General features: G+C 35.5%; 1 pseudogene; it reads right to left on the bottom strand.

Moving 5' to 3' along the window:
- Positions 1 to 29,153: 29,153 nt before the first annotated feature.
- On the bottom strand, positions 29,154 to 59,316 carry LOC130881028 (histone H2A.V-like; annotated as a pseudogene).
- Between the last annotated feature and the right edge of the window lie 12,773 nt (positions 59,317 to 72,089).

Raw genomic sequence — 72,089 nt, 5'->3', positions numbered from 1 at the left:
TACTATTTAAAATTAAAATTTCTATTTTATATTAACAAAAATTGGAGATGGTGTGGGATTCCCCTCTATATGCTGTGATTACTATTGGTTAATAAAGAAACCTGTTCCATCTCAACGGGTGAGTGTGTGCTATCCAGGGGGTGGACTGTCCCAGAAGAGAGCACAATCCCCCCTCCCCCAGCTCCTGCTGCAGGGCCCCTTTTCTTACACACGACCCAGACCCCCAGCTCCTCCCCCCCAAGCCTGCCTTGCTGTCCACTAGGTCCTCTGCTCAAGAACAATTTTCCTGCTCCTACACTAAGGCTACCCACCCAGAGCAGTGAGTGCTTGCCTAAATGGCAGGCCTCAAGGTCCCCCGCAAGGGAGCGTTGGCAACTTCAACTTGGGCTACAGGGTCTGCTGTGCTCTTCTGGACCCCACCCTGCCTGCCACATTCTTCCTTTTGTCCCTGGCTCATTGGGCTACCAGGCATCCCTGTTTAGGTGCTGAGGAGTTCCATCTGGATGGGTGAGTGTGTGTTATCCAGGGGCGGACTGTCCCAGAAGAGAGCACAAAACCCCCTCCCCCAGCTCCTGCTGCAGGGCTTTCTTTCCTACACAGGACCCCCCTCCCTCCAAGCCAGTTGTCTGCAAGGACCTTTGCTGAGGAACAGCTTCCTGCTCCTACACTAAGGCTACCCACTCAGAGTGGTGAGTGCCTGCCTACTGGGCAGGTCTCAAGGACCTCCGAAAGGGAGCACAGGCACCTTCAACTTGTGCTGCAGTGTCTCATGTGTTCTACTCAACCGAGCCTTAACCCCACATTCACCCTTTTGTCCTCGGTTCATTGGACTACCAGGCATCCATGTTTTGGTGCTGAGGAGTCCATCTGGAAGGGAACGGTTCCTGCTCCTACACTGAGGAGATACACCCAGAGAGTTAGTCACAGCAAAGACTGGACCAAGACACCAGACCTCTCCTGGCTCCATTTGAAGGAAGAGATGGGCAGGCGCCAATGCAAGAATTCCTCCAACAACCCGAAAGGCAACATGACATCACCAGAATCCAGGAACCCCGAAATAAGAAGAATTATACACCCTATTCCAGAAGAATTAAAAGAATGCGACTCAAAAGTGAATTATATGAAAATAATAGAGGACCTTAAACAGGGGGTGAAAAACTGCCATAATCAATTAGAGATTACAAGCAAAAAGGTAGAGGAAATGAATAAATCTCTCAAAGATACCCAAGAAAACCAAGAGAAACAAGAAAAAGCAATCAAACAGGTAAGGGAAACGGTTGAAGACTTGAAGAATGAAATGAAAGTAGTGAAGAAAACACCAACTGAGGGAAGGATGGAGATGGAAAATCTGGGTAAACGAACAGCAACTACAGAGACAAGTACTACCAACAGATTATAAGAGATAGAAGAAAGATTCTGAGACACTGAAGATACCATATAGAAAATAAACACACTGATCGAAGAAAACAGCAAAACCAACAAATTCTCATCACAAAACATTCAGGAAATCTGGGACACAATAAAAAGACCAAATCTAAGAATAATAGTGATAGAAGAAGGAGAAGTACAGCTCAATGGTCCAGAAAATATATTTAATAAAATTATAGAAGAAAATTTTCCCAACCTTAAGAAAGATACTCCTTTGAAGGTCCAAGAAGCATACAGCACACCGAATAGACTGGATAAAAAAAAAAAATCTCCTCGCCATATAATAATCAAAACACAAAGCATACAGAATATAGAAAGAGGCCTGGAGGGATGGCTCAGCCATTAAAGGCTAGGCTCACAACCAAAAATATAAGAATATAGAAAGAATATTAAGAGCTGCAAAGGAAAAAGGTCAAGTTACTTATAAAGGTAAACCTATGAGACTTACACCTGACTTCTCTATGAAAACCACGAAAGACAGAAGGTCCTGGATAGATGTACTGCAGAAACTAAGAGACCATGGATGCAAGCCCAGACTACTATACCCAGCCAAGCTTTCGTTCACTATAAATGGAGAAAACAAAATTTTCAAGGATAAAAACAAATTTAAACAATACATAGCCACAAATTCAGCCTTACAGAAAGTAATTGAAAGAAAATCACAACCCAAGGAGTCCAACAATGCCCACAAGAACTCAGATATCTAATGACCCTTCACCAGCACAACTCGAAGAAGGGAAACACACAAACTCTACTACCAAAAACAGAAAGAAAGAAAGAAAAAATGACCGGAGTTAACAACCACTGGTCATTAATATCACTTAATATCAATGGACTCAACTCACATCTAAAGAGGCATAGGCTAAGAGATTGGATACGAAAAAAGGATCCTAAATTCTGCTGTTTACAAGAAACACACCTCAACCACAAAGACAGACATCTAGTCAGAGTAAAGGGCTGGGAAAAGGTTTATCAAGCAAATGGACCTAAGAAACAAGCAGGTGAAGCCATACTGATTCCTAACAAAGTTGACTTCAAACTTAAATCAATCAGAAGAGATGGAGAGGGACATTTTTTTACTCATAACAGGAACAATTCATCAGGACAACGTCTCAATCCTGAATATCTATGCCCCTCTAATATAAAAGCACCCACTTATGTAAAAAAAAAATTACTAAAACTCAAGGCAGCCATCAAACCACAAACACTAATAGTAGGAGATTTCAACACTCCTCTCTCACCAATGGACAGGTAATCAGACAGAAACCTAACAGAGAAATAAGAGGATTAAGGGAGGTAATGAATCAAATGGACTTAACAGACATCTATAGAATACTCCACCAAAATAGGAAAGAATATACCTTCTTCTCTGCAGCTCATGGAACCTTCTCGAAAATTGACCACATCCTCGGTAACAAAGCAAACATCCACAGTAACAAAAACAGATAATGGAAATACTTCAAGACTTGAAAACTGAAATAAAGGCAAAGAAGAAAACACAAACAGAAGGCCGGCTGGATATGGAAAATCTAGGTAAACGAATAGATACTACAGAAACAAGCATAACCAACAGAATACAAGAGATAGAAGAAAGAATCTCAGATTCTGAAGATACTATAGAGAAAATAAACACACTGATCAAAGAAAACAGCAAGGACAACAAACTCTAATCACAAAACATTCAGGAAATATGGGACACAATAAAAAGACCAAACCTAAGAATATAGGAGTAGAAGAAGGAGAAGAAGCGCAGCTCAAAGGTCCAGTAAATATATTTAATAAAATTATAATAAAATTCCCAACCTGAAGAAAGATATACCTATGAAGGTTTAAGAAGACTCACCTAGGAGGAGTAGAAGAATGGAAATAATCAAACTGAGGGCTGAAATCAACAAAATAGAAACACAGAAAACAATCCAAAGAATCAATGAAACAAAAAGCTGGTTCCTGGAGAAAATCAACAAGATTGATAAACCCCTATCCAAACTAATAAATGGCAGAGAGAGAATTTGCAAATTAATAAAATCAGAAATGAAAATGGGGACATAACCACAGACACAGAGGAAATTGATAGAATCATTAGATACTACTACAAATGCCTGTATGCCACAAAACTGGAAAATGTAAAAGAAATGGAAACTTTTTTAGATAAGTACCATATACCAAAGTTAAACCAGGACCAGGTGAACAATCTAAATAAACCTGTTAGTCACGAAGAATTAGAAGTTGTTATAGAAAACCTCCCTACCAAAAGAAGCCCAGGTCCAGATGGCTTCAAAGCAGAATTCTACCAGAACTTCCAAGAAGACCTAATACCTATACTCCTTAATGAATTTCACAATATAGAAACAGAAGAGTCATTGCCAAATTCCTTTTATGAAGCTACAGTAACTCTGATACGAAAACCACACAAAGACTCAATCAAGAAAGAGAATTTCTGGCCAATCTCACTCATGAACATGGACGCAAAAATCCTCAACAAAATACTGGCAAACCGCATCCAAGAACACATTAGAAAAATTATCCATTATGATCAAGTAGGCTTCATCCCAGAGATGCAGGGCTGGTTTAACATATGCAAATCTGTCAATTTAATCCATCATATAAATAAACTGAAAGAAAAAAACCGTTTGATCATTTCATTAGATGCTGAAAAAGCATTTGACAAAATTCAACATCCCTTTATGATAAAAGTCTTGGAGAGATTAGGGATACAAGGGTCATACCTAAATATAATTAAAGCTATTTACAGCAAGCCGACAACTAACATCAAATTAAAGGGAGAGAAACTTAAAGCCATCCCACTAAAATAAGAAACATGCCAAGGCTGTCCACTCTCTCCATTCCTCTTCAAAATAGTTCTTTAATTTTAGCAATAGTAAAAAGACAACATAAGGGGATCAAGGGGATTCGAATTGGAAAGGAAGAAGTTAAACTTACATTATTTGCAGATGATATGATAATGTACATAAGCGACCCCAAAAACTACACCAAAAAACTCCTACAGCAGATAACCACCTTTAGTAATGTGGCAGGATACAAGTTCAACTCTAAAAAATCAGTCGCCCTCTTATACACAAAGGATATGGAAGCAGAGAGGGAAATCAGAGAATCATCACCTTTCTCGATAGCCACAAACAGCATAAAATATCTCGGGGTAACTCTAACCAAGGAAGTGAAAGATCTATTTGAAAAGAACTTTAAGGCATTGAAGAAAGAAATTGATGAGGATACCAGAGAATGGAAAGATCTCCCTTGCTCTTGGATTGGGAGGATCAACAGAGTAAAAATGGCAATTCTACCAAAGGCAATCTATAGATTCAATGCAATCCCCGTCAAGGTCCCATCAAAATTCTTCACAGATCTTGAGAGGACAATAATCAACTTTATATGGAAAAACAAAAAACTTAGGATAGCCAAAACAATCTTATACAATAAGGGAACTTCTGGAGGCATTACTATCCCTGACTTCAAACTCTATTACAGAGCTACAGTAATGAAAACAGCGTGGTACTGGCATAAAAACAGAGAAGTCGACCAATGGAACTGTATAGAAGACCCGGATTTTAACCCACAAACCTAGGAACACCTCATTTTCGATAAAGTAGCTAAAAGTATACAATGGAAGAAAGAAAGCATCTTGAACAAATGGTCCTGGCACAACTGGATGTCAGGTTTATTCTTTTCTCAGAATACTCTCCTTGTATTTGCTTTCTGGAAAGATGGGGGAAAGCAGCCCTTAAAATCCTAATGTATATTCAACCTGTAGAAGAATGAAAATAGACCCACATCTATCACCATGAATAAAACTCAAGTCCAAATGGAGCAAAGACCTCAATATCAATCTGAACACACTGAACCTGATGGAAGAGATAATGGGAAGTACTCTACAACATATGGGCACAGGAGATCACTTCCTATGTATAACCCCAGCAGCACAGACATTAAGGGCAACATGGAATAAATGGGACCTCCTGAAACTGAGAAGCTTCTGTAAAGCAAAGGACACTGTCATTAAGACAAAAAGGTAGCCTACTGACTGGGAGAAAATCTTCACCAACCCCGCAACAGACAAAGGTCTGATCTCCAAAATATATAAAGAACTCAAGGAACTAGTCATTAAAATGCTAATTAACACAATTAAAAAAATGAAGCACTGAACTGAACAGAGAATTCTCAACAGAACAAGTTCAAATGGCCAAAAGATACTTAAGGTCATGCTCAACCTCCTTAGCAATCAGAGATATGCAAATCAAAACAACTTTGAGATATCATCTTACACCTGTCAGAATTCTAAAATCAAAAACACCAAGGATAGCCTTTGCTGGAGAGGTTGTGGAGAAAGGAGTACCCTCATCCATTTCTTGTGGGACTGCAAACTTGTGCAACCACTTTGGAAATCAGTGTGGCGGTTTCTCAGAAAAATTGGGATCAACCTACCCGTGAACCCAGCAATACCACTCTTGGGAATATACCCAAGAGATGACCTATCATATAACAAAGCATTTGTTCAACTATGTTCATAGCAGCATTATTTGTAATAGCCAGAACCCGGAAGCAACCTAGATGTCCTTCAATGGAAGAATTGATGAAGAAAGTGTGGAATATTACATATTTAGTACTACTCTGTAGTAAAAAACAATGACTTCTCGAATTTTGCATGCAAATGGATGGAAATAGAAAATACTATCCTGAGTGAGATAATCCAGACCCAAAAAGAAGATCATGGGATGTACTAACTCATAATTGGTTTCTAGCCATGGATAGGGGCCACTGAATCTATAATTTGTGATTCTAAAGAAACTAAATAAGAGGTTAAACCCAAGGAAACACATATAGTTATCCTCCTGGCTATGGGAAATAGACAAGATTGCTGGGCAAAAAATTGGTATCATGGGGGTGGGGTGGGATGGGGGTGAGGGGAGATTGAGAGAGAAAAGTGTGATGGAGAGGATGAGGGGAACTTGGGGAAATGGGATGATTGGGGACAAAGGAAGTTTGGATAGGGGAGCAGGGATACTCACATCTTAGTTAAGGGAGCCACCTAAGTTTTGGCAAGAGACTTGAACTTGGAGTGGCTACCAGGTGCCCAGGGCAATGTCCCCAGTTAGTTCCTTGGGCACCTGAGGATAGGGAACCTGAAATGAACCTATCCTCTAGCCATACTGATGAATATCTTGCATGTCACCATAGAACCTTCATCTAGCGATGGATGGAGATAGAGACAGAGACCCACACTGGAGTACTGGACTGAGCTCCCAATATTCTAATGAGGAGCAGAAGGAGGGAGAACATGAACAAGGAAGTCAGGACCACGAGGGGTGCACCCACCCACTGGGACAGTGGTGCCGATCTATTGGGAGCTCACCAAGGCCAGCTGGACTGTGACTGAAAATGCATGGGATAAAACCGGACTCTCTGAACATGGCGGACAATGAGAGCTGACTAGAGGCCAAGGACAATGGCACAGGGTTTTGATCCTACTTCATCTTCTGAACTTGTTGGAGCCTAGACAGTTTGGATGTTCACCTTCTTAGACCTGGATGGAGGGGGGAGACCTTGGACTTTCCACAGGGCAGGGAACCCTGACTGCTCTTGGGACTGGAGAGGGAGGAGAAGAGTAGTGGGGGAAGGGGGAGAGGGGCGGGAGGAGAAGGAGGGAAATGGGAGGCGGGGAGGAAGCAGAAATTTTTTTTTCAATAAAAAAATGTTAAATAATCCTAAAATATTAAATAAAAATTAAATTAAAAAAATACTGGCAAACTGAATCCAAGAACACATTAGAAAAATTATCCATTATGATCAAGTAGGCTTCATCCCAGAGATGCAGGGCTGGTTCAACATACAAAAATCTATCAATGTAATCCATCATATAAATAAACTAATGAAAAAAACCATATGATCATGTCATTAGATGCTGAAAAAGCATTTGACAAAATTCAACATCCCGTTGTGATAAAGATCTTAGAGAGATTAGGAATACAAGCGTCGCACCTATCTATAATAAAAGCTATTTATAGCAATCCAACAACTAACATCAAATTAAATGGAGAGAAACTCAAAGCCATCCCACTAAAATCAGGAACACGACAAGGATGTCCACACTCTCCATACCTCTTCAATATAGTGCTTGAAGTTCTAGCGATAGCAATAAGACAACATAAGGGGATTAAAGGGATTCAAATTGGAAAGGAAGAAGTTAAACTTGCATTATTTGCAGATGATATGATAGTGTACATAAGCGACCCCCAAAACTCCAGCAAAGAACTCCTACAGCTGATAAACACCTTTAGAGGCAGAATACAAGATCAATTCCAAAAAATCAGTAGCCCTCCTATATACAAAGGATAAGGAAGCAGAGAGGGAAATCTGAGGAGCATTACCCTTCACGATAGCCAGATATAGCATAAAATATCTTGGGGTAACTCTAACCAAGGAAGTGAAGGATCTATTTGACAAGAACTTTAAGTCTTTGAAGAAAGAAATTGATGAGGATACCAGAAAATGTAAGGATCCCTTGCTCTTGGATTACCTTGGGAGGATCAACATAGTAAAAATGGCATTTCTACAAAGGGCAACTTATAGATTCAATGCAATCCCCATTAAAATCCCATAAAAATTCTTCACAGATCTTGAGAGGATATTAATCAGCTTTATATGGAAAAAAACCCCAGGATAACCAAACAATCTTATACAATAAAGAAACTTCTGGAGGCATTACCATCCCTGACTTCAAACTATTACAGAGCTTCAGTATTGAAAACCGCTTGGTATTGGCATAAAAACAGAGAAGTCGATCAATGGAATCAAGTAGAAAACCCTGATTTTAACCCACAAACCTATGAACACCTGATTTTTGATAAAGGAGCTAAAAGTATTCAATGGAAGAAAGAATGCATCTTCAACAAATGGTGCTGGCAGAACTGGTTGTCAACCTGTAAAAGACTGAAAATAGATCCATATCTATCGCCATGCACAAAACTAAGGTCCAAATTAATTAAAGACCTCAATATCAGTCTGAACACACTGAACCTGATAGAACAAAAAGTGGGAAGTACTTTACAACATATGGGCAAAGGAGATCACTTCCTATGTATATCCCCAGCAGCACAGACATTAAGGACAACATTGAATAAATGGGACCTCCTGAAACTGAGAAGTTTCTGTAAAGCAAAGGACAGTGTCACTAAGACAAAAAGGCAACCCACTGACTGGGAGAAGATCTTCACCAACCCTGCAACAGACAAAGGTCTGATCTCCAAAATATATAAAGAACTCAAGAAGCTAGACTTTAAAATGCTAATTAACCCAATTAAAAAATGGGGCACTGAACTGAACAGAGAGTGGGGAGAGGAGTGGGGAGAGAGGTAGGGGAGTGGCGGGAGGGGGCAATGTGTGGGAGGAGGGGGAGGAAATGGGAAATGGGGAGGAGGCGGAAATTTTAATTAAAAAAGAATAAAATAAAAAAAAATAAACCTAGGCCTAATAAAATTATTATACTTTTATACCTCAAAAAAAAAAAAAAAAAAAAAAAAGAGGAAGAAGCTGCTTTGGGCCTGTGATAGGGTAGAGCAGAGCTAGGCAACGAAAACTAAACTGAATGCTGGAAGAAAAGGAGGCATAGTCAGGAAAAACCATGGAGCCGCTGCCAGAGACAGACATGCTGAAACCTTGCTGGTAGGCCACAAGCTTTGTGGTAAAATATAAAATAATGGAGATGGGTTAATTCTAGATGTAATAGCTAGCTAGCAATATGCTTAAGTAATTGGCCAAATACAGTTTCTTTGTAGTTATTTTGCCACTCTGGGTAGCCGGAAAGCAAACAAATGGAGGGTGGTTGGGAACACACTAACAGCCTCCTACAACACAAACCTTTTGATCTAAAATAATATCCTGCCAGCAAGATACAGGACAATGTTGGCATAAAAATTGTGGGAGTAATCAATGATATCTAATTTGTTTTAAGGTACTCTATGAGACTGAATACACATCCAATACTGCTTAGGTGACCAATGGCCTGAGACTGGAGAGTCAAGAGACCTAGGGCTAAATGCAATAGTACTGTTTTATAAAATGCAAGTAGGAATAAAAGGATTATTAGTGACATTTTGCTACACTCATATATCAGTGCTTTGTTTAGCCATCATCAGAAAATCTTCTTTCTGCAAGTGAAAGAAACAAATAGAAAGGTCTCTAAAAAGATAAAAAACATAGAGCAAGAGCCATCAGAATACGTACATCTAAATAAGATATCTCAATTAAATTTTTCCCCTCAAGATTCAAGGTTCTTGTGAAGGAAGAGGTAGAATGTGTCTTAAGAGCTAAAGGGATGGTGGGCACCAAGGAAGCAAGGTGTTCTAAATATAACAGACCTGAAGCGTGTGGGATTTGGAAGATTGCACCAGATAGGCTCCTAGTGCAGAGAGAAGTGAACACATGCTCCCATCCCTAACCCAGAACGTCTCTTCTAATGATAACCACTTGCAAAGGAAAATAATAGTTTTCTCCAAGGAAGTCTTACTAAGAAAACAAAAAATTAAGAATAGTCCATATGCCTAGCAATAGATGACAAACAGAAAACCAAGTAAATTGAATCTTTGACATATCCTTGTCTCAAAATATTGTGCCAGAATTTTTTATCTTTTCATAATTATAGTGTAGTTTTAGGTTCTGTTTGTTTATTTTGCTTTAGATTTTTAACCCTACAGGTTTTACATATATATTACTGCTCACAGATTCATGTTTTATGTAATATTTGAGTTGTCAATAAGCATGCTTCTGTTTCTATACTTGTTTCCTATGCTGTCTCCTGGGTTCTTGTCCTTCTTTTTGTTTTGTCCTATTTAAATTTGGGTTTTGTTTATGGTATTATATTTCATTTAATTTTTTCATTTTCTTTAAATGCCTATTTATTTTTTAATGAGAGACAGATAGGGTGTGAATCCTGTATGAGAGGGGTATTGGGGATGAACTGGGAGGAGTAGAGGAAGGCAAATAATGATCAGGATATATCTTGTTATAAAAAATGATTTTCAATACTGAAATAATAAACAAGATATGCAATCATAAGATTATATGTTAACTTCCATTTGTGAGCCACAAATGCAACTTAAAAAATAGAGTGTAGGGAGTTATGTTACTTACAGTATAAAATAATTTTAATTGTTAATTGTTTAATCTTGAATGAAGCAAATCTTTTTTAAAGGTTGCTCCTTGAAGAGAGTAATGATGTGGAATTAGACCATGAATATTACCATCACTAAGGATTAGATTCAAGTCATTGTAAGTTTGTTTATTTCTTTGTATTGCTTTGTTTCATGTTCTGGAACTCACTTTGTAGACCATGCTGATTGTTAACCCAGAGATAACCCTTCTCTGTCTCCCAAGTGTTGGAACTAGAAGACATTGAAAGCATTTTAAATATTGACTCAGTATTTTCACACTCTTGATTTGTATTTGTTAAAAGTTGAGTAATAATGATGATGATGGTTCCTTAGATCTTTTTACTAATTAATTTTTTGGGAATATTCTACTTCACAGAAAATGTGGAACTGAAGAATATGAGTACCTGAACTTGAATCAAAATATATTTTATTGAATTATATAAATCATGTAAGATGTCAAGACAATAGTACATGGGTAGGGTAGAGACTGCATGAACCTAGAATTCTGGATATAGACTTGCTGATATCTTAATGATAAAATTACAAAATGGAAATCATCATGTTAGGATGTACAGAATATGGAAAGAAAAGGATTATTTCAGGCGTAAACCCTGTACTCATCAGATTTGACCTGTATACAAGAAAGAAAAGGGAAAAATATTCTGAGAATGAGCCCCTTTTAAGATAGGGAACAACCATAATGATGTTTAGTTAAGGAGATTCTGAAGTTGCTACTTCATGGTGTAACCCCTACTCCCCCATACACATTTTTTGACAATAATATTATTAGCTACATGCCTTAGTCTATAAGCATGTGTGACTCACTGGTGTCCTCCAGAAATTGTTTCAATCCGGGATACCACAGTTCCCACACTTGGCTTGAACCCAGGATGCCTACGTGACCTCTTCTTTACCTCCTAAATTCTTGGTTCTCCAGTGTACTACTACATACCTCATCCTATCCACCTAACCCACATCCATCACATTCATACTAGATGCCATCAGTGGCCAGAGCTATGATATTCTAATTTCTGCTATCCTCATGATACCAGACACGTCTTTTAAAAGAGAATTGTAGAGTTAGTCCATTTCCCTTCCCTATACTTTATCAGAAATCCCACCCACTGCTCCAATCTGAATTCTTTGGAGTCAGAACCCAGAGGTTCAACCAATCTTCATACCTGGAAATAGAGTAAAACCTTAAACCAAGAGGAAATGTCAAACTGAAAACAATATCATTGTTATGGTGTACAACCTGTAAGATCAGGGCAACATAACCAAAAAAATCATTCACCTGCCCAGAAAAGGTAAGATCAGTTTTCTACTCAAGATATATTACAAACAAACTGTGATTGTAATGTAAAATGAATAAAACATAAATAAACAAAAAAGAGAAACAAAATTACCTTAACAGAATCAATAAGCATTGCTCATTGATAGTTCTCAAAATTAATGTTGTCACTTCCCTGATAAACAGGCACAGACTAACAGATTCAGTTAGAAATTGAGTCCATCTTTCTACTGCCCCCAAGAAAAACATTCCCTTTACTGCAAAAGATAGAAAAAGTAATCCAACTGAGCTAGTTCAAGAAGTAAGCAGAGTAATTTTAGTATCTGACAAAGTAAATTTCAAACCGAAACTAATCAGACGAGATGAAACGGAACCTGTATACTTATTAAAAGAAAAATAAACCAAGCAAATAAAAATTCTGTATATTTGTGCACTAAACACAAGTACACCAAGTTGAAACGGAAACTGTATACTTATTAAAAGAAAAACCAAGCAAATAAAAATTCTGTATATTTGTGCACCAAACACAAGTACACCAAGTTTCATAAATGATTCTATATCTAAAATCATATATTGACCTCAACAGAGTGATTAACTTCAAAGCCCCTCTCACCAATACACAGGTCATCTAGATAGAAACTAAACACAGAGTAAATCTAGAGTTAAAATTTTTTTTTTTGGATTTTCGAGACAGGGTTTCTCCGTAGCTTTTGGTTCCTGTCCTGGAACTAGCTCTTGTAGACCAGGCTGGACTCGAACTTCCAGAGATCCGCCTGCCTCTGCCTCCCGAGTGCTGGGATTAAAAGCATGCGCCACCACCGCCCGGCCTAGAGTTAAATATTATAAAATAAATGAGCCTAGCAGACAACCCAATAGAACACCCAAGGATTCTGTTTGAAAGAGTTTTTACTTTCAAATACTGTCTGTGGGGGTATCATGTAGACTTTATGCTCTTTCCTGTTCATATATGCAGGAGCTTCAGAAATCAACCTACTTCAACTGTTCTTATGTCTACTAAGGACATAAGGTATCCATGTCTCAGTCTTGAAATCTTAAATAAAAGCTGGAACATCTGAAGGGTAGCTGTGAGAATTACATAAGGCATTTCAGAAATCACATTAGAAAATGACATTTAATTTTTCATGAAGTAATTCAAATGAAATTTAAATCAATCAGAAATTTAGTCAAGATTGGCTAAGTTCTTACGTAAACTAATTAGTTAGAAAGCTACTTTATCCTGCATGAGAAAATTGAGAAGAAACAAAATTGAAAACTTTCAAAGTAGAAGACAATGGGATTTCTTTTGACATGTATTTGAAGTTCTTACTGCACAAGTACTGAAATAAATTCCAAGCACGTACTAAGTTGCAGAACATGGAATAATTTTTGTTCTAATTTTCACCAACTTTAAAATTATATAAGCTTAGGAACAAGGAATTAATTTCTTCTGGGAATAATTGAGAACATGTAAAGTTCTCCACAAAACAATAAATGCAGCACAAGGAAAAATCTGTATAGGATTGCACCACAAGTGACTAAAACACAATAAAAAATATGTTGCGCTTATTAATAAAAAAGTTAACTTCTAATGCCCATCAGAGTCTGGGGCTTCTGTGTTTCTTTCTGTCTTTCCATCTCTTTCTTTCTTCATTTTTTCTTTTCTTTCTTAATTTTTTTCTTTTCTTTCTTTATTTTTTTCTTTTCTTTCTTTCTTTCTTTCTTTCCTATTTTCCTTCTTTCTTTCTTTTTTTTTGTTTTTTCTTCATATTGAAATTGCTAGTTACTTTGCTCAATGTTGTCTGTTGATTTGTAGTGAAGCTTTTAACTACTAGCTTCTCTTTGATAAATAGAAAGAAAATTGAATTTTATGTATTGCTGTCAATTTTCACACAAGATGAAAGTAAATGGAAATGATTCAGTGCTGCCTCCTAATTAGTGATTCATGCACTTTGTCTTCCTAAGAATAAAAGAACTTTGAAGCAACATAAATGTAGAAATGCGATGCATTTCCACTGATACATGGTCACTTAAAAAATAACAAAACAAAATGCACAAAATGAATATAAGCTCTAATGGATACATTTTTAGGGTCCCTATTACATAAAAATATATGTTTGATTAGATTTTCATTGACATTGACAATGGAGATGAAAATCAAAGCCTCTTCAATTTTAAAAGAGAATTGTTTAGTACTATTTTGTAATGTACGTTCCTGTGTATGTCTGAGCACCTAAACGTCTACCATATGTATGTAAGTGCACCCGGAATCCAGAAGACATTGTCAAATCTTCTGAAACTGGAATTACTGATGTTTATAAGCTACTTGATTTGAGTGGTGGAAACTAAACTACAGTCCTTCTCAAGAACAGTAAGTTCTCTTAACCAAAGGGTCAGCACTCCAATTCACAAAGCCTGTTTTAGATGGAGTCAAATAAAGCTTTCCTTCTTTGTAACTGTTTACACTCTTTTGGCCATTTACTCATTTGTAGTTTTGGGCTAAATTGTATGTATGTGTATGTAGAATTGTATTTCCAAGTTCAATATATTAAGATATTGACAATCTGTTTTTATTTCTATTTATGTCAGATAATATCAATTGTGCAATATTAGTATTTACTGATAAAAGACCAAAAGTTCTGTGAAATAATTTAAAGAATACATAATTTGTTCAAATGCCCATCTTTTGTAAATGAGATTAAAATGATCTGTCAAACAATGGTAATGCCACTATATCCTTTTCACTTTTTTATAATTCAGACTCCTAATAATTTGGTAAAATATTGTTGACTGTATTTTTATATAAAACCAATAAGCACCTGTAATAATATAGATGGAAACAGAGTTTTTTTTTTCCAACCTGCAATAAGATATTAAGGACTCATCAAGTAAAAGTTATAAGTGACACTCATAGAAAAATATCAAAGGAAAAATCTGTCTTCTGAGAATTCCAGAATAATTAATTAACACCTGTAACAAGAATAGTTTGAGTTAACTTGGAAAATTAATTTTGAATTTATTTGTGTTCTTGTGATAATAGTTAACCCTTATTCACTTAGGACTGTTTTAGGATCTCTAAGGATACTTAAGTCTATATATACCCAAAACACTCATACAAAGTGGAACATTTACATATAACATAGTCACATGTTCCTGCACATATTTGCTCCTCTATATATTGCTCAGCATAAATAACTTGTTATGAATAAAATATATAAACAGTTTATATTATATTTTAAAGAACATTATACATGACAATTCAAAGTCTATACAAAATTAATACTGATAAAATTATCAAAAAAATACTGATCAGTGTAAACTAAGAGAGGCCAGTTAGTTACATAGCCATGAGCAAATAGAAGCTGTCATCAAAAACCTTCCAACCAAATATAGCCCTAGACTAGATTGTTTTAGTGCAGAATTCTACCAGAACTTCCATGAAGAGCTAATACCTATACTCCTCAATGTGTTCCACATAATAGAAACAGAAAGGTCACTGCCAAACTCTTTTTGTGCGGCTACAATTAAACTGATACCAAAACCACACAAAGACACAGTCAAGAAAGAGAATTACAGATCAAAATCACTCACGAACATTGATGCTAAAGTTCTCAATAAAATACTGGCAAACCGAATCCAAGAACACATAAAAAAAAATCATCCATTATAATCAAGTAGACTTTATCCCAGAGATTCAGGGCTGGTTCAACATACAAAAATATATCAATGTAATCCATCATTTCATTAGGTGCCGAAAAAACATTCGACAAAATTGAACACCCCTTCATGATAAAGGCATTGGAGGGATTAGGGATAAAAGGACCATATCTAAATATAATAAAAACACTATACAGCAAGCCGAAATCTAACATTAAAATAAATGGAGAGAAACTCAAAGCAATTCCACTAAAAGCAGGAACAAGACAAGGCTGTCCACTCTCTCCATATCTCTTCAACATAGTGCTTGAAGTTCTAGCAATAGCAGCATAAGAAGATCAAGGGGATTCAAATTGGAAAGGAAGAAGTCAAACTTTTGTTATTCGCAGATGATAATGATAGTGTACATAAGTGACCCCCCAAACTGTACCATAGAACTCCTAAAGCTGATAAATACCTTCAATGATGTGGCAGGATACAAGATCAACTCAAAAAAAAAAATCAGTAGCCCTCCTATCTATACCCAAAGGATAAAGAAGCTGAGAGGGAAATCAGAGAAACATCACCTTTCACAATAGCCACAAATAACATAAAGTATCTTGGGGTAACACTAACCAAGGAAGTAAAAGACCTTTTTGACAAGAACTTTAAGTCTTTGAAGAAAAAATTTGAAGAATATACTAGAAAATGGAAAGATCGCCCATGCTCTTAAATAAGAAGGATTAGCATAGTAAAAATGGCAATCCTACCAAGAGCAGCAATCCCCATCAAAATCCCGACACAGTTCTTCACAGACCTTGAAAGAACAATAATCAACTTAATATGGAAAAACAGAAATTCCAGAATATCCAAAACAATCCTATATAATAAAAGAACTTCCAGAGGCATTACCATCCCTGACTTCAAACTCTATTACAGAGCTACAATAATGAAAACAGCTTGGTATTGGCATAAAAACAGAGATGTTGACGAATGGAATCTAATTGAAGACTCGGATTTTAATCCACACACCTATAAACACCAGATTTTTGACAAAGATGCTAAAATTATAAAATGGAAAAAAGAAAGCATATTCAAAAAATGGAGCTGGCATAACTGGATATCAACATGTAGAAGAATGAAAATAGATCTATATCTATCACCATGCACAAAACTCAAGTCCAAATGGATTAAAGACCTCAATATAAATCTGACCACACTGAACCTAAGTATAACCCCAGTAGCACAGACAATAAGAGCAACAATGAATAAATGGGACCTCCTGAAACTGAGAAGCTTCTGTAAAGCAAAGGACACAGTCAGTAAGACAAAAGACAGCTTACTGAATTGGAGAAGATCTTTAGCAACCACACATCAGACAAAAAAAAATCTCCAAATATATATAAAAAAACTCAAGAAATTATACCTTAAAATTCTAAATAATCCAATTAAAAATGGTATACTGAACTAAACAGAGATTTCTCAATAGAATTTCAAATGTTCAAAAGATACTTAAGGACATATTCAACTTCCTTAGCTATCAGGGAGATTCGAATAAAAACAACTTTGAGATACCACCTTACACCTGTCAGAATAGTTAAAATCAAAAACATTAGTGATAGCTTATGCTCGAGAGGATGTGGAGTGAGAGGAACACTCATCCATTGCTGGTATGAATGCAAACTTGTGCAACCACTTTGCAAATCAGTGTGACAGTTTCTCAAATAACTGGGAGTCAACCTACCTCAGGATCCAGCCATACCCCTCTTGGGAATATACCCAAAAGTTGCTCAATAATACCACAACAGCATTTGTTCAACTATGTTCATAGCAACATTATTTGTAATGGCCAGAACCTGGAAAGAACCTTGATGCCCCTCATCCAAAGAATGGATAAAGGAAGTGTGGTACATCTACACATTAGAGTACTACTCAGCAGTAAAAATCAATGACATCTTGAATTATGCATGTAAATGGATGGAATTAGAAAACACTATCCTGAGTGAGATACCCCAGTCCCAAAAATATGAATATAGTATGTACTCACTCATCAGTGGATACTAGTTATAAACAAAGGACATTGAGCCTCTGTCTGGTTCATGATCCTAGAGAAGCTGAGTAATAACGTGAACCCAAAGGAAAACTTACATAGATCTACCTGGAAATTGGAAGCAGACAATATTGCCTGACAAAATTTGGTGGCATAAGAGTGGGGGGTAGAAGGAAGGGAAAGAGGAGAAAGGGAAGAGGAGGGGAGAAGGGGAGGATGGGTGGGGGAGAGCTTAAAGGACTGGGATAGTTGTGATGGAGGAAGACAGATATGAGAGGAAGGAAAGACATATCATGATTGAGAGAGCCATATGGGGGTTAGCAAGAAACCTGGCTCTAGAAAAATTTCCAGGAATCCACAAGGATGACCCCAGCTAAGACCCTATGCAAAAGAGGAGAGGGTACCTGAACTGTCCTTGCCCTGTAGTCAGACTGGTGATTATCTTAAATATCACCATAGAACCTTTGTGGAACAACGGATAGCGACAGAGGAAGAGACCCACACCGGAGCACTGGACTGAGCTCCCAAGGTCCAGTTGAAGAGCAGAAAAAGGGAAAGTATGAGCAAAGAAGTTTATACCATGAGGGGTTCACTCACTGAGACAATGTGCCTAAGCTAATGGGAACTCGCCAACTCCAAGTGGACTGGGAATGAACGAGCATAGGTTCAAACTAGTCTCTATGAATGTGGTTGACAGTTCGGGCAGACTGAGGGGCCAATGAGAGTGGCACTGGGATTTAACTCTACTGCATGTACTGGTTTTGGGGGATCCTATTTTTTTTGGATGTTCACCTTGTTTAACCTTGATTTAGTGGGAAAGGCCATGGACTTTCTGCAGGGAAGGGTGCCTTGCCCTCTCTCAAGATTGGATGGGGGTGGAAAAGAAGGTGTGTAAAAGGAATGGGAGGGGAGTGGGAGAAGGGGAGGAAGTGGGAATTTGGACTGGTATTTTTTAATGTGATAAATTAATAATAATAATAATAATATTAAAAAATATTTTGCCTGCTTCAGTTTGAAGGCATAGATGTAGAATAAGTAAATCTGCAATGTTCACTTTGCATTATCTGCTTTTTTTTGGTTAGCCAAGCTTGATTTCAGTAAAACCTATCATTAATTAAATTGAATTAGTTTTTAATGACCAATGAATTTATGTAAATAAAAACAAAGCTAGTTGCTGCAAGAGAATTTTTTTTCACATGGAGTATGGAGGAGGTTGTCAATTGTTGCGAAGAAGCTGAAAATTGTAGATCTTTGCCATATAAGTAAATTAAAAATTCAAGGAGGGCTCAACAAAGAAGAGGGTGATCAATAAAAATGACTGTAGAAAAGTGTGTGCTTTTCATTTTTACATGATTTAGGATAGGTCAGTCAGTAATCAGTTATTAATTTAAATCACTTGGATAAATACTTATGCACTAATGTGTCATTTGGGCAGGCACAATACCTGACAAGGTTTACATACAAATTTGAAATGCACATTTATGTGAAGAAATTTAAGATACTCAAATAATTTAGAGTGCTTTTTCAATCTTCTTAAAAATCTTCAATAATGTCTAGACCTGAATTTCAGAAAAAAAAAAGAATTTCTATTTTCTGTTAATATATTATGGAGCATTCTTTATCAATAGAAAACTTTGGAGGGGTATACTATAAATATTTTAAATAAAAAATAAATTTCCTAATTAATTTTTTCTTTGATTCTTTTTACCTTTGAGGCTATAATATAATTAAATCACTTCCCTTTCCCCCTCTAAATCATCTTGTATACTATACCTTCCTTGTTTTCTTGCAATATATTTTTTTTTCTTGCCTCGTTTATCTCAGAACCTCCCATCCTTTTAAAAACATTTATTTATTTTTATTTGATTATATCAATGTTGTCTGCATGCATGCATGTGCCTGAGGCAGCTAGAAGTGACTGGATCCTGGATAGCTGGAATTACAGATATTTGATGAGCATCTATATAGGTGCTAGTAATTGAACCAAGATTCATAGGGCGGAGGGAAGCCAATAACCACTGAACTATAAGTGTGTCTTTTGTACTAAAAATTTAAACTACTTAGAATTGCAATACAATTGTCTCAAACTACACAGAGACATATTATTCCAACCTCCTTATATGATATTCTTCTTATCTATTCTTTCTTCATTGGCATCTAGGCTATATCAATAATATAGCTATTGTGAAGAGAGTAAACATGAGCAATTAGATAGTTCTACCCTGTCCTGCAATTTTCTTGCTTCCTCCACATTTGACATGATTATTTCCATTTTGGATTAGAGAAGCTAAGATCTCCACAAGACAAACCTTAAAAACATCCCTCAAGCAGGAAAGCAGGATGCCTAGAGTTCACTGGGCTCAAGAGATCCTCCCAAACACTTTGTGTTTATAAGGAAAATTAAGCAGTAAGCAAGTGATTGTAGTTGGATTCATATGTTCCATAGTTACCCCAAATTTTTCTGGTGACTTCCTGGTGAAGCAAGGACCACTTATCCACCATGATCTTGCAAGTAACTCCAACAAACCCACTAGCTCACCAAGTTGCATTTGTATTAAGTAATTTATTTGGTGTACTGTTGTCTTCTCTGTCTAGTGGGAAAAGTATTAATTTTTTCTTTCTAGAGACACTCACACAACATATACTGACCTTGATTTCTGTGGGTTTATAACAAGAGTGTATATCTATAAATATGTATAAATATATCTATAAATGTTATATATATATATATATATATAAATGTTAGAAAATGTGGTATTTGGCACTGTGGAATATTGTACATCTATAAGAAATAATAAAACTGTATTGAAATAAAAGTAGTAATATAAAGTATTTATGAGAAAAAACCAAAAGTTAAATTTTCTTTCATATGTAGAGTATAGATTTTAAGTAAAATATATAAAAGAAGAAGAGAAATATTTGGGAAGAGTAAATAGAATGAAGTGAATAAATGGATAAAGGAGAGAATGAAGAGGAATGAAAATGACGAGTTACATCATCTTCATACATTTACTGTGTGGATACAGTATAAAGGAAAAACATCTTTGCATGGGCAAAAGCATAAGCTATATAAGGACTTGAAAACAATACTACTTTTTTGTTAATGCAATAAAGATTCATATATATGGGCTTTTAAACTGATTTTCATAATTTGTGTCTATATGTATATCCTATTTAATTAATTTATTGGTGATGGAATTTATTGCTTCTCTGAATTCCTAACTTGCTTATAAATCTTCAAATATTAGAATTGGGGGAGGGGTTCATGTTTTTAGTCTATGCATTCAGAAGGCAGAAGCTCTCAGATCTCTATGAGTTTGAGGTAAGTCTAATCTATGTAATATTTTCCGTGATAGCTAAGGCTACATGGTGAGACAATATCTAAAAGTAAATGAACAAAAAAAAAATATGAGTACCCATGAATTTACATATAAGGTATTAATATATATGAGCCTGATTATTTTAATTCATTCTAATTAAAAGGACTTTTAGATATTTTGTCTAGCATTTTGGTGTTTTAAGTATTAATATATAGGTTAGTTATAGTTTAGTCAGTAAATGTGCCTTTTCAGAAACAAATATTCTAATATTTTGCATGTTTAAAATTGTCCTTATGCTAGAAAGTTGGTAATCCATGTAAACAGTTGGTAACAAAGGTTCCAATATGATAGTGTTAAGAACTGAGATCATTGATAAATCACAAGGTGGTCAAGGCTCTTCCCTAAACCTGTCAACGAGCCTTCGCTATCCTCTCATGTTGACAAGACACTTCCAATCTGGAACTCCTCCACCTTTGGCTCTTATCATTCTTTGATCTGTTCTTCAATGATCATCTCTGAAATTTGGTAGAAAATTAATATTCATGTACAATTTATGGCTAAATCCTCCACAGACACTTATTTTCTGAACTTCAACCATTTGCAAATCACTGCCTTTGCTACTACCATCCACTGTACAATGAAATTATTAATTTGAGGTCTGAGAGAAATGCAGTAATCTATATGAACAGAAAAATTAGAGGACAATTTGATCCTATGTCTATTTAATAAAATGAATATTCACCCAAGAAGCCTATGAGCTCCACTGTGATGGTCCTTGGGCTATTCATAAAGTACTAGACATGAGTTTCCTTCTGAAAAGTGGACCATTAAATTTGATCTGAAACTGATAAACATTCCATAATATTTATGGTTCTTTCTTGATACTCTTGTCATTAATATAATTTATAAAAGTCATAGTTTGGTAAGATTGCTGCTGCTTTTCCATAAAAATCCTACAAATTTCCACTTGGTAGGATAAAAGTTAGCTAGCAAGAAAAATGCTTCCTTGTCAGTATCGAATTAATTTCTCCATGTCCTGTGACCAGAGTGCATGGTATCTTCAGCAAGAGGGACATCTCCTGTGCAATTAAGATAAATGATAGTAAACTGTATTGTTTTGGGTGTTTGGGGGACACCCTTGACTAAGCACTGGGAACAGGGATTTTATTTTGTAACCTGTCATGTCAGAGAGCATCATTATCCCCTAGGGTAGCATCAATTAAACTCTTTTATATTTAGCATGATGAAATTAGGGTATTGAGTGGGAAATGACATCTACTTATCCAGTCATTTTATTTTGAAGATTCATTGCACAGATTAGGTTTATTATAATCATAAATTAACAACATTATCATTCTGTGAAGACCCATCACACTGCCATCATTTATTCATTTATATATCTATATATACTACTTTTAAATGTACAACTGAATGTTAGAACTAGAATAGAGTCTAGAAAAATAATTTTATCAATAACAAAATCTATTCTACTTAACCAGAGCCTTGAAAAAGAGTTGTTGCTAGGACTTCTAAAATTTCCTTCATTCATTGTTTCAAAATTTTCAAAATAAATTATTGTTTAAGAAGGAAAAGAATTCACATGTCAAGTTCTCAGGGACTCCTGAAGTGATTAGCAGGAAGTGCCACATCTTGAGTGAGGACAAAATTACTGAGACTAAACAACTTACACCTTACTTTCTCCTTGGGGTCCTTCCAAATCCTGATGGCTCAAAGTTAGAAGCCAAGGAGCTTGGCAAAGGGTGACTGCCAGGATGCAGAGAAACCGTCACAGCATTTAGTCATTTATGAAAACAGGAAGAAAGAAACATGAAGTTTAAATTTTAAAAAATAGAAATTGGAATTTGAGATTAGCTTCCTAAAGAGACATAATTTGAGCACCCCAGATGTGGGAGAGAAGAGATGTGTGGAAACTGACAGCAACATAGTGTCTGGATTTTCGCTCAAGTTATTTCCCAATTCAATTCTAATTGTGCAGTGTAATGAGTAAGAAAAATCTTAATGAAAGAAATATGGAATGATTAATGGATGTTTTGACAGTCTGGAAAGTACTTAATGGGTCTGAGAAACTGGAGTTTAGAAGCATAGACCATCAGAATGAAGCAATGTACAAAATACACCTAGAACTATATCTGAAAAACAGCAGGTTCTAGGCAGATTATTTTACTGTTTATTAAAGTGGTCTTATTTCTAGATGTAGAAGTTAGCCAGAGGAATAAAAAAGGTCATCGGGAAAAAATAATGTTGTGTCAGCTGCTGCTATGGCACATGGCTTAGTTTTCTACTTGCTAGTAAGTAATAGTAGGCACTCTAAAGGAAGAATCAAGACAAAATGTTTTCAGGTTCTGTGTTTGATTGTGCTTATTGTTTTGCTGTTTGAGATCGTATTTTATGTAGATCAGGTTGGCCTTTAACACGCTATGTAGCATAGTATGAATCTGAAGTAATTCAATTCCTGATCCTCCTTTCTCTACCTTCTACTTTTTAGGATGGCAGGTGTCGATCACTAAGTTAAGCATCAGAAAGTGTTTGGAAGTAATACAGAGATTAAATTTCCCATGTGTCCTCTAATATGATGTTATTAATAAGTCAAGAAGATGAATAATGTGGAGAAATTTAAAATTTGAATCTGAAGCAAAATAAAAGAAGTTAAGTAATATTTGGAACATTAATGTTTATTAAAGAGAAATATACCAGAGTAGATTGGCGAAATATAGTAAGCTAGTAGAAGCTAGTTGAGACCAGAGTTCTCAGCTAGGTTGTGACCCATTGAGTGATCAAAAGACCATTTCACAGACAATTGGAAAACACAGATACGTATTATGATTCAAAACAATAAGGAAATTACAGGTATGAAGAGGCAATGAAAATAATTTTATGGATAGGGGTCACAACATGAGAAAATATTTTGAAGAATCCCAGAATAGGATGACTGAGAGTCGCTGAGCTAGACAAAACCTCAGAAATAAGTATGGTATAATTACAGAATTTTTTACTAGATTTAGAATCAAAATGGAAACAAATCCATGGTTGATACAAGTGTTTCAGAGACATTTATCTTATGAAGAAGGATCCTCTATGAGTGTGAGCTGAGGTGTTTGGGTGAATGGAATGGAGGAAAGGAGAAGGCCAGGTGAGCAGCATTTATATTTCTCTGCCTCCTGACTGTCGCCATGAGATAAACTCAGACGTCACAGACCCACCAGCATGCTTGCCTGCCACTGTAGTTCTGTCCTAAATTATGAGCCAGAATATATCCTTCTTCAACTAAATCATTCTGTTAGATATTTTTGTGATAATTTTATTGAAAGTAACACATTCCCAAAAGCCAGGAGGCTTGCTTATTTTGTAAAAATGTTTTACAATTTAACAAATTCTATTGAAGAAAACAATGATTCAGGAGAAAGGACTTTCCAAAAAATGTTGGCTCTAATATTTCAGAAAGCATAAAAGACATTCTGACACATATTCCAGAAGAAGATGCATTATATTTATGACACATATAAACTTAAGCAAATTATAATAAAAGAACAAAGTATCCAAAATAAAAAGTTAAACTTAAATGGAAGACTGATGAATAGGCTTCAGTGAGAAACATAATTTATATCTTACTAATTTTTGAACTTTTGAAAAAAATGATATAAAATGGGCACCCATCCCAAAATCTATGCAAAGTAAAAACCTTTTTCATAAAGACAGAAATAGTTAAAGTCAGTGAACATTCATCACTGACAACCACTCATGAAAAGTAAAACAAGTTTGTTTCGTACAACAGAAAATAAGAATATCAAAATACCTTGTAACAATATAGAAATAAAATAAAGTTCAAGATGACAACATTATAGGTGAATATAATAAAAATAATGAATATCTATTGTAGACACTCTTGTTATAATAAATTTTGGAGATGAAAATATGTGGAGAAATAAAACACTTTGTGCTGGATAGATATAAACTAGAATCACTGGAGAGGTCTAGCGTCATTTAAGAAAATGAGATAATGTGATATACTGACCCATACGTAGCATATTTTTTTTTAACAGAAGTTGATGTGGAGGCACCAGGCCATTGTAGTTTGGATCACCCGTGTGTAAGTGGTCCTGGGTTCTATAACAAAGCAGGCTGAAAAAACCATAGTGATCAAGCCAGTAAACATCCTTCCATAGTATGTACATCAGATCCTGGTTCTAGAATCCTATCCTGCTTAATCCCTATCCTGACTTCCTTTGACCATAAGCTGAATGAATCCTTTCTTCCTCAAGTTGCTTTGGAAGAGTGTTCCATCACAGCAATAGAGATCTCCCTAAGGTATACATGAATACAGTTATAGAAGAAGTTGAAGAATATGGAAATAGTTAATGTAGTCTAAGATCACATAATTATTTTTGAAATGATTTTGCACATATTAGTTGTTAATAATCAAAAAGTGTACTTGTGTTGGTATATTTAAAAATATACTAAGATTTTTTATACTAAATCCTATTAATAGGTGGTTAAGTAAGTGTATTGATTTTTATAGCAAAGATAGACCATAAATGTGTAAAAATCAAAATAAAATAAACTAATTCTAATCTTAAATCAATCTATATTAAATGTAAGTAAAATATTTCTATTATAAAATTTTCAATATTTTTTGATTTTTTGAAACTGTGTTTCTCTGTAGCTTTGGAGCCTGTCTTGGAACTTGCTCTTGTAAACCAGGCTGGCCTTGAACTCACCCTTGTGAGATAAATATATATAAAAGTATATTTTATATGGAAAGAGGACATTTTAATTAGAAAAGTCAACACTGAAATAAAGCATATGAATACATGGATAATGTGATGTGACAAAAATATCAGAGGAGGCATTTAAGTAAGAAAAATAGGTAAAATTCTATTACTTTTTGTTGAGAAAAACATGAATATTACATGAAATATAGAAGCTACGAAAGTAGGAAGGCAACAATAAAATACTATTCAACTATTAATACAGTATTGTACCTACAAAGCAAAGATTCATAACAGTATGAAACATTAAAGATTCCCATTACATTGATAGTTATCTATTCCAGTGACTGAAAGAAAAATAAAGATTGAAAAACAATCTCACTGACATTATTTGTTGCATTATCTTCAGTTGTACAGTATAGAAAAAAATGCTGAAACCAATCAAATATGGTGTGTAAACAGTACACTGGTGTCCTTCCTTTGTTGCCTTAAATACATATGGCTCTACTTTATGTAAGTGGAAAATAGACAGCCTCAAACCTCATATCACGCAATGAAAATAAATAACTCTGCATTTCCCAGTACTTCTCTGAATTTATTATCCATCTGTACAGTATGTGGGAAGTTCAGTAAGGAGAATCCCATGAAGGTATAGAGAACGATGATGGAGACCATTTTCTTACTGGATTTCTAAATGAAAGGGTTCACTGACAAGATTATGGCTAAGTGGCTCCTTTTCTGGAATCTCATCTGGACTAAGAAAAGAATACTTTGGATTTTTCCACACCATCTCTCCCTCATGCTTTTTCTTTTTTGAGAATACCTGGATTTCCAAAGCAGGTATTCCACAGTAATTCTGGTGCCAGATACTAAGGCAAAATATAAGTTTTCTGAATGAATAAATAATGCAATTCTCCTTTATGAGCTCAGTAATCCTTAAACATTTACGGGAAGGGTCAGGGAAAATGGGTTAGTCTAAAGCATTGAAATCTGAGTTTAGATCTACAATGTATACAGAAAATAAGTTCCAGTGATTTGCTCCAATAATCCTAGCACTGGGGAGGGGCTGGAGTGTCACTAGGAGTTTATGACTAGTCAACAGAGCTGAACTAGCAAGTTCCAGTGAGAGATGGTATTTCAAAAAATAAGGTAGGGAGCAAGGGAGACGTTTCAGTAGGTAATACGTAACCACGAAGACATTGAATTTTAATCCCCAACATCCACAGACAAAACAAAGCAAATAACAAATAAACAAGCAAACGAATAAAAATCCTAGGTTAGTCTACTTGGGCTTGTGACTCTATTTGTAGAAACAGATATAGAATGACACTAGGAAGTTGCTGGTCATCAAGTCAAGCAAAGCAAGATTTCAAGCTCATTCACAGACCCTGTCTAGAGTTAGTAAGGTGGAAAGTGAAACAGAAAACACCCATCATCTTCCCATGGCTTCGACATATCCACTCGTGTATGACAAACAAACATAAATACACATACACATATACAGAGATACACAATTTGAATAAGTAATAAAGGAAGTTGAACAGCAGTTAAGAAAGGCATTCAATATTGACTTATGAACCACACCTGAATTCACACACACACACATAGTAGCATAAAGATTTGTATACAAATTTACCTTCTATGATTTTGAAACTAACAATTTCAACTCAATTACCTTGGCATGCTGACTGATATGATCATTGTGTAGGTAATCATATTTTTGAGATTTGATTGGTATAGCATCATGGTCATGTGTAGAAGTCATTATTTCAAAGCCATTATCTTACATTTAACTCTTTTCTTTCTTTACTCAAAATATGAGGAGCTGAAATTTTAAATATTTGTAATATCAATCCTTTAAAGAGTTAAATAAAATATACTTTTTCTATAGTGGTGGTTGATGTACACCAGGGATATACCCATTTGTATGTTGTGTAATCTCAATCCTTGAACACATGTACTTATGAGCCTCATTAATTGGGCTCAGTGGGTAATGTTTGCAAATATGTGCATAGATATGTGCGTATGTTTATGTGTATGTAATAAAAAATTTAGAAGAAGAGACTATGAATTGTTGAGATTTCAAAGAGATTGGAGGAACTGAATGCCTATGGGAAAGTGTTAAAAATAATATAAATACAGTGCACTCGTATACAAAATTAAAATATATATATACACATATATATATATAAAGAAAATGAGAACAAAAGAGAATATAAGTATCCAATCAGTGATAAAACTTCATGTATCTCAGACCATTATATTTCAAGTTCCCTCTCTGTCTCCATTATTAATAAAATGTTGCAACTTATTTTATCTAAGAGAAAATTGCAGACAGAAGGGGATCATATCAAGTTAATATCAATGCACTTGTTTAGAAATTATTACTTTCTAAAGTGTAATATAAGGTAAAAACTGGCAAATAATTATACTTTGATGTTGATGTTATGTTATATCATTATGCTCCATGTTGATACTCTGTGGAAACAATAGGGAAGAGGAAAAGTACAACCCAATCTTGAGCTGCTCTCTCAGATGCTGTATGGGTAGCCAATCCGTGAGGCCTAACCAGTACATCAACTCAGAATTTGCCAGCATTTCTGTGTAATTTTGAAGACTTTTATTTTGAATAACAAAAATGGAGTCAGAAATGTACCTGAAAAGGGAATTACATGGCACATATTTGTATTCATATTTTGATCAAAATACATGCTGCTTATCATTTTAAAAGAAGAAAAATGTGTAAAGTAAAATCTTCTCCCACAAGTGGAGATCCCATTACAATTACCTCTTGACTGAGTAGCATCACCTCAAGTGCCCAGGATGACAACAAGGATTTATCCCTTCTGCTTGTACCGGTTTTTGGAACCCATTCTCTTTGGAGGGATACCTTGCTCTGCTTAGTTATACTGGGGAGAGCCTTATTCCTGCTTCAAAACAATGTGCTATACTTTGTTGACTCCCCATAAAAAGCCTTACCCTCTCAGAGGAGTGAATGGGGGTGGGATGAGAGGAAAGATGGAGGAAGTAGAAGGAGGGGAGGGAGTGGGAACTGGGATTGGTATGTAAAATGAGAAAGGATAGTTTTTTAAAAAAAAAAAGAAAAAGAAATTAATTTAAAAAATATAAATGAATGAATAAATAAATAAATGAACGAATAAATAAATAAATAAATGTATTTTCAAAATCTTCCAGAGGAACAGACACCCTTGATGATCCAGAATGTCTGGAGTTCTGTATGCATTAGCCACTTGCAGATATCATTACAGTAGTTTTCTTCAGACAGTTTGTCTTCAGAATTTTTTTTTTAATTTTTCAATAAAACACGAGGGAGAAACTTGGCCAATCAACACGTGACCACGACCACAGGGAAAGGGATTTATCAAACTTTGCGAGTCTAAAAACATACAAATGTTTCTTTTGTCTACAGCAATTGTCTATGCTTTTCCACTGAACTGTGCTTAAAATTTCCACACAATCCCACAGGTGTCCACGGTCGAGCTACAGACAGTAAGGGGGAGCAGGTGGTTAAATCATTTCCTAAGCGGTTTTCCGCTGTCCCTTCTTTCCAATCAGAGATTTGTGGATGTGCGGGATCACACTGCCCCCCGCTATGGTAGCCTTGATGAGTCAATCCAGCTCTTCATCACCTTGGATTGTAGGCTGCAGGTGACGTGGAGTGATGCGCTTTACTTTGAGATCCTTGAAAGCATTGCCTGCCAACTCCAGCACCTCAGCTGTGAGAATCGCGGCCCTGTACACAGCAGCAGTGGCTCCCACCTGTCCATGGCTTGTGGTGCGAGTCTTCAAGTGTCTGTGGATCCGGCCCATAGGAAACTGTAGCCCAGCTCTCTGTGAACTGGACACTGCCTTTGCGTTGGCTTTCCCACTGTCTCTCCCAGCTTTGCCTCCAGCCGTGGTCCCAGCCACATGATGCACACTGCCGTCCTGTGACGCCCAATGCTGCCCAACACGGCAGTGGCTGCTCTCGCAGCTGGACCACCACTGCCGGAGCTGGACAATGCCCCTGCCCACCTCGCCTAGAATTGTTTATTTTTAAATAGGCAACTAAATATTTTTAAGAGTTATATATTCTTTTAAAAATATAGGTTGAGGAGCTGGAGAGATGGTTCAGAGGTTAAGAGCACTGATTGTTCTTCCAGAGGTCCTGAGTTCAATTCCCAGCAACCACGTGGTGGCTCACAACCATCTGTAATGAAATCTGGTGCCTTCTTCTGGCCTGCAGGCATACATGGAGGCAGAACACTGTAAACAAAATAAATAAATATATATATATATAGGTTGAATTTAATTCATGGTATTCACATATAGACTTTATTTGTGGTCTCTAACAAGCCATTGAATTGTAAAATTTACTAAATAAAGTTATTCTTCATTGCAAAATTATTTTAGAAAAACGGAAACAAAACAAAAAAACGGCATTTCTCTAAGTTTGACTCGAGTGCTTTTTACAAATTGAAGCTTCCACTGTCAGGCTTTCTTCATTTATTGCACAGCACTTAACTAAAGTCATTACACAATATCGTAAGAAACACCCAACCTCCTCTGACACTTCCTTCTATTTTATCCCATATCATGTTCACTCTAAGTAAGACTTAAGGATAAGGTTAATGTTTCCTTGAGATTAGATTTATTTTTCAATGAGGCTGACCTTTAAATGTCTTGTTTGTTAGGCAAACAACATGATCTGCGATTAGTCACAAGTTTCTTGTTTTGTGCAAGCCAAGCTTGATTAGAACCTTTCTCTAAGACTTTTATTCAGTGAATAAATTCATATCCCTCTGCTTATCAGTTTCAGAATTCGAGAGGAGGTATTTGCCTATAAATATCCCCCCGCCCCCGCTGCCTTTTCTTTTAATGCACAGCAACCGAACACTAACGCAATTGGTGCAATCTGTTATTTACATATATGCACCGAGACACAGGTGGCAAAGTCTTTTCTAGTGTTGTTAGGTAAAGCAAGATCTTCCTCACAATTTGACTTCTGTGAATAAAGATTGTTGCTAGGCTAGGAGAGCAGCATTGTCACTATAGGTGTTCTCCACTTTTGTAGTAAATCTTTTCCATATGGAATCCTACTTCAACTTCACTCTACACCAAAGTGTATATTTATGGTAGGAATTATTATTCTCTAAAAAGAAAAAAAAAGACAACAAAGCAACAACAAAACCTGGCTTTGCCAGGTTGTGGTGGCACAAGCTATTACGCCCCCTCATTGGGAGGCAGAGGCAGGCCGACCTCTAGACCTCCAAGAGTTCAAGTCCAGCCTTGTCTACAGAATAAATTCCAAGACAGCCAAGGCTATATAGAGAAACTCAGTCTCAAAAAGAAAAAAATAGCTGGTTTCATAAATGAGCATTGTTGTATTTTATAAGTATAATCTTTCATAAATATTCATAATAAATTGACTTAGAATTTTGTTTTAATGAAAACCTCCAGAAATGCTTTCTGAAATTTAAAATGCAACATACTTCTCTTGTCTATTCATGAGATTTAGACTTTAATTTTAAAAAGTTTAAAAAAGAGCATGTTTTCTTTGCATCACAGAATTTAAAGATATTTACATGGATTTTAGAATGTATATATATAAACATTGTTCTATGGAACCCCCCTGTTACACACAAACTTAATCAATGCCTACATATTAAAAGATTAAATTAACCAGAATTCTTGTCTGGTATGTTTGGACACCAGAAATTCTAAATTTTGTAAATGTAAGTATATGACCCCCAGATACATAACCCATAGTAGATGGTTCCCTGGTACTCTATAGCCATTGAATAAGAGTTAATCAAAGAATCTGGTTTTGATTTTATCAGTTTGCAATTGTCTCCTATTTTTTGAGATTTTGTGTTTGGAAGTGAAAGTAAGTAATGGCTCCCAATAAGATGAATGACTTGCTGATATGCTTCCAAAAGACAAAATGATGTAGTAATTTTGTTGATTCTATAAAGTTTTGTATATTAGTATCTATAAAATTGAATGGAAAAGTACCAAAAATTACTTGTTGCAGAAATGTCTTAAATATAAAATTTGACAAATTTCCTTTGTTCTTCTAACTAACACTCATTGAATGGGAACCATTACCAGATATGTGTAAAATTAATAAAGTGTTTTAATAATAAAAGTAAAAACAAAAATTTAGGATTTATTTCAATTCATATTTTACTTATGCTTTCCATATTGGTTCAGAAAATCCTGCTAATAAGTTTGAGATGTATTATACTTTTTTCTTAGTTTTTATTTGTGAAAACAGAATTCTGAAGGGTAAAAGATTAACCAAAGATCTCCTATGTAGTTACAGCAGGATCAGATTAGAACGTGGGCTAATTTTCTTTGGAGTTTATACAATTTGTATATAAATAAAACAAACACAATGATTAGAATTTGATAACAAACTTCAGTATGTATCAATATTAAAATAAAAGCACAAGGAGCTGGAGACATCAGAGGAATCAGAACTGTCTGTAACTCTAACCAGGGTATCCAACAACCTCTTGTTTCCTTCACAGACATTTGCCTGCACATGTGATGCGTGCACATGCACACACTCACACACACACACATACACATATATGTATACATGCACATAAATTCTATGTGGAAAAATTATACAAAAATGTCCGTCTCATAATGGGGTGAGTACAGACACTAAGAAACGAAATAAAACATCATAGTAAAAATAAAGATTATTTTTGGTGGACATTGTAGCTCATAAAGAGATGATGATAATGACAGAAATTGTACTAGGATATAAGATCCAGAATGAGCACTTCCTAATGATCTTAATACTTTTCATAGCAGAAAGAAAATCTGGTTTTTGTGTCGTTGGAGCACAAGAATTCAGCACTGAAATAAATTTCCTTACTCTAATCCACTATTTTTATTTTATTTTTTTAAAAAGAAAACAATAGTTTTTTTTTCATTTTACATATCAATCCCAGTTCCCATTTCCTCCCCTCCTCCCATCCCCACCTTCTCCACCCATCCCATCCACTCCTCAGAGAGGGTAAGGCACATTGCTTTGGGGAAGGTCTGAAGCTCTTTCTACTATATCTAGGCTGAGCAAGGTATCCATCCAAGTAAAATGAGTTCCCAAAAAAGCAGCACCAGCAGTAGGGATAAATCCTGGTGCCACTGCCAGTGGCCCCTCAGCCTGCTCCAACCATAAAACTGTCCCCCACATCCAGAGGGACTGGTTTGAACCTATGCTGGTTCCTTGTCTGTCAAGCTGCAGTTGGTGAGCTCCCATTAGCTCAGGTAAACGTTTTCAGTGGGTGTCCCCATCAGGTCTTGACCTCTTTGTTCATATTTTCACTCCTTCCATTCTTGGATTGGACTTTGAGAGCTCATTCCAGTGCTCTGATGTGGGTCTCTGCCTCTGTTTCCATCAGTTGTTGGATAGAGTTTCTATGATGACAATTAAGTTATTTATCAACCTTACTATAGGGCAAGGTCAGTTCAGGCACCTTCACTTCTACTGCTTAGGTTCTTGGCTGGGGTCATTCTTTTGGACTCATGAGAATTTCTCTAGTGCCAGTTTTTTCTTTTTCTTTCTAACCCCATAATGGCTCCCTCAAACAAAAATCTCTCCTTCCTTGCTCTCATCGCTGCCTTCCATCTCGACTTTCCTGTTCCTTCAAGTTCTACTCCTCCCTCTCCTTCTCCTCTCCTCTTCCCCATTCACTCTCCCTTCTTCCCCCTATCCTCCATGCTCCCAATTTTGTCAGGTGATCTTATCTATTTCCCCTTTCTAGGTGTATCTATGTGTTTTTCTTAGGGCTCACCTTGTTACTTATCTTTTCTAGGGTCATAGATGTAGGTTCATTATCCTTTGCTTTAAAGCTAGTATCCAGCCGGGCGGTGGTGGCTCACGCCTTTAATCCCAGCACTCGGGAGGCAGAGGCAGGCGGATCTCTGTGAGTTCGAGACCAGCCTGGTCTACAAGAGCTAGTTCCAGGACAGGCTCCAAAACCACAGAGAAACCCTGTCTCGAAAAACCAAAAAAAAAAAAAAAAAAAGCTAGTATCCACTTTTGAGTGAGTATATACTATGTTCATCTTTCTGTGTCTGGGTAACCTCACTCAGGATGATTTTAATCTAGTTCCATCCATTTGCATGCAAATTTCAAGATGTCATTGTGTTTTACCATTGTGTAGTACTCCATTGTGCAAATGTATCACATTTTTATTACTCATGCTTTGGTTGAGGGGCATCTAGGTTGATTCCAAGTACTGGCTATTACAAATAATGCTGCTATGAACATGGTGGAACAAATGTCCTTGTAGCATGCTTGAGCATCCTTTGGGTATATGCCCAAGACTAGTATTGCTGGGTCCTAAAATAGGTGGATACCCAATTTTCTGAGAAACCTCCATATTGATTTACAGAGTGGTTGTACAAATTTACATTTCCAACAACAATGAAGGAGTGTTCTCTTTACTCCACATCCCCTCCAGCATAAGCTGTCATTGGTGTTTTTTTTTCTTAACCATGACTGTTGTAAGATGGTACTCAGTGACATTTTGATTTGCATTTCCTAATGGTTAAGGATGTTGAACATTCCCTTAAGTGTCTTTTAGCCTTTTGAGATTCTTTTGTTGAGAATCCTCCTTTTATTTCTGTACCCCATTTTTAAATTGGATTATTTGGGATTGTGATGTATAATTTTTTTTGAGTTCTTCCTACATTCTGGAAATCAGTCCTCTGTCTGATGTGGGGTTGTTGAAGACCTTTTCCCATTTAGTAGGCTACATTTTTGTCCTTGACTGTGTCAATATTGACAGAAACTTCTTAGTTTCAGGAGGTTCTCTTTATTTATTGTTGCTCTCAGTGTCTGTGCTACTAATATTGTATTTAGGAACTAGTCTTCCATGCCCATGAATTGAAGGCTACTTCCCACTTTCTCTTCTGTTAAGTTCAGTGTGGTCAGATTTAAATTGAAGTCATTAATACATGTGGACTTGAGTTTTGTACATGCGGATAGGGATGGATCTTTTGCATTCTTCTACATGTTGACATTCAGTTATTCCAGCACCATTTTTGATGCTGCTATCTTTTTTTCCATTGTAATGATTTTAGCTTCTTTGTCAAAAATCAGATGTTCATAGGTGTGTGGATTAATATCTAACTCTTTGGTTTGATTCCATTGACCAACTTGTCTGTTGTTATGCTAATACCAAGCTGTTTTTATTACTGTAACTAAAATAGAGCTTGATGTCATGGATGATGATGACTCTGGAAGTTCCTTTATTGTGCAGGTTTGCTTTGGCTACTCTGGGCTTTTTATTTTTCCATATGAAGTTGATTATTGTTCTCTCGTATTCTGTGAAAAAATAGTGTAGGGATTTTTATAGTGGTTGCATTGAATCTATATATTGCTTTTGGTAGGATTGACATTTTTGCTATGTTGATCCTTCCTATCCAAGAGCATGGAGATATTTCCATTTTCTAGTATCTTCTCAATTTTCTTCTTCAAAGACTTAAAATTCTTGTCCAATAGATCTTTCCCTTTTTTGCTTAGTGTTAACCAAAGCTATTTTATGTAGCCTGTGCCAAACCACTTTCTACTTATGTTTTTTTCACACAAAATGTTTTACATCAATATTATCACTTTGTCTTTGGTTCTACTCTGAAGGCATATCAATTTCATTGCACTGTTGATTGCCCATTATTAATGACCTTGTATCAAGTCCAATACTCCACCCACAGTGTTCATTTGATGTTACCATTCCATTAGAATTTGATATATTTGAAGGAATCTCTATTGAAATTATTTTATACTTGTAATAGATAATATATTATTATGATGGAGTTTTTCTTATCTTTTTTTCTTTACTTTTTCTATCCTTTTACTAGAGTACTTTCTAATACCTAAATTCAGGAGTAAGGTTAATTTTTAATTTTAATTTTTCCTTCCTTTCATTTCTTTCCCTTCCTGTCTTTCTTTCACCTCCTCTATTCTTTTCCTTCCTTTTTTAGTCCTTCCCTAAGAAACATTGCCCAAATTCTGAAAAAAATTGCACTATTTGTTTTTACAGCTATCATATCATAGTTATGAAAAAGAACCACAATGTAGGAAAGTTCCAGAACATTTTAATTATTTGGAATAAGATATTGATTATAAAATACATACAAGAAGTGATTGCATGGATACTGCTAATTTATAAATGTATATGTATGTCCTCTCTCTTCCTATCCCACCCAGCTTGCATCCAGAACCCTTCTTCCTTCTGCCCCCTTCCTTCTTTGGGCACATAACACCACCTAGCTCAGCCTGTCTGGGCTCTGGGGGCGAATCCTCAGGCAAACAGGCGGGCGGGAGTTCCTTTGTTTCACTGGCCTGCCTGCACCAAGCAAGGTAGGTGCTTTGTTTATGAACTACCCAACCATCACGGAGATCTGATCTTGGCACCAGGAGAGCCATCATTGGGCTCGGAGAGCTAATCTTGGCACCAGGAGAGCCATCATTGGGCACGGAGATCTGATATTGTCAGCAGGAGAGCCATCACTGGAACACCAGGAGAACCATCACTGGGGAGTACCATCACTGGGAAGGTACAACAGTAGGCAAGGAGACCTGATCCTGTAAAAGAAGATCCATAGGAGAGCATTCGGAGGAAGAGATGGGCAGGCGCCAATGCAAGAATTCACCCAACAATCTGAAAAATAATATGAAACCACCAGAACCCAGCGACCTCACAACAGGAGGACATGAACACCTTAATCATGAAGAAGTAGAAAAAATTGACTTTATGAAAGTGATTGACACCCTTAAACAGCATGTAAAAAAATGCCCTTATAGAAATGGATAAGAAGTATTACAGAAAGTTCGAAGCATTGAGTAAATCAGTGAATGATACCCTAGGAAACCAAGGAAAAACAATCAAACAGATAATGGAAACAGTTCAAGTCTTGAAAACCGAAATGGAGGCAAAGAAGAAAACACAAACAGAAGGCTGGCTGGACATGGAAAATCTAGGTAAACAAATAGAGACTACAGAAACAAGCATAACCAACAGAATACAAAAGATAGAAGAAAGAATCTCAGATTCTGAAGATACCATAGAGAAAATAAACACGCTGATCAAAGAAAACAACAAGGCCAACAAACTCTCATCACAAAACATTCAGGAAATATGGGACACAATAAAGAGACCAAACCTAAGAATAATAGGATTAAAAGAAGGGGAAGAAGTGCAGCTCAACGGTCCAGAAAATATATGTAATAAAATTATAGAAGAAAACTTTCCCAACCTAAAGAAAGATATACCTACGAAGGTTCAAGAAGCATACAGAACACCGAATAGGCTGGATCAAAACAAAACATCCCCTCACCGTATAATAATCAAAACACAAAGCATACAGAATAAAGAAAGAATATTAAGAGCTGCAAAGAAAAAAGGCCAAGTTACTTATAAAGGTAAACCTATCAGACTTACACATGACTTCTCTATGGAAACCATGAAAGCCAGAAGGTCCTGGATAGATGTACTGCAGAAACTAAGAGACTGTGGGTGCAAGCCCAGACTACTATATCCAGCCAACCTTTCGTTCACTATAAATGGAGAAAACAAAATTTTCCAGGATAAAAAAAATTTAAACAATACGTAGCCACAAATCCAGCCTTACAGAAAGTAATAGAAGGAAAATCACTAACCAAGGAGTCCAACAATGACCACAATATCTCAGACAACTAGAGACCCTTCACCAGTGCAACTCGAAGAAGGGAAACACACAAAATTTACTACTAAAAAAATGAACGGAGTTAACAACCACTGGTCATTAATATCACTTAATGTCAATGGACTCAACTCACCTATAAAACGGCACACACTAAGAAATTGGATAAGAAAACAGGATCCAACATTCTGATGTTTACAAGAAACATACCTCAACCACAAAGACAGGCACCTACTCAGAGTAAAGAGTTGGGATAAGGCTTATCAAGTAAATGGACCTAAGAAACAAGCTGGTGTGGCCATACTAATTTCTAACATAGTTGACTTCAAACTTAAATCAATCAGAAGAGATGGAGAGGGACATTTTCTACTCATAACAGGAACAATTCATCAGGATGAAGTCTCAATCCTGAATATCTATGCCCCTAATATAAAAGCACCCACGTACATAAAAGAAACATTGCTAAAACTCAAGGCAGCAATCAAACCGCACACATTAATAGGAGGAGAATTTAACACTCCTCTCTCACCAATGGACAGGTCAATTAGACAGAAACCTAACAGAGAACTAAGAGAATTAAGAGAGGTAATGAATCAAATGGACTTAACAGACATCTATAGAATATTCCACCCAAATAGGAAAGAATATACCTTCTTCTCTGCAGCTCATGGAACCTTTTCGAAAATTGACCACATACTCGGTAACAAAGCAAACATCCACAGTTACAAAAAAGTATCTGTAACCACCTGTATCTTATCAGATCACCATGGATTAAAGCTAGAATTCCACAACAATGCTACCCCCAGAAAGCCTACAAACTCATGGAAACTAAACAGTCAACTACTGAACCATACCTGGATTAAGGAAGAAATAAAGAAAGAAATTAAAGTCTTCCTTGAATTCAATGAAAATAAAGAAACAACATACTTAAACCTATGGGACACTATGAAAGCAGTCCTGAGAGGAAAGTTCATAGCACTAAGTGCCCACTTAAAGAAAACATCGAAAGCATACATTGGATACTTAACACCCCACCTGAATTCTCTAGAAAAAAAAAGAAGCAGACTCACCTATGAGGAGTAGAAGACTGGAAATAATCAAACTAAGGACTGAAATCAACAAAATAGAAACACAGAAAACAATTGAAAGAATCAATGAAACAAAAAGCTGGTTCCTGGAGAAAATCAACAAGATTGATAAACGCGTATCCAAACTAATAAAACGGCAGAGAGAGAATTTGCAAATTAATAAAATCAGAAATGAAAAGGGGGACATAACCACAGACACAGAGGAAATTCAGAGAATCATTAGATCTTACTACAAAAGCCTATGTACCACAAAATTGGAAAATGTTAAAGAAATGGACACTTTTTTATATGAATACCATATACTGATGGAGGTGGGTCATCTTTCTATCTGTTGTTCCATTGGTTAAGTAATAAAGAAACTGCCTTGGCCCCTTTAATAGGACAGAAAATTAGGTAGGCGGAGTAAACAGAGAGAATGCTGGGAGAAAGAAGCCGAGTAAGGAGTCGCCATGATTCTCCCACTCCAGACAGACGCAGGTTAAGATCTTCCCTGGTAAGCCAGCTCATGGTGCTACATAGAATATTAGAAATGGGTTAGATCAATATGTAAGAGCTAGCCAATAAGAGACTGGAACTAATGGGCCAGGCAGTGATTAAAAGAATACAGTTTCCGTATAATTATTTCAGGGCATAAGCTAGCCATGCGGGCGGCCAGGTGCCGGGGACGCAGCCCTGCCGCTCATATTACAACAATATACCAAAGTTAAACCAGGACCAGGTAAACAACCTAAATAGACCCATGAGTCGCGAAGAATTAGAAGCTGTTATCAAAAACCTCCCTTCCAAAAAAAGTCCAGGACCAGATGGTTTCAATGCGGAATTCTACCAGAACTTCCAAGAAGACCTAATACCTATACTCCTAAATGTATTTCACAATATAGAAACAGAAGAGTCATTGCCAAATTCCTTTTATGAAGCTACAGTAACTCTGATACCAAAACCACAAAAAACTCAACCAAGAAAGAGAATTACAGGCCTATCTCACTCATGAACATTGAGGCAAAATTTCTCAACAAAATACTGGCAAACTGAATCCAAGAACACATTAGAAAAATTATCCATTATGATCAAGTAGGCTTCATCCCAGAGATGCAGGGCTGGTTTAACATATGCAAATCTATCAATGTAATCCATCATATAAATAAACTGAAAGAAAAAACCATATGATAGTTTCATTAGATGCTGAAAAAGCATTTGACAAAATTCAACATCCCTTTATGATAAAAGTCTTGGAGAGATTAGGGATACAAGGGTCATACCTAAATATAATTAAAGCTATTTACAGCAAGCCGACAGCTAACATCAAATTAAAGGGAGAGAAACTTAAAGCCATCCCACTAAAATCAGGAACACGCCAAGGCTGTCCACTCTCCCCATACCTCTTCAATATAGTTCTTGAAGTCTTAGCAATAGCAATAAGACAACATAAGGGGATCAAGGGGATTCAAATTGGAAAGGAAGAAGTTAAACTTGCGTTATTTGCAGATGATATGATAGTGTACTTAAACGACGCCAAAAACTCCACCAAAGAACTTCTACAGCTGATAAATACCTTTAGTAATGTGGCAGGATACAAAATCAACTCCAAAAAATCAGTCGCCCTCTTATACAGAAAGGATATGGAAGCAGAGAGAGAAGTAAGAGAATCATCACCTTTCCCGATAGCCAAAAAACAGCATAAAATATCATGGGGAAACTCTAACCAAGGAAGTGAAATATCTATTTGACAAGAACTTTAAGTCTTTGAAGAAAGAAATTGAAGAGGATACCAGAAAATAGAAGGATCTCCCTTGCTCTTGGATTGTGAGGATCAACATAGTAAAAATGGCAATTCTACCAAAGGCAATCTATAAATTCAATGCAATCCCCATCAAGGTCCCATCAAAATTCTTCACTGATCTTGAGAGGACAATAATCAACTTTATATGGAAAAACAAAAAAACCCAGGATAGCCAAAACAATCTTATACAATAAAGGAACTTCTGGAGGCATTACCATCCCTGACTTCAAACTCTATTACAGAGCTACAGTAATGAAAACAGCGAGGTACTGGCATAATAACAGAGAAGTCGACCAATGAATCGTATAAAAGACTTGGATTTTAACCCACAAAACTATGAACACCTCATTTTCGATAAAGGAGCTAAAAGTGTACAATGGAAGAAAGAAAGCATCTTCAACAAATGGTGCTGGCACAACTGGATGTCAACCTGTAGAAGAATGAAAATAGACCCATATCTATCAAAATGCACAAAACTCAAGTCCAAATGGATCAAAGACCTCAATATCAATATAAACACACTCAACCTGATAGAAGAGTAAATGGGAAGTACCCTACAACATATGGGCACAGGAGATAGCTTCCTATGTATAACCCCAGCAGCACAGACATTAAGGGCAACATTGAATAAATGGGACCTCCTGAAACTAAGAAGCTTCTGTAAAGCAAAGGACACTGACACTAAGACAAAAAGGCACCCTACTGACTGGGAGAAGATCTTCACCAACCCCACAACAGACAAAGGTATGATCTCCAAAATATATAAAGAACTCAAGAAACTAGACGTTAAAATGATAATTAACCCAATTGAAAAATGGGGCACTGAACTGAACAGAGAATTCTCAACAGAAGAAGTTCGAATGGCCAGATTTACTTAAGGTCATGCTCAACCTCCTTAGCGATCAGAGAAATGCAACTCAAAACAACTTTGAGATATCATCTTACACCTGTCAGAATGGCTAAAATCAAAAACACCAAGGATAGCCTTTGCTGGAGAGGTTGTGGAGAAAGGGGTACCCTCATCCATTTCTGGTGGGACTGCAAACTTGTGCAACCACTTTGGAAATCAGTGTGGCGGTTTCTCAAAAAATTCGGGATCAACCTACCCCTGGAACCAGCAATACCACTCTTGGTAATATACCCAATAGATCCCTTATCATATGACAAAAGCATTTGTTAAACTATGTTCATAGCAGCATTGTTTGTAATAGCCAGAACCTGGAAGCATCCTAGGTGTCCTTCAATGGAAGAATGGATGAAGAAAGTGTGGAATATATACACATTAGAGTACTACTCTGCGGTAAAAAACAATGACTTCTCGAATTTTGCATGCAAATGGATGGAAATAGAAAATACTACCTGAGTGAGGTAACCCGACCCAAAAAGAATATCATGGGATGTACTCACTCATAATTGGTGTCTAGCCATGTGTAGGGGGCCACTGAGTCTATAATTTATGGTCCTAAAGAAGCTAAACAAGAGGGCAAACCCAAGGAAAAACATATAGTTATCCTCCTGGCTATGGGAAATAGACAAGATTGCTGGGCAAAATATTGGAATCTTGGGGGTAGGGTGGGATGGGGGTAAGGGGAGATGGAGAGAGAAAAGTGTAAACGAGAGGATGAGGGGAACTTGGGGAAACGGGATGATTGGGGATATAGGAAGTTTGGATAGGGGATCAGGGAAACTCATATCTTAGTTAAGGGAGCCGCCTAAGTGTTGGCAAGAGACTTGAACTTGGAGTGGCTACCAGATGCCCAGGGCAATGTCCCCAGTTAGTTCCTTGGGCAGCTGAGGATAGGGAACCTGAAATGAACCTATTCTATAGCCATACTGATGAATATCTTGCATATCACCATAGAACCTTTATCTAGCGATGGATGGATATAGCGACAGAGACCCACACTGGAGCACCGGACTGAGCTCCCAAGGTCCTAATGAGGAGCAGAAGGAGGGAGAACATGTACAACGAAGTCAGGACCATGAGGGGTGCACCCACCCACTGAGACAGTGGGGCCGATCTATGGGGAGCTCACCAAGGCCAGCTGGACTGTGACTGAAAAAGCATGGGATAAAACCAGACTCTGAACATAGCGGACAATGAGAGCTGAGGAGAGGCCAAGGACAATGGCACGGGGTTTTGATCCTACTTCATGTTCTGGCTTTGTGGGAGCCTAGACAGTTTGGATGTTCACCTTCATATATCTGGATGGAGGGGGGAGGACCTTGGACTTTCCACAGGGCAGGGAACCCTGATTGCTCCTGGGACTGGAGAGGGAGGATAAGAGGAGTGGGGGAGGGGGAGAGTGGCGGGAGGAGGGGGAGTGAAATGGGAGGCGGGGAGGAGGCAGAAAATTTTTTTTCAATAAAAATATAAATATAATAAAAATGTATATGTATATATATCTATACATATATACATGAGATAATATATATAATATCATTAGTATGGTTTGGTATTAAGTATTTCAGTTTTATTCAATAAACATGAATTTATTTGCATGACTTAATTGTAATAATGTTTATTGCATATCACTAAATATTAAATACATTGCTTACTTTCACTGATTTATTTGTTACTTTACAAGTTTTTGCACTTGATATTTGTTAGTTCTTTGATAAATTCATACATTGTGTTTTCACCCAATTTACAACTTAGTTCTTCATGACTGATATCATATTTCCTATACACACAACCTATGGGTTTTGCTTTTGCGCTTTTTTTCCCCTTTAAGATTAACTTCTACTGCCCAAGTATAGTTGGCTGTGTGGTCTTTCAATGCAAAGTGGCTTACTTTTGATTCTAATCTTTGACCACACTGTCTTCCTTTCTCCACACAGATAGCATTTGACAAGAGTTTTGCATCTAAGACAGGGTTGTCATGTTCAAATTCACCCCTCTATGCTTGGATGTTGTCTGGTTTGGGCTTGAATATATTTTATATATCCCTTCACAAATGCTGTGAATTTATGTGTTCAACTATTCTACTTTGGCCAAAAGATAGCTTCTCCTTGTAGTCACCTGTCAGTACAGGCACTTATACTGTTTTATCCTTCCACAATGATCCATTTGCAGTGAGAGAAGGAGTACAGGGTATTGCATAATTTCAAAATCAGAGCATTAAATATGTTTTAGGTAAATATAATAATTTATTTTTTCATTTTCTAGTCTGAAATATGCTTTTAAGGAACAGACATAAATGCTTTTGTCATATGATAGGGCATCTCTTGGGTATATTCCCAAGAGTGGTATTGCTGGGTCCAGGGGTAGGTTGATCTCAATTTTTCTGAGAAACCGCCACACTGATTTCCGAAGTGGTTGCACAAGTTTGCAGTCCCACCAGCAATGGATGAGGGTACCCCTTTCTACACAACCTCTCCAGCAAAGGCTATCCTTGGTGTGTTTGATTTTAGCCATTCTGACAGGTGTAAGATGATATCTCAAAGTTGTTTTGATTTTCATTTCTCTGATCGCTAAGGAGGTTGAGCATGACCTTAAGTATCTTCTGGCCAATTGAACTTCTGTTGAGAATTCTCTGTTCAGTTCAGTGCCCCATTTATTATTTGTAAAGCCAGAACCTGGAAGCAACCTAGATGTCCTTCAATGGAAGAATGGATGAAGAAAGTGTGGAATATATACACATTAGAGTTACTACTCTGTGGTAAAAAACAATGACTTCTCGAATTTTGCATGCAAATGGATGGAAATAGAAAATACTATCCTGAGTGAGGTAACCCAGACCCAAAAAGAAGATCATGGGATGTACTCACTCATAATTGGTTACTAGCCATGGATAGGGGCCACTGAGTCTATAATTTGTGATCCTAAAGAAGCTAAACAAGAGGGTAAACCTAAGGAAAAACATATAGTTATCTTCCCGGCTATGGGAAATCGACAAGATTGCCGTGCAAAAAATTGGAATCTTGGGGGTGGGGTGGAATGGGGGTGAGGGGAGATGGGGAGAGAAAAGTGTGAAGGATAGGATGAGGGGAACTGGGGGAATCGGGGTGATTGGGGATAAAGGAAGGTTGGATAGGGGAGCAGGGAAACTCATATCTTAGTTAAGGGAGCCACCTAAGGGTTGGCAAGAGACTTGAACTGGGAATGGCTACCAGGTGCCCAGGGCAAAGTCCCCAGTTAGTTCCTTGAGGCACCTGAGGATAGGGAACCTGAAATGAACTTATCCTATAGCCATACTGATGAATATCTTGCATTCACCATAGAACCTTGATCTAGCGATGGATGGAGATAGAGACAGAGACCCACACTGGAGCACCGGACTGAGCTCCCAAGGTCCTAATGAGGAGCAGAAGGAGGGAGAACATGTACAACGAAGTCAGGACCATGAGGGGTGTACCCACCCACTGAGACAGAGGGGCCGATCTATTGGGAGCTCACCAAGGCCAGCTGGACTGTGACTGAAAAAGCATGGGATAAAATTGGACTCTGAACATGGCGGACAATGAGAGCTGACGAGAGGCCAAGGACAATGGCACGGGGTTTTGATCCTACTTCATGTTCTGGCTTTGTGCGAGCCTAGACAGTTTGGATGTTCACCTTCCTAGACCTGGATGGAGGGGGGAGGACCTTGGACTTTCCACAGGGCAGGGAACCCTGACTGCTCTTGGGACTGGAGAGGGAGGATAAGAGGAGTGGTGAGAAGGGGGAGAGGGGCGGGAGGAGGGGGAGGGAAATGGGAGGCGGGGAGGAAACGCGAAATTTTTTTTCAATAAAAAAAAACTAAAAAAAAGAAACAGACATAAATTGTTAGATAAAACCGATAATAACAACCAGTGATACAAAAACACGAACAACCTTAAGGTAATATACTTGCCAGTGTATAATTTAACAAGACTGTGATTTTGTACAGATAGAGATTATATTAGAAGACTGGAATGTACTTGCAGTTTTGACAAATGCAGAGCAAAGTTATAATTTATATTTAATATAGAATATTCATAGAACAACCTCTTCACTTCTATGTGATCTCATATTTAAAAGTGTGATGCAATTCATATTAGTGATGACAAATAAGAAGAACACTCTCACAATAAAGAAACATTATTTTTCAGGCCATGAGAAACATGTAGAAACAAGCTGCCTTTAGTCATCAAAACATAAAATATCTAGAACTATTCTTTTTGAACTGGCATATTTAATGTCTATAGTCTGAAGGGAATGACCAAAGCATTAATGGCGGAAGTGTAAATATTATTCTCATGTGTATAATCCTTAGAAATCAATCCTCAATGACTATTTTAACAATTAAATATTATTTATCATCTCATTGTAGTAATAACCATGACTACACAAAATTACATCATTGATGTGGATTAATTAATTAAAAAGAAAACTGGGTTAGCTTGATAGGGCAAAAGAATAGAGGTAGGTAGGGAAAACTAAATGGAATGCTGGGAGAAAGAAGGGCAGAATCAGAGAGAAGCCATGTAGCCTATTGGAGCCAGATAGAACTTTAGATGGTAAGCTGCATCCATGTGGCGATATACAGGTTAATAGAAATGGATTAAATTAATATGTAAGAGTTAGCCAATAAGAAGTTAGATCTAATGGTCCAAGCAGTAATTTAATTAATACAGTTTCTGTGTGATTATTTCAGTTCTGGGCAGCTGGTACAAATAAGAAGCCTCCCTCCTACACTTCATAAGCATGATCTATTATTTTCCTAAACATGTTGCTCAGAACAATTGTACACATATTTTTAGTTAGTGAAAAGCTCACAGTTAACTCAAGTAGGTTTTGTATATTTATTATTTTGGTACATCATGTAAACAAAGTCAAAAGAGCTTTATTTCTCTAAAATAATTCAGTAATAAACTATTTTATATAAATTAACATAACAGAGACCATCAGACTATAATTTAATTATTTCTTTTGTAAATAGTTTGAATGGGTCACACTTAAAATGAATATGTACTTAAAGTGCAATTTTCTCTTTCATCTTACTTATGGAAGAAAAAATTAAACTCAGACATGTTGTCAGGAATGGTATTAATTGTAAGGTATTGTTTTCAATTCTTGGTAAACAGTTATAAAATACCATAGTTTAGAAACGTATAGTTGCTTATTTCCTTCTTCATATAATCTTTTGTGAACTTATGAGGTAATGTTTGTGTACTTAACTGAGGAAAAGAATAATTATAATTATTCACATATAATATAATTAAAATTAATTAGTATTACAATTCAAACAATTCACAATTGACATGAGTCTTAAAAACTACAGCCTTCTATAATTTTTATTCATTCATTTTTCTATTTATTTACATTTCTTTCTCTTAAGAAGTTAAAAAAGGCAGTGCAATTAAATTTACATGATCAACATTTGATTATTTTTTCTGATATTTTCCCATATAAAATACATGTATATATATACATAAAAATTTGATAGATTTTTTGTCTTGACTATAGTGTCTTCATTTTCTATAGAAACAGTAAAATCAAAACAAAAAATGCAGTACAGAACAGTTAAAGTAATAGATTTAAATAGAATAAGTCAACATAAATTATTTTAAAAATGTAAATTTTGATTTTAAGAATTGTCCTATGCACAATTTCCTTATGAGTAGGAAGGTTTACAGCTCATTCCCTTCCTTTCCTGATAGTTTCTGTGTCTTAATAGCATTTATACTCATCTATTTATTCTACATCTTCCCAGAACTTAATAAGTGCAAGGTACTGAAACATCAAAGAAATATTTATCTGAACTCACTGTGAAAACATATCTGGGCATGTCTGAAACACCAATGGCAAAATTTTAATTCACATCAATTTGCATGAGCAAGAAAACTTCCAAATGAAAAACTCATAAGGAAACATCCTGGAGTACTTAATCATGCTACTTTGATTTGAATGTGGCTCACTGATATAAAGAAAATGATAGTTTCAATGAGAGAGAAGGAAATGGAACATGTGTTTATGAGGGTAAAATTAGTGGTACATAGAATACGTAAATGAAGAAACTTAAACATAATATAGCAGGGCTCTGAAGATACTTAAGTGGGATTCATGTGTAATAATAGATCCTGGCTGCCCTTGTCACAAAGGCAACAACAAAGGGCTATGGGAGATCAGGAATGTTTTAACTGGCAACAGTGTGGAAGCTTTTTCTTTCCCTAGATATATGAAACTATATCACATATATTTTAAATATGAGCAATGAGAGAATGATAGCAAAGAATATGAGCTTCTCATGTATACATGCTAACTAGATTAATCTTGTATTCCTCAGCAGAGTGTATCCTATTAAAATGTTTTAATTTGAACCCACATTATATAGAGACTTATTTAATAGATTTAATAAAATATAATGCATATACCAAGCAACCAATTTTATCCATAACTAAGACAAATATCTGCCTAGCACAGATTTTTATATTCAGTCTGATGTGGGAAGCCCTTTTGTATATGTGTTGCTTTTATTGGCAAAATAGAAGATGCTTTTGGCCAATAGCTTAACAGAATAGAGTCTGGGTAGAAGAGATATGTATATATAGAGAGTAGGTGGAATCAGAGAGAAGCCATGTAGCCCTGCAGGAGTCAGATGCTGGATGGAATCTTACAGTTAAGTCATAGCCATGTGGTAATATACATATTAATCAAAATGGGTTAAATTAAGATGTAAGAGCTAGCCACTAAGAAGCTAAATATAATAGCTCAAGCACTGTTGTAATAATACAATTTCTGTATGCTTATTTTGGGTCTGGGCAGCTGAGAACAAAAAAGCAGCCTGAAACAACAAATTGGTGCTCCAATGTATGTTAGGTAAATCCACATAAAACCTGAGAAACTTGGAAAGGAATTCTAGAAACAAAAAACATAGTTTAACACAGTTTTTTGCTCTGTATTCTGGTGGCTCCTTTAAAAGAGGTTTTCCTAATTCAGCAGTAGCAAAAAAAAAAATACTACACAGTTTTGACATGGTGGCTACCTGGGCCATTACAAACTGACTTTTTTGGAAGATCCAACTACAGAACATTTAAATGAAGTTTATGAGCAGAGTCCTATAACTTTTTTAATGGCAACGTAGACCTGCTGTGTGCCTGAAATTGGGGCAAAGTGGGTGGCTTACAAGAGGAGGCAAACATGCCTCCACTATGTTGGACTGGGTGGAGCAAACAGACAGGGCTGTGTTGGCCCTAGCCACACCCAGTAAGCATTTTAAAAAGGGGAGGCTTCTGGTCAGCTTATCAGAAAATGGTTACAGATACACAATAAAGACAGATTCAGATAAAAACAATAGACCTCTAAATGGGTCACAGTATGTTTAAAATTGTACATAGGCTTGGAAAGAGAAGAGAAAGAGTAAAGAGACAGAAAATATAATATAAAAGAGTACAGGCAGTCATAGATTAAAGAGTAAAGATAAGAAAATGAATATTAAACTTGTATAGAAAGTAATAGAGTAAGAAAAATAAGCTGTGTAATGATGGGAAATTCTCAGAGTCTGGATTACATATATTATTGTGTTTTCTTTGAATTTTTTGACTTTGAAGGAGCTAAATATAGAGAGATATTTCATTGTATGGGTTGCTACACTGAACCAAACTATATATTTTGAAGGTATCTTGATTCCAAAATTTGGGTCTAAGTATTTGTTGCTTTGGAAAAGATGTTCTGCCTTGCTTCTACAGAAGATGAGAAACTATTGGTTAATTCTAGACTAATATGGTTTGATGAACCAAGAGCACCTGAAAGGTCAGCATAAACACCCCCAAAAATACTTCACCCAACAAGCAGCAGTAAATATTTTAGAGAAAACTAATGTCTAAATTCCCAAAATGATTGTTTATAAATGTTTGTTTTCAATTAAAGGTGAATATGCTATAGAGATGAATATTTTGTATTGGTATGAATCAAGGCTTATTGATACATATTTAAGGTCATTTTTTATAATATATATCATATATTTCTGTTTATTTAAGTTATCGTGTTTGTACAGCTCTCTTAAAACTTTAATCTTCTCTCTTTTTCCACTCACCACTGTATTCTCCCTTTCCTTTTCCTACCTGTTGCCAGTCCACAAGCAAAATCCATTCTATTTCTCCAGTGCAAGGAAGTCCATGTGTTCTGTCTAATTTCTATTTTTATTTCTAACTTTTCTGCATCTTTGGATTGTAGTTTGGTTATCATTTATTTAATTCCTAATATTAATATTCCTAATATTAATTCCTAATAAATTAATACCTAAAATATTTATCTTTCAGGGTCTGGGTTAACTCTAGCAGGATAATTTTTTCAAGTTTCATTCATTTGTCTACAAGGGTCAAGATGTCATTTTTTTAAACAGATGAGTAATGCTCCATTGTGTAATTTACTTCTGTATTGTGTTCTTCTATTTTTCCTACATATTTTTATTACTTGAAAATTTCACACAATGCACACTAATCCACTTTTCCCAGGTATATCATCCACCTTTGAGCCTGCCATCCCCCTAAATGAAGAAGGAGAAGAAAGAACAGAAGCAGAAAAAGAAGGACAAAAATGTGGAAGAGAAGCAGAAGGTAGAGGAGGAAGAGAAGAAAAAGAAGAGCAAGAACAGTAAGAACAAGAACTAAACAAGAAATGACAAGCCCAATTTACTTTTTCCATATACTCATATACTCAATGAAGCATGATCAAACCAGTAACCACTTCCGAAAAGAAAACCGAGCCATTTCTTACCTACACCCTTATCAAAAGCCCTTAATTGTGGAGACCTACACATTGGGATTCATCTAACTGTTTTTATGGATTCTTTTCAGTGATCTTTGACCTAGGTTAGAACATTTTGGAAGGTAGAGTATGGGGAGGGCAGGTACACAAAAACCTTCTATGTTCCTCTCATAATCATATGTATATGTATATATGATCTGATCATAGCCTTCCTAATGGTTTTTGGTGACAGCATGTGCTCTGGAACCTCAGTTTGATCTCTGGTGGTAGTAAATATCTTTGACATCAGCATAGCCTTATGCTGTAGAATGCCATCATAATCATCTACAGTCTCATAAACTAAGGTCATAAACATGGACTCAGGTGGCAGCATGGCCCATGGATAGCAACAGGGCTTCAGGTGGCCTCACAATTTCATGCTTTCCAAAGTAAGATTTTTATTTATTATTTGGGAATTTCACACCATAAACACCAATCACTCACTTTCTTGTCCTCCTAGGTCCAACCCCACCCTTTTCACCTCTCTACCATCTGAAAAACAGAAGACAAAGAAACAATTTCCAATTTGTATTAACACTAGAGCATGGTCAAGATCCTAATGGCCAGTCACTTAAAGAAAACTGAGGCCTTACTCTCACACATTGCCCCTTGTAATCCATCAGTTGTGAAGAACTATACTTCAACATCCTTTTCAAAGTTGCTGAATCATCTAAAATTGGTTTCTATCTAGACTGTATATTTTTGGTGGATGGGTGGGTACCACAGTTCTTTATCCTTTCTTCTGGTGAGAGACAACAAGGTTGTTTCCACTTTCTGTCTATTATGAATATATCAACAATTAGCAATGTCTAGTGAGTGTCTTTATGTAACATCTTTTGGGTATATGCCCATGAGTGATATAGATGGATTTTGAAGTAGCTGAATTCCAAGTTCTCTGAGTAATTACCGTATAAATTTCCTTAGTAAGTCTACAAGTTTATACTCCCACCATCAATGGATGGATATTCCCTTTATTCCCATTCTTATTACTATGAGCTGTCATCTGTTTTATTGATATTGGCCATTTGAACATTCATAAGACAGAATCTCAAAACAGTTTTGATTTGCATTTCCCTGATGGCTAAGATAGTTAACATTTCTTTGTTTCTCAACCATATGAGCGTTCTCTGATTTGATCTGTACCTCATTTTTTTTTAAACTAGAATATTTGGTTTTGCAATATCTAGTTTCTGAATATATATACAAAACATATGCAATATGTATATATGTAATTGTATGCAATTTTGTATTTTATATAAAATATTATATATGTTATACCTACATAAGCCATACACACACACACACACACGGGATTATTTCTGTCCTTCTCATGTGGCTGTCCATTTGACATCAATTACTGAGCCAACCAACCAGATGCATTTTTGAATTTTTTCATAAATTTTCACTATATATACATATATGTGTATATATATATAGTGTGTGTACATGTATACACATTCATATATATATATATGTACATACACACATATATTGTATTAAACTTCTATTGGTAAAAATATCATTGTTTCCTTGAAATGGTCTCTGTTACATACCTTTCTTTATAGTCCTCTTTTTAAGTTCTCCAAAGATTATACCTTAGAGAAATCTCAACATTCAAGGTTTTTATTTTGTATTCCTTTAAAAAATAATTTCTACATTGAGGAGCTACAATGTTGAATGGATTAATATCATTCATCAAGTTTTTTAACTGATTTTGTTTATTTCTGTATTGCATATTTTAGATACATTCAATAATTTGATAATCTTGTTTTATTTGATACAGTTCCTCTTATTTAAACATGTATTTACTAATTATGGAAACTTGCAATGAATACATGCAAAAGTATGAAAACAGAATCTGAAGGTTGTTCTTTCCTTCCCAAATGGCTTTCAAATATCAAACTAAAGTTCTCAATCTGGTAGCAAGTACTGAGACAACCCACCAGACACAATTTTAATTTTTTTTCATTGCTTCACACAAAGTAGTTGATATTCCTACTTCTCAAACAATACTATCTGTGAAAAATTACGTTATAAATAAGAGTTTCTATTCTTATTTCCTTCTTTCACTAAAATTACTATGATGTTATATTCTCCTCTTGCTTAAAATATTGCAAATTCAAAACTAAGCAAGTTCCTTGATAATTTACATTTTGTCCTAACAAGAGAAAATATTCACTCTGCTAAAAGATGGAAGTACAACTATTCATATCTCTATAAGGAAACCAAATCAATCATTAGTTCTGTGAAAAAAATATATTTGTTTCTGAAGAACAGTAGTTTTCCATAAACAAAATAATATATGACATATTAGGAAAATGACAAGTTTGTAAAAAGTGCTGAGGAATATCATCTTCTCCTTTGGAAAATATCTCCAACACTACGTTCCCCAGTCATACACAGTGATGATACATGTCATCACTGATAGCATCTACACATGCCACACTTCAGTATTCAGCCTCTTTTCCATATAAGGTGAAATAAATATACATGAACAATTTAAAATGTTTTATTTTTAAAGTAGAGAAAACGCACAATCCCAAACTTTGACCATAAAATTAATGGAAATTTGATATTGTCAAATGATATTCTAAGTTGTCATGCAGTTCTCTTATTTGAGATGTTGCCCCACTTTAAGATGCATGACATTAAGTTGTTGACAAAATGCTAGCTAATGTTCACAATATTTGGATGAAAACTGGATACTGCCACCCTTGATTGCTAGTAATAACCAAATTTGTTTGTTAGTTTTGCTTGGTGTTTCCAATTGCACTTTTTCATATTTCCCCGCTATATTTGTTCACCAGCTTTCAGTGTTTAGACTCGGTATATCTTTTGCAATCAGATGTAATATTGTTGTCTTTATAGGAACTTGAAATCAAGCAGTGCTGTTAAAAGCAAGAAACAGCTTGTGCCAGCAATGTCACAACTGTGAAAACATTGCATTCCTGATGTTACTCATTTCTCATTAGACTGATCTAATCAGTTACCAGATTTTTTTTTCCAAAATGATGTATCTTATTTGAAACTACCGTGTTACTAGAGCTCAGGCTTTCAATGAACAAAGACCAATTAGCTCAAACCCTCAGATCAAAGATGAAAAACTTTTCCCCTAAAAGAAGAAAATTAACATCATTTACCCAAAGGTTAATAATGGCATATACAGGCAGGTCAATCATGTAACAATGATAATATTTTTGATTTTAGTATGTCAAGTCTTAATCACCATGGTTAAAATACTAAGGAAGATAAGTAACACATATTTAAAATGTGTTTAATTCTCATGCAATACATAGACTCATTTTCCATTTCAAATTTTATCCTGGTCAAAAATGCATGTATGTCACTTTTTATATATTCATGACAAAAATATAAAGGTACCAACTATAAAGAAACACACAAAATAAATGACCTATTTTATTAGAAATATTTGAGAAATTTAAACACAAATACCCTGCTAATAGTAAACCAATTATAAGTACATACAAATTTTAAAATGGGGCCCCCATTATTTTAAACAGATGTGCAAATTTTCTTGGCACTTAATTGAAATTTTCAGCAATAATCTTGATAATTCATTGGTAAGTGGGTCTTTATAATGTAAGTAGTGAATTGTAATGGGTTTATGAATACATAGTCAAAAATAATGGAATTTTTTTACTTTCCCATTTAATAGCTTGTTAAAAAAGTAGTTGATGCCCATATAAGGTGTCTAAATTGTCATGATAATCACTATTATAAACATGTCAAATTACTCAGAGTTTTTCTTTTTTTAAATTTTTTTTTTGTGCAAGTGTATCTATGCATTATGCACTCGGTGCCCTTAGGGTCCAGATGAGATAGCCATATTACATTATACTGGAATTCTAGAGGATTGTGGACTTTTGTATGGGTCCTGGGAATCAAAGTCTGGTCCTGTAGAAGAGTTGTATGTACTCTTATCCACTTACCATCTCTCTATCACAATCAATTTTTAAAAAATTAAAGCCATCTTCTTACAAATATGAATAAATATTTAGTAAATATGATACATTAATGTTTACCTTATGCAAAATTGTGGCAATGAAGATATATTTTTACATCAATTTTCCAGACTTATTATTAAGCAGAAACAAACTATTATACATGAATAGATATAATAATTCCTGTAATCAGAGTTTTTTCCTGCCACCTGGTCCTATAGGTGGTTTTAAAATAATCACTCAGAGGCTTAGTATTAATTATAAATGTTTGGCAGATGACTCGGTCTTATTACTAGTTAGTTCTTCCATTTAAATTAACCCATTTCTATTAATCTAAGTATTGCCATAGGACCGTGGCATTACCGGTCTGCTGGCATGTTTTTCCTTGTGTAGCCTGATGGTGTCTACCAGATTTCATCTTTCTCCTGTATCTCTGTTTGGAATTCCCACCAGGTTTTATGCTGCCTTGGCATAAGACAAAGCAGCTTAATTTATCAACCAATGAGAGCAACAAATATCCACAGTATACAGAAAGACATCTCACAGCAGATTCCCATATTTTGTGAGAGAGCTAGAATTTAGTTGTTCACAATAATTTTTGTGCGAATTATTTCCCAAATGTATCATCCTACTGGGTATCCCAGAGCTGTTTTTTATTATTAATTCGATTTTATGGCTGTACAAACAGGGAAATTCTACAAGAAAACTAAGTTTTCAGTGAAATGAAAGTTTTCCATCTCTTCTTGGAAATCTCATATTACATTATAAGTCTTTCAGGCTAGGAACTAAGTATTTGGTACAAGAGGGGAAAATTCGTAGGCAATTTATGAGAGTTCAGGAATGTATTACATTATCATTGTAACTGTTTTAAAATGCTGATTACTAATTAGAAAGTATTTTTGGAAGCTGATTGAAATTATTCAGGTATATAATTAAAGCATTAAATTATCAATTTTTGAAATAAGTATTTAATTCAAACACATGAAATTTTAGTTTCCAAAAAAAATAATATCTGTGAACATAGAGGTCACATAATCCAAGAAATAATTTTGAAAAACATATTTTCATCAACTATGTGCTTTTTGTTTTTGATTTTTCAAAAATATTAGCCTGTGTTCATAGCTATCTATAGAATATTATGTTCTCTACCATTTTAATTGCTTGAAGTGTCTGAAACTCTTGAAGTTATGTCTTTAATGCTCAGTTAAATTCAGGTTTTAAATAATCTGATTTCACACATTATGCTTTTATGCATAATGTCAACTTTTTTCTCAGAATACTTCATGGAAAATCTTCAGTGACAAATTTGAAGTGTTTATGAAGTTATATGTAGATTCTAAGTTTCTCGATCAGAAATTTTGCAAATATAGTCCAGGCATCTGCCTTCATAAAGATATATCAAGCATGTTTGAAGTGGAGTGAAATTCTCACATATCATGGCACTGCAGCATATGCAGACATTCAAATTAAAAACAAATGCTGAGAAAGGAAATGTATTGAGGGTAAACACAATGTCAATATCCTCTCTTCATTTATTTTCAAACAAATAAATCAGAAGCAGTGAAAGAGAAGAGCTTAAAATCCACAGCTTGATGTGCAATGAAGGATTTCATGCCTTCCATCCTAACATGATCTTGCTCTAGCTCTTCTCCATCATTCAAACATATCATCTTGCTCTCAGTCTTGGACTTGTACAACTACAAATGGCTAAAGGGTAAATGTTTAATGTGAGCTCAGCTATATTCTGTATTTAATCTGTACCAATCCTCTTTCTTTCCATATTACTTACCCATAGAAAACTATTTTATCTAACTGGGACCTAGTATCTTATAACCTCTAGTCCTAGCAAGTGTTTTGTCACAGCCCATTTGAAAAACATATCATCACAATGTTTCTTGCAATAATTATGCATCCAATTGAAGAAAACAGATTACATGGAACATAGTCATAAAAGAGGAAGGATGCTATGTCTTGTCCTTCAGTATGCTGTGAATATGTTTTATACCATTGGTTAACAAAGAAGCTGTTTGGGCCAAGAATCAGGCAGAATACAGTCAGGCACTAAATCCAAGCAAAAATACAGAAAAAAAAAAGAAAGAAAGCAGAGTCAGTGAGATGCCAGCAGCTACAGGGAAGCAAGATATGAGTTAACAAGCCATGGTAAAGTATAGACTAATAGAAATCAGTTAATTTAAGCTCTAAGGGCTAGTTAATAATATGCCTGAGCTAATAGACCAAATAGTTTCTAATTAATATTAAGCCTCAGAGTGGTTACTCAGAAACAGAGACCACTTTCTAAATATAACCTCAGTAGCAGACTCTGAAAGAATCAATTTATAAATGGGACCTCCTGAAACTGATAAAACTTCTGTAAAGCAAAGGACATGATCAACAAGACAAAATGGCAGCCTACATAATGGGAAAAGATCCTCACCATCCCCACATCAGACACAGGTCTGATCTCCAAAATATACACATAATTCAAGAATTGTTCATCAAAAGGATAAATAATCCAATTTAAAAAAAAATGGAGTACATACCAAAGCAGAGAATTCTCAACAGAGGAATCTAAAATGGCTGAAAGACACTTAATAAAATTCTCAACATCCTTAGTCATCAGAGAAATGCAAATCAAAACAACTCTGAGATTTCATCTTACATCTGACAGAATGGCCAAGATCAAAACACTAATGACAACTTATGGTTGAAAGGATGTGGGGTAAAGGGAATTCTCCTGCATTGTTGGTAGGATTGCAAACTGGTACAGCACCTTTGAATATCCATATGCTGATTTCTCAAAAAAAAAAAAAAAGAAACAACATTCCTCAAGACCCAGCAATACCACTTTTGTGTATATAGCCGAAGGATGCTCAATCTGACCACAAAGGCATGTGCTCATCTATGTTCATAGCAGCATTGTTTGTCATAGCCAGAACCTGGAAACCTAAATGCCTTTAGTCTGAAGATCCATAAGGAAAATGTAGTACATTTGTACAATGGAGTACTACACAGCAGACAAAAATAATGACATCTTGAAATTTGCAGGCAAGTGGATGGATTTAGTAAACATCATACTGAGTGAAGTAACTCAGATACAGAAAGACAAATATTACATGTAGTCACTCATAAGTAGCTTTTAGACATAAAGCAAAGAAAACCATCCTAAATTTCACAATCCCAAAGAACCTAGACAACAATGAGAACCCTGAAAGAGAAATACACGGATCTAATCTACATGGGAAGTAGAAAAGGAGAAGATCTTTTGAGTAATTTGGGAGCATTGGGACCATGGGTGTGGTTTGAAGTGGAGGGGAGAAAAAGGGAGGGGAGCAGAGAAAACTGTATAGCTCAATAAAATAAATAATAATTATAAAGTTGTGGGTTCATTTAAGTTATTATAGCTAGTTAATAATAGGCAGTGAACTAATGGGCCATAGAGTTTGCAATTAAGATTAATCCTCAGAGTGGTTATTCAGAAACTAGCAAGTGGGAGAGAAATCTTCAGTTATAACAGAAAGCACCAGTAAATATTTTTTAAAAGTTTCAGAATATTTTCTGGCCATATTCAAGGCAGCCAAGGTGTCAAGGATACCTGATTACTTCAGACTCACAAGAGACAGATAATTTTTTTAAATGTATAGCCCTCATTGTGTTCTACAGTTCCTGTGGGAACAGGAGCTATCTCTGACACTTTTGTTGGCTTTTGGACTTTTACTACACATATTAGGTCACCTTATGCAGCATTAAAACATGGGAAGGTCCTTATTCTTACCCCAATTTTATATGCCATGTTTTGTTGATACTTATTTGAGGTCTGCACTTTCCTAAATAGAAACATAGGAAGAGTGGAATGGGAGGAAGAAAAGAGGAATATGATGGGAGTTATTGGGAAGTCGGAAGGGAGGGGAAACTACTAAAAAAAAACCCAAAAACAATGAAAAGAACAAAATGCCCTTTTTTTCTCTCTTCAAGAAGGAATGTACAATGGACATCTTTGCCATTTTTCTGAAGTCAATAATGCCAAATCTTATAAATTTTTAATGTATGCAAACAATATAGAATCAATGAATGGGCGATTCAATTTTTGCGTTGTTTACTTTTGTCAAATTGACACAAACAGATTTTCATGAAAAGGGAAAACTTCAATTGAAGAATTACCTTTAACACATTGGTCTGTGATCATATCCATGATGGCATGTTCTTAATTAATTATGATTGTAGAAAGACCCAGGGAATGGTGGGTGGTGTAGCCATTGTGCAGGAGGTCCTCAGTTGTATAAGTAAGCAGACTAACAAGTCAGGAAGACAAGCCAGTAAGCAGCACTCCTTCATGCTCTCCACTTCCTGCCTCTAGGTTGCTACTTGAGCTCCTGCCCTTCCTTCCCTTGATGAGGAACTGTAAACTAGAAGATGCAATAAACATTTTCTTCCAGCCAAAAATCTAAATAACATGCAATTAATATGTAATTTAATCTTAAGTAGAGTATAATAGGTCCATAATAAAATAATATAATTGTGTCCAAAAAGAAATTGCATGGCATTTGTCAAAAAAGTGATAAATCAACTAGATGGACATCAGGGAAAACAAAGGTAACAAAAATATGTAAAACCTTCATTCTTTAATGAGAATATTTGGGAAGCATTGTGGCCCATTTGACAGTTTCCTATGAGTTATTAAGGTATTGTCATACATTCCTATTATCACTGAGATGCAGTGCTGTTATGTGTGATAAGAAGTTTGGTAGTTTTCGTTTTAAACAGTTTGCATAGATTCTTTATAGCTCTACGTTCTGGCTTCGAATTACTGAGACTTCAAAATACTTACTTCAATAATTTCTTATAAAAGACACTGAAAATTCAGAGGGAATATGAATAACCACCCCCTGAAGAAAACTTGAAAGTTTTGAGCAAAATACTAATATTACTATCAATTCACAAAACAAGTCAACATATAAATTAAGCATATGTGCGATGTTGTAGACATTAATCAGTTCAATATTTTTCGAATCCTCTTGATGAATAATAAATTACTCAGGACTTGGTAACTTTACATAAAATTGTAACAACTTTAGGTTTCACAATTTTCTCTATTAAATGGAATCAGATGAAAAGGGATAGGGATATTGCTTAGGAACATTTAGACAACAAAATATGGCATATTATAAATCATTGTGTTTGTTAATCTTTCTTGTCTACTTGATTGAATCTGGAATCAATGGAGAGATGAGCTCTTATCGGACTGTAAAGGTGTTCTAGGAAGTAAAGTTTCTTCCCTAGAGTAGACTGTACCTTCAGTTAACAGTGAGATTAAGTGGTGCAGTAGGAACCATCACTGCCACTTGTCTTTCGTTGTCCTTGCTGCTTAGCATACACTCCCTACTGATGCTAGTAAAGTTGCCCGCATTTCCTGACATCAGCACTTACCTTCTTCAGGCTTCAAGTATTGATTGAAGATCATAGCTCCCTGAGAATCCCCTAGGGTTTTAGCACCAGTTCGAAAGACCTCAATATCAGTCCAAACACACTGAACCTGATAGAAGAGAAAGTGGGAAGTACTCTACAACACATGGGCACAGGAGAACACTTCCTACGTATAACCCCAGCAGCACAAACACTAAGGACATCATTGAATAAATGGGACCTCCTGAGACTGAGAAGCTTCTGTAAAGCAAAGGACACTGTCACTAAGACAGAAAGGCAACCCACTGACTGGGAGAAGATCTTCACCAACCCCACAACTGACAAAGGTCTGATATCCAAAATATACAAAGAACTCAAGAAATTAGACCGTAAAAGGTTAATCAATCCAATTATAAAATGGGGCACTGAGCTGAACAGAGACTTTTCAACAGAAGAAGTTCAAATGGCCAAAAGACACTTAAGATCATGCTCAACTTCCTTAGCAATCAGGGAAATGCAAATCAAGACAACATTAAGATACCATCTTACACCGGTCAGAATGGCTAAAATCAAAAACACCAATGATAGCCTCTGCTGGAGAGGTTGTGGAGAAAGGGGCACTCTCATCCATTGCTGGTGGGAATGCAAACTTGTGCAACCACTTTGGAAAGCAGTGTGGCGGTTTCTCAGGAAAGTCGGGTTCAACCTACCTCTCGATCCAGCAATACCACTATTGGGAATATACCCAAGAGATGCCCAAACATACAACAAAAGTATATGCTCAACTATGTTCATAGCAGCATTGTTCGTAATAGCCAGAACCTGGAAACAACCTAGATGTCCTTCAATGGAAGAATGGATGAAGAAAGTATGGAATATATACATATTAGAGTACTACTCAGCAGTAAAAAACAATGACTTCTTGAATTTTGCATACAAATGGACGGAAATTGAAAACACTATCCTGAGTGAGGTAAGCCAGACCCAAAAAGAGGAACATGGGATGTACTCACTCATATTTGGTTTCTAGCCATAAATAAAGGACATTGAGACTATAATTCGTGATTCTAGAGAAGCTAAATAAGAAGGTGAACCCAAAGAAAAACATATAAGCATCCCCCTGAATATTAACCTTTATCAGGCAATGAAAGAAGACAGAGACAGAGACCAACATTGGAGCACTGGACTGAAGTCTCACGATCCAAAGGAGGAGCAGAAGGAGAGTGAGCACGAGCAAGGAACTGAGGACTGCTAGGGGTGCACCCACACACTGAGGCAATGGGGATGTTCTATCGGGAACTCACCAAGGCCAGCTGGCCGGGGACTGAAAAAGCATGGGACAAAACCAGTCTCGCTGAACATAATGGACAATGAGGACTACTGAGAACTGAAGAACAATGGCAATGGGTTCTTGATCCTATTGCACGTAATGGCTTTGTGGGAGCCCAGGTAGTTTGGATGCTCACCTTAATAGACCTGGATGGAGGTGGGTGGTCCTTGGACCTCCCACAGGGCAGAGAAACCTGCTTGCTCTTTGGGCTGAGGAGGAAGGAAGACTTGATTGGGGGAGGGGGAGGGAATGGGAGGTGGTGGCGGGAAAGAGGCAGAAATCTTTAATAATTAAATAAATTAATTAATAATAAAAAAAGAATAAATTCAGAGGGCAAACACCATCAGCTTCCTTTTGCCATCAACACTTAGAGACCTAGATCTTGATGTTAATGTTCATCTTTGAGTTTAATACAAGCATTTGTATATGAACTCAAATTTGCCATTATCATAGTAAATTTCTGGAGTAGAAAATTTCATGATGAGTTACAAAATGCTTCTTTAAATTCACTTATAAAATTTTTTCATAATCTTTAGGAAGTATAAGGAATATGATGTAAGAGTATTGATAGTGATTGTCTATGTACTACTATTATATGAGAACATATATAATAATTACATAAACATAATGTCAAAAACAAGCACGCATTTATTTGTATTAGTTATTTTGTTGCAATAATAAAGTACATCAACTAAAAAAAACTAAGACAATAAGAAATATTTACAGTCCTAGAGGGTGAGAGATCTTAGTGGTAGGGAAGGTGTAATAAACAGGCAGAAACGAAAAGCTGGCTGGAAGGCAGGTTTTCATCTACACACAAAAAGTAGACACAGCAAATATGCATTTTCGGTCTATAAACCATAAAAGACCACTCCAAGTTAGTAACTTTCTGTAACAAGGCTACAACTCCTAAAGGTTCTAGAATTTTCCCCCAACAATACTATGAAATGGAGAATATTGTTCAAATATGTAAACCTGTTGCACTCATTTCTCTTTCAAAATATCACACTGTTTAAAGTCTAAATTTTAAGTAAAGTTCCAAATTTCCAATGTAGTAATATGAAAAGATCACACTTGCAATATTTACTGATGTGTTTAAATTTTAATCATGAAAATGCTTCCTAAAAGTTATGTGATATAAAAAAAGGAACAGAGAAAACAGTTATCTTTGTACACTTGGAGACAAAAGGTAATTATATGTGAGTGACAAACAAAGGTGGATTTTTCATTTTAATATAATAAAAATTGATTTTACTCAGAATAGTTTCAGACATCAGCCTAATTCAGGGCCTGAGAAGACCCTTCATGCTAAGTTGTTTTGCAGCCATTTGCAGCATTCACAGCTACATTGACATGAAATTCATCATCATTTTCCCCTTCATTCCTAAATGAGTAATTTCAGTGGAAATTTGCTGAAATTCATTTCTCCATTTTTTGAGTTACCGATGCAATAAAATTAAATATTTTCTCCTGAATGTGTTTCAGGTATAATTTGCAGTTCATTTCTAGTGAAGGTCACCAACAAAGACTCAGAAAGCAACACTTTAGTCCCTAAAGTAGATCTATATAGATATAAAACTTTGAACATATTATTTTAATAGTATAGTCAAATCTAAATAAATACATCTCAAACTCCCCCAATTTCCTTTCATTCTTATTGGTTTCTTAATCATTGCTATAGTTATGTCTCTTTCCTTTTAAAGGTATTATTGACCTTATGTATTCATGTATTTGTGTTTGTATGTATGTTTGCTTATGTATGGGGGAGTGTCAATTTACATGCCATAGTCAACATGTAAAAGACAGTGGACAAATTGTAGGATTGGTTCTCTCATTTCATCAGGTGGGTCCCAGCAATAAAATTCTTATCATCGTATTTGGGGTCTGAACCTACTGTGTTGTGTCATTACTCCCATGTCTCTTCCTTTCAGGATGCTAGCATAGCATTTATGAAAACATGTATTTAACATTCAAAGTGAAATTGGGTTCTTAGTGTTTTTCACTCAAGTTCAAATGAATAAGTATTTGGATTATGAATCACTAATTGTGATACATAAACGTCTTCTTATGATATTCTGTGGTAAAGTATAAGTGAAAAACTTATCCACATTTTGCCATTTAACGTAATCTACAGTAAAAAACAATAAGAAAACATTTATTTTCTTATTATTCAGAGCTATTCTTGGGTCTATTAGGTTTTACATCAAAATCCAGAAAATAAAGGTAATCCTTCAAAATAGAAATAATTAGATATCAGGTAGGTAAGTTTAGCAACTAGTACTCAAAGTAATGGAATGATTGTGAATGAAAAGAGCAGTTTCCTCTGGGGAGTACACATCACTATTTGTATATGTTTTCATATTTCATAACTGAAACAATAGGATGAGTGATCGCTTTGTGAACATTTTTGGATGTTAGGTATTATATTAATTCATCCATCTCTCCTTCCCATTTTTCTTTCTATCTTTCTTTCCTTCTATCCATCCACCTTTCTTTTCTTTCTTTCTTTCTTTCTTTCTTTCTTTCTTTCTTTCTTTCTTTCTTTCTTCTTTCTTTCCTCTGTCCCTCTCTTTATTTTTTAATATCCACTTTACAAGAACAGGTATTGTCATAGGAGTGGTTCTAGATTCAAATACTGAAAAAAAAATTGGCAGAAGTCCTTGGATATGAAACAGTGAACAAAATTACCTGGAAATAAAATGCCTGCATAAAAAAGTTTCAACTATCTTTTGAACATACCAATTATGACTGAACTTTAAATACATGTTTGAGAATAGATAAACGTCTAGTGAATGCTTATATCTACTGTTATATCCTACTAAAAGAAGTTTAAAAGCTCACAGAGGTAATAAATTATGTATTCAATAATACAGAAAACACCAAGAGACTCTTCCAACTTAGAGAATTTGTCAGTTCTTTGTATGTACATTGAAATATTTTGCCTCAGAAAGCTCCACTAATTTAATTATGTAAACATTTTTTTCATGATTAATGAAACTAGTACCTAGTAACCTTTTATATCAAACAGTATAATGATATAAACCTACAGTCCTAAAGACCTGCCTTTTGATTTTGTTTGTCTCCTTTTGTTTTATTATGTTGTGGTGGAACAGAGATCACTATATTACAGGGATAAGCAATAACATTTTCTGATCAACTCCATTTATGTCCTTAACGTGTAAAAATCAGGGTGGGGTAGAGGGAATTATCTCAAACAAATTGTTTTGGTAGCAGGCAAAAATATGTATTATATCTTTTGGAAGTTGTAATGTTTTCAATATTACCATTTCACCTCCTACTACACTTTAATTATTCCATATACGTCAAATTTACTCTTAAATTTTCAAAAGAGAATGAATATAAATTTTATGTTTCATCAATAAGTCCTGATGAGCTGAAATAACCAAGTTGTATGTGGTGGTACACACATACTTAAATCGCAGCACTTAACATCTAGAGAGATAGTTATCACTAAGTTGGAGACTAGCTAGGTCTACAAAGTGAGTTCCGGGTTACTCAGACAATCATAAAAAATCATGTCTCAAAAATAAATAAATAATCAAATATATATTTTATATGCACATATACATATATTTATGTATATACTCGTATATATTATATTATATTATATTATATTATATTATATTATATTATATATGCCACAACTAAAAGCAACTGAAATTGTTACTAATTCATAATATTACTGTGAGAAATTAAGGCTAAGAAATAACTATAAGGAAAGCACATTGTTTCCTTGGGTTGCCATAACAAAGTACTGCATACTGTTAGCTTAATATACAACAGGAATTATGGTCAACTTTTTGGAAACTATAAAATCCAAGTTCCAGGTAGCAGTCTTTCTGGTCACATTCTGGTACCACTTGGCTTACATGTCACCTTCATTTTTTACAATGCATTCTCATGTCATGAAACTCTTTGTTCTCCATCTTATGATGGTAAGCATGTTGTATTAGTGTGTTTCCTACTCTAAAGTGGAAAACGGTTGTTTCAACAATAAAGCTATTTTCAAATAATGTCATATTCTAAGATATCATGGTTTAAATGACAACATTTGAATTTTTATGAACCATAAATCAATTATTAACATGCAGTATTCTACTATATATTAGTTCATACTTTAAAGTAAAAGGTATAAATGTATAGTTTGATGACATGCTGATAAAGAAAACAGATTGCTTCTGGTCCAAATAAGGCACATACATGGAAACTGGCAATTTTGACAATCACTATAATTCTTCATAAAGGTAAAGGACTTGAAAACTAGTAACAAAGCAGATGATATGTTTTGGGATATTTTACATGAAGCAATCTTTCTGATTTTACTAAAACAGTGTTAACTTATGGAAGTCCTCTATAACTTAGTGACATGGCTCTGTGGGTCATGGTGCCAACTGAAAAGCCTAAGGACCTAAATTTAATGCCTTGGACCCTCATTCATGAATAAGAGACCTGGTCAGCTGTCCTCATCAACTTAGACAATGAATCCCAATATGGACAAGTTCAACATAGCCACCATATACAGGATACCCATGCATGTGTCAGCATTGCTGGGGCATTGCCAGTGCATAAATTCTACTTTTTTTTTCTGCCTCATTCATAATACAAGAGAACTACTGCCTCCAAGGCATCTTATGACCTCTGTATGTGGTTCATGCCAAATCATGCACGTGCACTCATGTGAATGAATGAATGAACGAATAAGTAAATAAACCAATAAACTACTCATTTCCTAACAAGTTATAAAAATACAGATTAGGTGGAAAGTGGGATGGCTCAGTGTGTAAAGCCACTTGCTGCAAACCTAACTATCTGACTTCCATCCCTTGGGACTACATGATAGAACTTGAAAACCAACCCATTCAAGTTGTCCTCTTACATATTTGCTATTGCAGTGGCATGCCTATCATCAATAAATATATACACGCAAATGAAAATTAAAGAAATACACATTAAAAACATCTATTTATACTTAAATAAACATCCACTTAATACTCCATCTGTGATTTGGTCCTTTAATCCTTAATCCACAAGCAATCCATAAATTTCTGCATTTATTCTAGATGTGTGTGTGTGTTTGTTATTGCTATAATTTTTTTGCTTTTGTTTTATTGTTTTGTTTTGTTTTTTAGGATTTGGAATAAGCTTTCAAAATTTTAATAGAAAATATATCTCATTTGTTCTCATTTTTCATAATTATCAATAAGGGATGAATTTTGACATCAAAAAGGAATGTTTTAGAATAATTACTATCCTGTATAGGTGGGATACTCTATAGCTACAATAAACTTAATTTATTCTCATGACCATTATATTTTAATCTTATTTACATGCCTTCATTCCCTTCTATTCTCAGAAAAATATTGAATGAAAAGATCACAGAAAAGAACATCATTATCAAACTGGTTTAGAAAATTACAACATAACAGTTAGTTTTGTTCTGGCTAGTTTATAAACACCAGTCTGTGAATAAAATTTCATGTTTGGCCACCTTAGCTAATTCACTAATTTAAATGTATGGCCATATACCAATTTTTATCATTTAAATTGCTGTTTGATGACTACACTTAATGATGGCAGCCAACCTGAGTGAGAAAAGACTGTGTTGTAAGGGTTTTATAAAGACATAAACCACAAAACAAACACAAGGTTACAGTATCAAACTACAAAATTATGTATCCTGTATCATAATTGGTTAAAGATTAGGTAAAGTCCAGCTGTTAGTTTCTAATAGGCTATTATTATCTAAGAGGGATAGCAACGCAACAGTCCGCCCCCCCCCCCAATTAAGTCCTCCAGACATCTGCCGACCCTTTGCTAACCTCAGGGGCTGCTTGAAATATTACCAGCTGATAGGGGAAGTTGGGTGGTCAACATTGTCTGTATGGTTATGGGTTGGAGAATAGGCTGCAGTCAGCTACTTTGTGTAACTTAGGTTTCTCCATTAGCTAATACTTACCCCAAAGAGTGGTCCTATGGCCTTTAGTTTATCCTGGGGGCTGGAGGGAGGTAGGCCTTCAGTTCTTCTGCAGCCTCCAGCTGATTCTGGGGGCTAGGGTATAATTGAAAGTCTCAAAAGGGCCCAGCAGAGAAATGGAATCTTTATGGCCTTTCAATAACCATTTTATGTTAAGGTTTCATACAAAAGCAATCAAAATAAGACCAAAATGACATAATTTGAAATAAAAATATCATTAAATAAAAGTAAAATAAAATAGCCTACATTCACCACAAGGACATTTCATAAATTTTTCTATGATATTTTCTGCAGTGAATGAGCACAGTGTTCATACACACACACACACACACACACACACACACACACACATCTTTTACATGTCCTGAAATCACACTGGTACTAAACAGAGTCTGTCATTGTGAATCTCATTAAGTTACTGTATTGAGCGATTTAGTGGATTATATCCCATCTGAAAACAGAAAAGTGGTTTTAAGAAGCACGAATAAATAAGAGAAGTAAAGACTGTAAAAAGTTCACCTCATTTTTGCAGGTAACATTGTCTTCCTTGGAGAGAAAATCAACATTTTAAATAATTTAAATTATTTATAGAATCTCAAGCTATCTCTTGGGTAGCTATCATATACTACTGATGAAATGATTCTATTCAGTCGATATATCTCATTTAAATTGAGATCTAACATGCAGATAAAAAGTACAGCCTATTCCCTTTTATTATTAGTTTGTCATTCACAATTCTCCTTACAATATGAAAGAAGTAAATTTCAAAAATATTTGTTTGCTTAAAGATTAATGTTCAGAGAACTTTCTTGCTCTATAATATTATTATTTTTAACACCACCTGTATGTGGAAGAGCCTATCTATTGGCGTCAAAGTGAGGAATCCAAAATAAAACAAACTATTTTTTATGTCAAGGAATAAACAGATTTGACTCGAGTCAAAACTACATATTTTTTATATTCTTGGAACTGTATATGCCATTTATTTTTCTATTTACTTACTTATTTTTGAAACTCTTATCTATTCTTTTAGGAACACATACCAAAAATGTTAAATACATTTTAAAAATTTCATGTCCAGTATCAAATTCATCATATCTTTAAAACATCAGAACAAAAATATATTGATTTGAATTAATATGTAGATGACATCATATATCAATGTTATTAGTCACCTTTGCAGAAAATAATCTTTATATTTTATAAAAATATTTTATTTGCATTCAAGGGATAGCTAAGTTTTAAGAGCACTTGTTTCTTTTCCAGAGTATCCAGAATCAATTCTCAGCATTCACATGGAAACTTAAAATTATCTATAACTACAATTCCAGGATATCTGATACCTCCTTCTTACCTTTATTGATATCAGTCAACTGGAGCATAGACATACACACAGGCAAAATCAAACATTTTTCTTTCTTTTTATATATTGCTTCATGGGAAGCTTTCAGGATTCTTGGGATGTCGGTAGTATTTTTGAGTCTTAACATTAAATAGATGATACCTAGTTTACCATGGTGCAATTTTGCAGATCTTTCCTTCCTTCCTTCCTTCCTTCCTTCCTTCCTTCCTTCCTTCCTTCCTTTCTCTCTCATCTTTCTTTTCTTACTTTATGATGCTTCAAAAATATTCAAAATTTAGTAGAAATTAGTACTTTGATTTTAATATTTTCCTGAGATTATGAGATTATGGGAAGTCTTTCTGTATATGTATTGCTTTTATTGGTTAATGAATAAAGAAGCTGCTTTCGGTCAATGGCTTAACAGAATATAGCCAGGCTGGAAAAGATATCTATAGAGAGAGTAAGCAGAGTCAGGGAGAAGCCATGTGGCCACTGCAGGAGAAAGATGCCCCTGCTGGAGTCTGCTGGAACTTTGCCGGTAGGCAATGTCCTTGTGGTGATGCACATATTAATGTGAATGGGCTAGTTTAGGATTTAAGATCTAGCTAGAAATACGCTCAAGCTATTGGCCAAACAGTATTTTTACTAATAATATAGTTTCTGTGTGATTACTTTGGAGCTAAGCAGCCAGGAATGAACTAACAGTCTCCACCTACATTTGGGTACAATTCTCTCCAAATTTTTGGCCTAAGCATGTTTGGCTTCTGTGGAGCCTTACAATCCCAAGAGAGGTAACTGACATTAAACATAGCACTATGGTCTTAAGTAAGTGGATGTACCCAATTCCAGTGCGTTAAAACTCACATAGTTTCAAAGACTGATGAATTTATCTATGCAGAGTCCCACTAAATCAATCTACTATTAAATTATCCATAGAATTAGACAAACATCTTATTGCTATTGGCTACAATATTCTAAGACTGTCTTCAAGTCTTTTATCACAATGATGTCTTCGAGTAAGAGACATGTTGAAAACATTAATAATATTTTTCAACACTCATTTTTACGTATGTACAACTGAAAATGAAAATAAGTTGGTCCTAAGCAAGACAATCACAAGTTGGTATTTTGACTTTTCTATTATGTTCAATAGATTCTTAATTAAGTCTGCAACTATTTTTAAAGCATATTTTTTAAATCCTAGAGAAAACATTAGTAAGAAGCAAATGTGAAATAATTTTTACTGGAAAAGACTCGATAAATGGATGCCAATATTTCTTAACCTTGATTGTAATGAAAAAGATAAATAGTCACAGTAAAATCTTAACAGAAGGAGTAGCATATTGTATGCACCCAAGCTGCATGCCATTAGCTACAATTGTTTGCCAAAATAATAAGCTTTGAATATCAGGTCTTTAAATTACAAGATATTATGGAGCTTTCTGTAATACACACATGACATAATTATCTCAGTGTTAAATCATGTCTTTTGTTCATGGAACTCAAATATAGTTAAAAAGGTGAAAAGTAAGTATATATAGGCTTAAGAATGGCACACAAAATTCAAATAAAGTTTTGATGTTTTTTATTAATCTTATTTACTTAATTTTCCACCCATAATTTATATTGAGAACAAAAACAATTTGGAAAAATGATTCAGCAGTTAAGACTTCTTATTGATCTTTCAGGGTACAGGAGTCACTCATCAGTTATCCACACAGAGAGGCTTACAACCATCTGTAATTCTAGATACAAAGGATCTTATATTTCTTACTCTACTGACATCAGTGGGCACCTGTCATATGCATATTACACTAAAATACACACAAAAAAATATGCTGGCCTTGAACTCACAGCCTGGTCTACAAGAGCAAGTTCCAAGATAGGCTCCAAAGCTACAGAGAAATGCTGTCTTGAAAAAAAAAATTGACATAGATAAAATGGGATCTCAGGTAATACACTACAATTTCACTTTAAATAATGTGATACATTTTGAATATTTCATATGTGATAAAAACAAGTACTCTGTATGATTGTCTAAAATTAATACACCTCACCACAAATATTTTTCATATTTAAATTAGGTAATTAATAATAAAGTCATTGAAATATTGATTGAATAATATGACATCTGCAGAAATATGAACTGAAATGTTATAACTAAAAACAGAAGGAATTATGAGAAAATATGTATGTATCAAAAGTCATAGCTATGGTTTGATAAAAGATATTTAAAATTTAGCTTTCTCCTAGGATGTATGTATATATATATATATATGTGTGTGTGTGTGTATGTATGTAGATGTACAAACATCATATATGCATATATACATACATATGTGTACACACATATCAATACATATGAATTTATTTAATACATAAATATATGCATATACATTTATTCATATATACACATGTATATATAAATATATGCAAAATCAAAATTTAAAAACTTTGCTAAGAATGTAGAATACTTACAAAAGTTATCCCATAGTCCTGGCATTACTCCTTCCTTCTTTCAGACTTTCTAACATACCAACCCACATTTCAGCCTACTGACCAGTTTTGGACATGATATAGTGCAATAGTGGTGTCTTGTTTTCAGGTTATAAATATATAGAAACTTGTTCATTTTTCCTAGGAAAGACAGAGTATGTTTAGCAAATATTGTGCTTACAATATCCTTTAAACAAATTCAAATAAAATCATTTTGATAGACATAAAGATAACATACAATATAATATAAAATATGTATTTTCATTTTGCTAATTAAAAACATATTTTTAAATATTAACAAGATATAGCCACTATGAAATTATCAGCATAGTTATTTTTCTGGTAAGGATTTTGTCACAAACATGACTTATCTAGTAAGAGAAAATCTCAACTCAGAAAATACCTTCATAAATTGCCCTGAAGAAAAGTCTATGAGTATTTTCTTGAATAGTTATTGATGTGAACAGGGAAAGCCTATGTCAGTAGTGTCAACCCTTTGGGAGGTGGTCTTTAGTTGTACAAAATCTAACTTGACAGTGCTGTTTCACAAGCCAGTATGCAGAGTTATTCATGATCCCTCAATTCCTGCTTTAAGGTTCCTTATGAGAGACCATGTTCTTTGGGGGATGGTTGTGGAAGTGCTTTGTACCAGTCAATCTGTTGATGACTATAAACTTAATGAGGTATTGTAGGAACTTGGAAGACAAAAACATGGAAAATAATGCCGAAAATGGAAGCTTGGCTTGGGAAATATCAGATGGCATTTGAACGTCCTTCAAAGACTGTCCAGTCCTTTGCAGGTGAGTTATTTGAATCTAAAATTTTGGGGGCATTTTCTGTGAGTACCAAGAGATCAGTACTACTGAGATGAAATGTTTGCTCTAATGGGACAATTGATGCTGGTGATCTAGGGCTGAGAAATCAGTTTAGATGGAGAAGGGAAAAGCATCAGTAAGGAGAAATCTTTGAAAAGTATTTTTTTTAATATTTATTTATTTATTTAAGATTTCTGCCTCCTCCCCACCACCGCCTCCCATTTCCCTCCCCCTCCCCCAATAAATTCCCCCTCCCTCGTCAGCCCTAAGAGCAATCAGGGTTCCCTGCCCTGTGTGAAGTCCAAGGAACACCCACCTCCATCCAAGTCTAGATAGGTGAGCATCCAAACTGCCTAGGCTCCCACAAAGCCAGTACGTACAGTAGGATCAAAAACCCATTGCCATTGTTCTTGAGTTCGCAGTAGTCCTCATTGCCCGCTATGTTCAGCTAGTCCGGTTTTATCCCATGCTTTTTCAGACCCAGGCCAGCTGGCCTTGGTGAGTTCCCAATAGAACATCCTCATTGTCTCAGTGTGTGGGTGTACCCCTCGCGGTCCTGAGTTCCTTGCTCGTGCTCTCTCTCCTTCTGCTCCTCATTTGGGTCTTGAGATTTCAGTCCGGTGCTCCAATGTGGGTCTCTGTCTCTGTCTCCTTTCATCGCCTGATGAAGGTTAATATTCAGGAGGATGCCTATATGTTTTTCTTTGGGTTCACCTTCTTATTTAGCTTCTCTAGGATCACGAATTATAGGCTCAATGTCCTTTATTTATGGCTAGAAACCAAATATGAGTGAGTACATCTCATGTTCCTCTTTTTGGGTCTGGCTTAGCTCACTCAGGATAGTGTTTTCAAT

Source organism: Chionomys nivalis, chromosome 9 (genome assembly GCF_950005125.1).
Source record: "Chionomys nivalis chromosome 9, mChiNiv1.1, whole genome shotgun sequence".
Taxonomy (NCBI): domain Eukaryota; kingdom Metazoa; phylum Chordata; class Mammalia; order Rodentia; family Cricetidae; genus Chionomys; species Chionomys nivalis.
This window is presented reverse-complemented; position numbering and strand designations above follow the sequence as displayed.